This window comes from Hibiscus syriacus, unplaced genomic scaffold, assembly GCF_006381635.1.
Source record: "Hibiscus syriacus cultivar Baekdansim isolate YM2019G1 unplaced genomic scaffold, ASM638163v2 tig00110156_pilon, whole genome shotgun sequence".
Classification (NCBI taxonomy): Eukaryota; Viridiplantae; Streptophyta; class Magnoliopsida; order Malvales; family Malvaceae; genus Hibiscus; species Hibiscus syriacus.
The window spans coordinates 1,898,954-1,971,042 of NW_024062606.1; the positions used below are offsets into that span (position 1 = coordinate 1,898,954).

General features: G+C 35.1%; 4 protein-coding genes and 3 pseudogenes across 4 annotated transcripts in view; 3 read left to right on the top strand and 4 right to left on the bottom strand.

The window, feature by feature from the left end:
• Positions 1-1,988: 1,988 nt before the first annotated feature.
• LOC120216139 lies at positions 1,989-5,891 on the bottom strand (annotated as a pseudogene).
• A 21,234-nt stretch (positions 5,892-27,125) lies between these two features.
• On the top strand, positions 27,126-28,121 carry LOC120215980 (protein MIZU-KUSSEI 1-like). Its single transcript, XM_039213508.1, has one exon. The coding sequence runs from the start codon at positions 27,177-27,179 to the stop codon at positions 27,948-27,950; it is 774 nt and encodes a 257-aa protein (XP_039069439.1). The 5' UTR covers positions 27,126-27,176; the 3' UTR covers positions 27,951-28,121.
• Positions 28,122-33,111: 4,990 nt separating this feature from the next.
• On the bottom strand, positions 33,112-35,361 carry LOC120215979 (annotated as a pseudogene).
• Positions 35,362-36,560: 1,199 nt separating this feature from the next.
• LOC120215981 (protein CROWDED NUCLEI 3-like) lies at positions 36,561-46,429 on the bottom strand. The gene is made up of 4 exons (XM_039213510.1): positions 46,191-46,429; positions 38,676-39,499; positions 37,123-37,351; positions 36,561-37,038 (listed from the first exon to the last, which is right to left on the bottom strand). Exons 2-3 carry the CDS (start codon positions 39,281-39,283, stop codon positions 37,234-37,236), a joined length of 726 nt encoding a protein of 241 aa, XP_039069441.1. The 5' UTR covers positions 39,284-39,499; positions 46,191-46,429; the 3' UTR covers positions 36,561-37,038; positions 37,123-37,233.
• Positions 45,130-50,757, bottom strand: LOC120215780 (annotated as a pseudogene).
• Positions 50,758-63,349: 12,592 nt separating this feature from the next.
• On the top strand, positions 63,350-67,290 carry LOC120215982 (protein decapping 5-like). The gene is made up of 8 exons (XM_039213511.1): positions 63,350-63,593; positions 63,869-63,969; positions 64,087-64,158; positions 64,232-65,182; positions 66,194-66,271; positions 66,568-66,762; positions 66,852-66,962; positions 67,046-67,290. The coding sequence occupies exons 1-8, from the start codon at positions 63,443-63,445 to the stop codon at positions 67,163-67,165; spliced, it is 1,779 nt and encodes a 592-aa protein (XP_039069442.1). The 5' UTR covers positions 63,350-63,442; the 3' UTR covers positions 67,166-67,290.
• Positions 67,291-68,696: 1,406 nt separating this feature from the next.
• The window catches only part of LOC120215983, a 3,617-nt gene continuing 224 nt past the window's right edge, over positions 68,697-72,089 (top strand). The window contains exons 1-11 of the mRNA XM_039213512.1: positions 68,697-69,130; positions 69,213-69,299; positions 69,408-69,578; positions 69,819-69,907; positions 70,001-70,089; positions 70,203-70,306; positions 70,395-70,485; positions 70,568-70,643; positions 70,761-70,875; positions 71,219-71,750; positions 71,965-72,089. The exon at positions 71,965-72,089 is cut by the window's right edge and continues 224 nt beyond it. Coding sequence (XP_039069443.1) covers positions 68,773-69,130; positions 69,213-69,299; positions 69,408-69,578; positions 69,819-69,907; positions 70,001-70,089; positions 70,203-70,306; positions 70,395-70,485; positions 70,568-70,643; positions 70,761-70,875; positions 71,219-71,750; positions 71,965-72,058 — 1,806 coding nt within the window. The 5' untranslated portion in view covers positions 68,697-68,772 and the 3' untranslated portion in view covers positions 72,059-72,089. The remainder of the gene's footprint in view (positions 69,131-69,212; positions 69,300-69,407; positions 69,579-69,818; positions 69,908-70,000; positions 70,090-70,202; positions 70,307-70,394; positions 70,486-70,567; positions 70,644-70,760; positions 70,876-71,218; positions 71,751-71,964) is intronic.

The window sequence follows — 72,089 nt, forward strand, 5'->3', positions numbered from 1 at the left end:
ATTTCTACCCCTCTTCCTATTAACTTCAAATTATCCTCCAGTATGAGTCCTAGCTGTAAAGAAGAGAGGATGAAGATGTCTCGAGTACCGTATGCATCAGCAGTGGGAAGTTTAATGTTCGCTATGATATGCACAAGACCAGACATTGCACAAGCAGTGGGAGTGGTTAGTCGGTACATGGCGAATCCAGGAAAAGAGCATTGGAATACAGTAAAGAGGATCCTGAGATACATCAAAGGGACCTCAAATGTTACATTATGTTACGGAGAATCAAACTTACTAATGAATGGGTATGTAGTTCTGAATATGCAGGGGATTTGGATAAAAGTAAATCTACTACAATATATGTGTTCAAAGTTGCTGGTGGAGTTGTAAGCTGGGTTTCAAAATTGCAGTCAGTTGTGGCTACATCCACAACAGAGGCAGAATATGTATCAGCTACACAAGCCAGTAAAGAAGCAATTTGGTTGAAGATGCTATTGGAGGAGCTTGGGCACAATCAAGAGTATGTCTCTCTATTTTGTGACGGTCAAAGTGCCTTGCATCTAGCAAGGAATCCAATATTTCATTCAAGGACAAAGCACATACGGGTTCAATACCATTTTATTCGTGAAAAGGTGGAAGAAGGAACGATAGATATGCAGAAGATCCATACCAAAGACAACATAGCAGATTTCATGACAAAGGCGATCAATGTTAATAAATTTACCCTGGTGTCGATCCTCCTGTGGTCTGTCAGAGACGTAAGCAACATGATGGTACAAGGTAGAAAGAATAGTGTGAAGATATGATTGTTCCAATTAAATCTTCAAGTGGGAGATTGTTGAAAGTAAACAAAAACGGCTGAATTATTTGGTTCAACAAGTGGGGCGGCTAGTGGTCAAATTTGGCCACCAAATTGATAAAAAAAAATAGATGGTAAAACTACACATTTAGTCATTGTACTTTAGGGTATTTACAAGATTAAGTCCTTAAGATTTAGCTATAAATATATTAGCCCATTTAGCTTTAAAACCATCCCAAAGCATTCTAGCTTTCTTCCAAATACTAGAGAATTTAGAGAGTTTCTTGAGAGTTGTTTTCTCCTTTTTATCAAGAGAGAATTATCATTATTTTCTCCTTGGTAGATCGAGAGAGGTTGTAATTCCTATTTTCTCATAGTGAAATTCTTCTACCGTTGCCCGTGGTTTTTACCCTAAATTTTTAGGGGTTTTCCATGTAAATTTTGTGTCTCTTTTATCTTTATTTTTATTTTCTCAAATAATCAGTTGCGATTTTGCTCTATCCGATAGCCGTCTTCCGCAACATTTTTCTACAAAGTATAAACTGTTCTCAGATTTCTTTGGAACAATAACGAGCATCTTTATGCCTTGGTAATGAATAACAAGACGATAACGATGATGACGGCAACAATGACATGGTTCCATCTCGTAAATTCTGTTGATAAAAGAATTATGTGAGTTGACCCGAATCGAATTCCAAGACCAACCTTTTTCCAATGGACATCACTCTTCCTCGTCTACTTCATGAAAGGGAAGTGGCACGGTCTTGATTGCCCTGAACTTGCCTGCATTATTTAGATGCTCATTCTCCAACCTGGACCATTAGAAGGTTTTGTTCATTGTTGCTTCTCAATCAAGCAACAAGTGTGCATGTTGATGGGAACAAATGCCTAGCCCCAGGCTGCACTTGTAAAGATTCAGAAAATATTACACAAACAACCTTTTTTTTTTACCTGTAGAAATTCCACAGTCCTCTTCTGATCACCTCGAGTGCTGCCAAAAACAGTCCGGTTACCCTGTAGTCGACGTTTTGAAAACTAGAATGGACAACTGTTTGCAGCCATGCCAGCCTGAGGATAAGGTTCAATCCCTGCAGGTCATGAAAAAATTTGTTCAGAACAGGCTCCAGTTTTCTTGTGCACCTATTCGTATGTTAAGACACTATATGGTACATCGATCGAACAACTGCAGTACTTATTGCTTTATTTTTGTGTTTCTACCGAATAAGACCAAGAATCTTACGTTTGTTCGTGGAATGGCATTAACAGTATTTGTTTTAAGAGTATGTTTATTCTCCTGTTATTGACTCATCTTGATTTCTATCTATACCAAGATGGACAAGCTGGTTGTTAACTTGTATTAGCTCGTATGCGTTGCCAATGGCCGATATATTCTAAGGGCTATTACATTTTTTTCCTAGCAGGCAGGGGAAGTGATTTGAGGGTGTAACATATACCAAATGAACTTTCGACGAAGCATTAGTTCGTTTTGTAGCCAAGGATTCTTTGAATTCAACTGAAGTAAACCCCAGTCCTTTACAAAGTCCCAATACAATTGGTAAACTGTTGCAGCACTCAACATGACGACTACAAGACATAGCCATCCGATAGTCCTTTCTTTCTCGTAGGCCACTTTGGCCCCTGCTGCTAACATTGCTGATACATATTTACCTAGATTGACAAGGTGATTTGTCTGTCCTTCGTCAAACCACCGCCGAGCACACTGCAAGCCAATCAAAATACAATTTCTTTCAGATGAGAGTAATTAATCTCAACCAACTAAGTTCTCTGGAACAAAATATACCTGCAATAGCTCTCCAGTAATAGGGTAGAAAGGACACTGCATAAGCAAGATCTCTGTAATGTTTGGCTCTCATGCAATATCCGTAGTCTTGCGTTTTGTAGCTTACAGTTATGTAATAACAAGCCACATACTTGAGGAGCTGTGATTCTCCACCCTTTCAAGTACTTAATTAGCAGTTAAACCAATCTGACTACAAAGTTGATCAGCCATGAAAAAATCCAACATGACAACCTGCATACGAATAGTCGTAATTAATTAGGAAACTGATTGTCCATACAATAAGTGTTGGATTTTCATCTTTTTCCAACTTGTAAGGAGTTAAGTACATTATAGAGAGGTGATAAAATTATATTCCGTATCATGCCTAGGAAACGATAACGACTTCACGATTCCAACAACAGCAGTCATTGAAGTAGTACAGGTTAAGAACACATCTCTGTACTTAAGCTCCTTGGTGGGAGCTAACTCGAAGATGAAGCTGTAATTGATACGAGCTTTTCTCCACATGAAAATGTTGCAACCATACAAAAAGTAGTGTAGGAACAATAGACTGAATATGCTGCAGAAAGAGAGTGTTGATAAGATGAGATGACACCGAGGATGTTATTAGAGCTTAAGAACTCTATAATCTTAAAACATGCTGAAGCTCACTACTTGCCTAAGTACAGGGTAGGCTGTTTCCATATAGATCGAATCCGGTTGTCTTCTGTACATCCCGGTGAGATGAGCCATAATGATGTATCCCACGAGAAGGGCCACGAAACACCCAGTAAAGATTCCTGAGCATGTTTAAAACTTTAAACCAATTAGTTAAATTCATATTCTATCTAGGTAATCTAGGAAAACAAGTTGCAGAATACTGGATAACATATTATGTTCAGTTGGGATGTCTGATATGATATGGTGGACATAAGACACTTGTTAATGTTGGACGTTCAGGGACTTGCCATCGCGAATAACACGATGATAGAAATGAGTCCCAGAACAAGATGTGATATACAGCAATTCGGAAAACCGAACGGTGGTAGCTGCTGTGTTAATGGGCTGCTCTTTTTAAAGGTCGAATCTATGTACGTTCAAATTTGTCTGAGGCATAAACTATGCTTTTTTGGTCCACCCAAAAAGTGAAACCTCACACTGCCCTTCATTTTAAGTCTAGTGCCCTAATGGGTTCATGCTTTGACACCTTTTAAAAACCTATTATTTAGCAAAGTGATCATGCTAGAAAGCTTTCCACCAAAGAGCAAATATATCATTCTTAAAGTTTTACTTTCCTTTAGAAAGACTTTATTGGATGATGCTAAATGCTTAAGGAACTAACCAATGAAAAAGGTTACGGAATGTGATTCTTTACGCTGTTGCGGCCTGAGATATTTCATACTCTTCCTGCGATCTTCGTCAGCAAAATGCATGATAAATAGATCTTCAACTTCATCTGATAAGTTCATTACCTGTCATTTATAAGACTAATGAGCAGGTGTACAAAGTTGTACTGATACATAATCAGACAAGCATATCTATGTTCGATTTTTACATAGATCTTAAGATATGATTTTGCTGATCAATAACCACTTAATATTGTCGGCAACTAATCAGATGAATAAATTAATTACTGGCAAACATGGAACAAACTCAAGGAATTTTTTATCTTCTCTTGCCTTATCCGAGCTGTTGAAGTAGGATCTCTCAACAACTTTAAGATAAATGGGAAGAACTTGTTTTCCAGTAACCTGAGCAAGTTCATTCAAGAGAAAATCATGTTTAGTTATTTGTGTAAATGGAAATGGAATGATCACTTTAAAGACACCAAACAAATTTACGTACTTTTTCAAACTTCTTAAGAATTTTTATAAAAGCAAGCATGTTCAAGTGCCTGTAAGTTTTGAGATAACCCAATCCTTTATATAGCTCTACAAAAGCTCCTTTGATCATCTTCTCCGCATGGTGCAGCTTGGACTTGTTGATGTGCAGCTTACCCCCTTGGGGTCCATATTTCTTCGAGGACTGGTTAACTAAATCGTCCCAAACTAGGTAACTGATAGCCGAGAAGGTCCGAGAAGGCGTCGTGAGAGGGATGTTTATTCTCAAGTTCTTTCCCTGGAAGATGAAAACACAACCGGAGAGTGATCTTAATCTCCCTTTCTCTCTTTTCACATTAATACTTGTCGATTTTAACGTCTCGTCTGATCTCGGAGAGTCTGAAAAGGACACTTCATTTTTATCCAATTCGTCGGTGCAACTGTCTTGCTGCAGCTGTTCTTGTTCCATTCTGTCCTTGACAGAGTCCTCCTCTGCATGAAGACAGAGTCGGTATATATATGTTAGGTGTATAAATATAATGCATGATTGTGATAGCGAAACCAATAAAGACGCATGAATTAGTATCACCAGACATGGATGGAAAATAAATAAGTACCACATGAGATGGTGCAGGAAATGGAAGCGTCCTCTTCCTCCTCCGGGGTGGAACCGCCTCAGCAGCGTTGCTTGATAATAGATTTGAGCTCAGTTAGAATCTGCATTGTTTCTTCAAACGCTCCCTCTTTCCAAAAACTCTTTCTCCTTGGTTTGATAAAATTGGTTCACTTTGTTAAGTTGCATGTCCAAGCATGCAAAAAACTCTTTGGCAACATCAGTATCAGCAAACTGCTCTAGCAATTCTGTTTCATATAGTAAATCTCCTCTGCTAGCCGGAGCAGCCAGTCCCTTGTGAACCTATTAGCACTAAATTAAATTAAAACAAGAAGATGAAGTTCGAGAATCGAGATAGGGAGCTAAAGAGTACTTGAATGAGACCGCGGTTTTGAGGTCGATGGGGACCGAACAAAGAGAAATTTCAAATCGACGACCAGACCTTATCGACGAAAGAAGTGGTGGTATGTTGAGCACTTGTAGCAGGGTGTATTTTCTTGAGGTCCTTTTTGAGTTGGCGGTAATCGACGAAGGCGTCTTTCCACTCGGGAACGAGCTGGCCTTCGAACTGCTTCGAGAACTTAATCATGGCTGTATGTTCAGAGAGGAGAGAATGACGATGGCGGAGTGAGTGTTCGGTTGAAGACATCATTGTTGTATATATGGAGGAGGAAGTTAGGAGGGAGCAAATATGGTTGATGTGGCCGTACGAAAGAGAACACAGCACATTCCAAAATATCCGTTGCACTTATTGTTATCCTACATATGTTCCCTCCACTTGAGAGTTGAAAGGGGCCGGGGTGGCAACTCGCCAAGGTTCGCCGGAAAATGGCCCAACCGCTGCCGGATGTTTGTTTTTACTTGATGAAATGGACTACAAGTTCTCATGAAGATTTTGACATATGGGAGATGGAATTTAAAGTGGATGGCGGTGGGACCATGCACAATTCAAAAGTATTCGATTAACAGTGTTAGTGTATTAATAACAATATAATAATAAAACACAAATCAAGGTATATATTGTCTAAAGGATAACTATTATTTTTATATATCTCGGATTCAAACACTAACAACTAGAGTATATTCGAGCCTTCATGCGTAACTAATAAATTATAAACGATTATAGAATGAAATGTTAGACACGTGCTTAACAAAAAAAAATGTTAAACATTTAAAATAGAAAATAATATAATTTAAATAAATAATTTTCAACTAAGCTAATATTAATAACATGGTTTTGATTTAGATGTAGGAGACACAAGCACTCATATATGCTTAATGGCTCTCTGGCAAGTCAAGGGCTGCTGGGTTGTGTGAGATATATTTGAAGCTTAATTGGCTAATTGAGTTACAATAACACAAAGGAGACTTCTCATTAGACCACCCTGATTTCCACTAGTCCAGGATAACTAAAAGTCTCAGTTATTTGCATTCATATGAGACTGACTTAATATGCTTTCAGCTTGTGAGTTACTGATCAAATTTCAGTCGATTTGTTGGTATATCGCATTCTACACACAGGGAATAAAGTGTTTAGGTAGAAGATTATATATAAATAACATTCCTTCTAGCAGACACGAGTTTGCGAAATCAACACGACAGTTGTGGAAAATTGACAGCCTGCTGGCTGACTCAAATAGACGCTCCTCTCTTTCCACAAACATCTGTCTTTTCAACACTTTTTCTCTCTCTACAATTTAGCGGTCGTATACGTTAAATTGAGGTGCATTTTCCTTTCCTAAACTTTTTACCATATGGTTAATAAGATGTGAAGGGTTTTGTCAAGAGGTTTGGGTGGAGAGACAAAAATAGTGAGGAAATCTAAGGGTTGGAAAGGTTAAGTGAGCCAATGACAAGACATGAAAATGATGGTCTGAGTCGGATTAGCATAAATGGGTGCGCCCAACTCACCCTCCCTATCTTTCCTCTACCTATTAATTACATTATCATCTCAGATATACTCTCTGTTGCAAACAAAATCCCTTTTGACCCCACAATCTATGCTATGACCCATCATACATGCGCCCCCCAATTTCTTTCCCTCTCCCTTTTATAAACCATATGTTAACCAAGTGATAGCAATTGTTGAATTTAGGTTTATATATAAAATAAGGGTCCAAATTATAAAATTTTTCACGAATAAGTTTTTAAATTGTTTTTTGAATGATTCTAGTATTTAACATTACAAACATAATCACTTTAGGTGTTCGGTCTGTAAATGACATTAATTTCATCCATTAAGTGACACGTTTCACAATATGGTAATTTTGAAATTTATTTTTAAAGAAAATATTAAAAATATTATTATATTTATAAAAAAACCCTAATTTCTCTTAAATTATAAATGACATTAATTTCATCCATTAAGTGACACGTTTCACAATATGGTAATTTTGAAATTTATTTTAAAGAAAATATTAAAAATATTATTATATTTATAAAAAAACCCTAATTTCTCTTAAATTATAAATAAACTCAAAATCCCTAAATCTTCAAATATTAACCCTAACCCTAACTTGCCACCACCCTTTTCAGACAAGACCACGCCGTCGACGTAGTCCATTACATCCTCCTAGTCATACACCGTTGTAATTGTCATTGATTGGTCATCGAAATTGCGTGGGATCACGACATCCTAAGGTTCGTGAGGTATAAAACATTGATTTGTCGTTGATCGATCACGATTTCATAAGAGTTTTAGTCACTAGAGGAGGTGAGATCGGGTGAAACGTCGTCGATTGTAAATGACGACGGTCGGTGTGAAATTAGGGGTTGAACGAAGGTTTTCAAAGTTTTAAGTTATTTCAAAATTTATGTGTCTTTTTAAAATATATTTTATTTTATATAAATTTTTTAAAATTACTAGATTAGAACATGTGTCATTTAACGGATGAAATTAACGCTATTGATGGTTTGTACGTCTAAAATGATAACACTTATAATATTAAAACCGAAATAATTTAAAAAATAATTTAGATACTCATTTATGAAAAACACTATAATTTAAGCATTTATTTTATAATCAAACCTTGAATTTATTGTATGGTTGAACTCAAATGGCTTAGTTACTAAGGTGGAATTTAATCCGTTACAGTAATTATAACTCTCTTCCCCTATCAACTAGGTACTGTCGTGTAATCTTTAAATTATCTATTTTGATACAAAAGAACTCCTTTAACCAATCAGCTTACAAACCATCATTCGGTAAGAGAACACACACCTACTAGGCATGCAGGGCAATCTCATGCGCATGTCTATTTATCCACTAGTTTTTCGTTTTTTAATATTTATATTAATAGAGAATTAGAAGTAATCATTTAAACGACCCGAGTTAAATAAATCGAGTTAATTAAACTATGAGTATTATTTTATAATTTAAATTTTATTTAGAAAATATTATCAAATTCATAATATGAGACAGTACATTAGTCTTTTTGGCATATTAAAGAGGAAATTGAGAGTGACATGTATGGTTGATCATCATTTATTTGGATTAATGATTTATACATTAAATATACATATTTTGAAGGAATCTCTATCGCCCCCACAAACTATGAATGCTCGAGCATTTTTAATGGAGAATTTATTCTTGCACAAAACTAAGAACGTATCTTAAGGACTTCACTTAGTCATAGATTAGTGTTGAATGGGAGATTATGTCAAACTAATACGACACTAATTTATAATTAACTTAAAACTTTATTAAATACTTTTGATCGAGTGAGTGAGGGTATTTGCTCAATATATGTGTATGCACCCATGCATATGATTTATTTACATTTGGGAATGAGATGCTTGAGTTATACACTGGGTACCGTATAAAAAATGTGACCTAATATGCCCCATAATCATATGGGTACCGTACTTGAGCAATGCCGGAGGAACTCTCATGATTGATGTCAATGACTGAACAAGATTGATTCTTTTTAACCTGAAATGGTAAGTAACAGAGTAAACTTTGGGAAAACTACCATATGATGTTAAAGGATAAACATATATATAGTGAAACATGAATTTTTCCTTAATTGCCCATGCATATTTAGTGTCCTAGTGATGAGTTGAGGTTCCATAATTAATTCTTCAGGCAATCTTCCAGAAACATACAATTCAAAAGAACATTTAGAGTGACAGATTCAAGATATTGAGTTGGAGATTTTAGTGTGTTCCAACAAATCTAGAAATAAGTGTACATATAGCTTAAAAAAATAGTAGTCTATTTCAGTAGATCATATTTTGAAAATCACAATAATACCCTCCACGCGAACATCAATATGCAATTCCCCAAAACTACACCTATAATGTCTTACCCTATGCCTATTAGGCTTAGGAGCCAACCTAAGGGAATACCTTAGGCCCTAGAGCCTACCCAAAAGAGTACCTTGGACCTCAAAGCCTATCCAATGGAGCATCTCGAGGCCTAAGAGCTTATCCATGAGTCGTCTTAGGTCCGTAAGGAATTACTAGCTTGATTAGAGTTGAATCACATAACTCCATAATACATCCCAATATAAATAAGATTAACAGTAAACACTAATATCAAAAACCAGGAGTCGGATATATTTGTATCAGAAAACAAAACTTAGAGATCGAGGTTTAATTTTAGATATCCAAGTCATACATTTAAAATCAAAGAAAATATTAATGTGCATAAGAAACACACTAAATGATTCAAATATTTTTCAAATGCACTTGGTAGCTATTAGGAATTGAGAGCATGAAACATATGTAGATCGATCGGATTTCAAGAACGAGGTCCCTATTAAAGGGTTCGATTACTATCGGTTCTAATCAAACTTTTAGAACTTGATGCTTTATGACTATTTAGGATTCGGGGAAATCAGAAAGGTATTTTGGAACCTTACATCAGAATTACTGAAAATTCAAATATAATTAGGAGCAATTCCATTATAAGAGCCATCAGGGCCATCATAGACCTTTTAATTCTAGAAAAATTCTTAGTAATTTACCCCAATAAGATAAGATGATAATTTACCCATACCCGAGGATATTGGTATCCCAGAGGAGGTGGGGATAGACGAGGCGACGTTTTTTTAGACCTAACACACGCGCTGAGGCACATTGTTAGAGCTGTCGCTAGGGCACTCGCTCCACATGTTCCATCCTCAGTAGCCCCTCATAAGTCCCTCGTCGAGAGGCTCTGTCATTATTAAACCACTGATTTTTTGGGTTCAGGAGATGACAACCCTGTAGCCGCTGACCACTGGCTTCGAGAGACCCTTCGCACCTTGAGACAACTTCATTTTACCCCCGAGGGTAACCTAGAGTGCATCACCACCCTGTTGAAATATGATGTGTGTCGTAACCGTTTTTTTTAAAAGGAAATTTGGAATTTGAAAACCACGTCATTTTTAATTTATTTCTTTTGATTGATTTTTAATTAAAAAATAACATGAAACAAACCTCTCATTTCGAAAATTTAGAAATTATTTTACAAATAAAAAAACATGTTCGAAGAGTCGCCACCAATCCTTGATTAGGGTGTAATTGGGCACCAAAAAAACATTGTCATTTTAAATAAAAATTAATTTTAATTAAAACAACAAATTGAAGTCCGCGTTACCAGAAAATGAGTTCGGGAGTCGATTACGCGTAGGGAATGATTAGCACCCCATAACGCCCTAAATTGGTACCTAATCGATTACTTAATGTCTTTGCAATGAAATTTATAAATTCAACTTTTAATTTGATTTAAAATCCCATAAAACATCAGAGGTATTATTTTATACCAATAATAATTTAAAATATCTTCCTAGTTAGTTAAAGAGATATTTAATGTTTCATTGTATAAAATAATTTAACCTTAACACATATAATAAATTTAATGATTAAAAAAAATTATAAAGGAAACATTTATTTGGGTCAAATAAATAAAAATGAAACAAATAAAATTATCGAATATAAATATTTATGCGAAAAATCCTCGAAGATATTTCCTAATTATTTAAGGCGTAATTTCGTAAATTATTAGCACAAAATAATATTTTATAATTGAAAAGTATACGTTAAACATAATATATATATATATATTAAGTAAAGAAACATGCAAAATTTATGACGTATAAACATTGCACCAACTTTTTAAGGATTATATATGCACGTAAATTATAAGTAAATAAATATTGAAACATGATGAAGTAATCTTACATATAAATTACATTAGATACTAAGTAGTAATCATTACAAAACAATAAAATGAAACGACCATGATATCAAATAATTTATATATATATATATATATATATATAAAAGAACTTGAATAATCACACAATCAATATTATACCAAATATAAGATATAAAATCTAATATTAAATATAATATACAAACATATAACACAACACACTAAATCCATATTTTAATGTAATTAAAACCTATGCGCATTAACAAGAATATGCTAAAAAATATAATGGACTAGAACATAATAATAAAAAATAAAAGAACTACCAACTACTATAAAGTCTAAAATCAAAGACCAAATTTGTATTGAAAGTAAAAACCAGCGGGCCCTTATTGAATAAGCCAAGTAATTAAAACCCTTGTCTTATATTAGCATAAAAATGGCAGTATCATTCAAAAGATGGAACTAGCATGGAAATTATACTTCTAGCCCTTATCACTAAGCCCACAACATCCAGCAATCACAAAGAACAATCTCCGCCTATCCCGCAACTACAACACCCTTAAATTAAGAATTAGACAGCTCACAGCCCCACCACATAACAGAGTTTTCAACATACAAATACCAGTATACAATAATAGAACGTATCACCTTCCTCCACATTCTAAAAATCTTAAAGCAAAAACTAAACCCAGATTTTTACACACCTAGGACTTGTTAAACTCTCGACATAGCCGACACTCCAAAAAGCCTAAAGTCTTCACAGGTCACCGTACGTCGGTGACCAAATCCACCTCTGATCGTCCTTTCAACCGACTGATGATGCCAAGCGTTTTTTTTTTTTAAATTCCAACGACAGGTATTCACTACTCCCTCATGTTCCTAATGACAAATTCTCTAATGGTGTGTGATGAAACCGACGAGGCTTCAATTAATGAATCTCCACCCTCAGGTAAATTGAACTTAAACTTTTTTTATTATTTGTATTCTTTACAGAATAAAAATTTTGAAAATAAAAATTTCTTTAAAAATAATATCACTGTTAATACTTATTTATTTGCTTCGAATGGTTTATGGTTGAAATTTAGCCTCTAAAATCGTGATCATCGAATGTTGATATGGTTGATATTCTGATTCGATGTTGGCTCTATGGTTCACTGTTACTGCTTTTGACCAGTGCTTATGCTTACTGCTGTCTTTTAAAGATATAAAAATGGAATGAAGCAATATCATATTCATCTTGGAATCATTTCAAATTAATAAAAACAGAAAATAAAATAAAGTAGAAAAATAAATTGAAAACCTTAAGATGTATCTTGCTTGGTATTGATTCTGTCGAAGAGAATGAATTTTTTTACAAATTTCTCTTATCTAGAAAATTCCCCTCATCAGTGTTCTTTTTTTCTGTTCTTGATTGCTTCCCCTTTTCCCCGTTGAAAGTTCCCCTATTTATAATTGTTTCGAATCCACCTTTTCCTTTGATTAGTGCTGAAGCAGGTATCCCTAATCCCGTAATTTTCGGGATTTTTTCTTTATTTCAAAGGTTTAGGTAAACTTTTAATCTTTTGTTGACCTTGATTTTGATCCACTCACATTTGTTGAGATGGCCAGATGATGACAGCTTCTAGAGATATTTGGTGGTAGCTCTATGTTGGCTTGGCAGTTCGGCGAAAATGATTCTGAATGGTTATGTAATTGGACTGGCCTACAAAATATGTAAATTATTAAATTATTAGCTTTAATAATAATAATATAATAAATATATATATATTTTTAATCCCGATCAAAAACGGGTGTCTACAATGTGATAGACTGGTGGGAGATTGTGGAGTTAGCGCTAGAGCCTGAGCGATTGACTTGGGAGTTTTTTATTCAGAGTTCAGACAGAAGTAAAGCGACGATACCCCTACCGGCGACTTGAGAGATTGATTTATACATTTGAATCAGGGTGATTGCTCTGTTTACGAGCATGAGAGCGAGTTCTTACGCTTGAGCTGATATGTGCAGAGTTAGTGGCCACTGAGGAGCACCGCTGCATGAGGTTCAAAAAGGGCCTTCATATAGACATTCTTACTCACCTGACTGTCGATCCACCCAAAATCTTTTAGGAGCTAACCCGCCAAACAAAAGCAATCGAGCGAGTTCTGAGCATGAGAATTGGCATGTATAGTGACGTTTTGGGGTAGAGCGTAGAGCCCCTGACTCTACTGGATAATCTTAAACCTCGACCAAGAGGGCTGGAGACTCTCGAGGGTCGTGGAAACCTTCATCTTCTTAGTCCTGGAGGTCAAGACAGGGTTCGAGCTGCAAACGAGGATCAGAGGGCCGTCGGAGGCCACTAGCTTCAATATTTGTGGCGAGCACCAACAGTTCAGTTAGGACCATACAACCTTTGACTTGCAGAAATTATGGTAGGAGAAACTCGAGTGAGTTCCATAGAGCTTCCAGAGCGTGCTATGGATATGGGTCATTCAAGCACCTTATCAGAGACTGTCCTGAGATAGGGAGTGTAGCACCACCAGTTGTGCAAACATCGACTTAGACTATTTAGATGGGTCGAGAATCCTTTCAGAGAAGGGGTAGTACAGTTTTCAGACATCATAGCAGAGGTACCGCCAGATCCGTAGCCAGTCCTAAGGCTAAGGTTGCTTCCCGCCAGTACGCAGTCAGAGCTCAAGAGGACTGTGAGGCTATTGACGTCATATCATGTATCTTTATAGTTTTTAGTATGCCTGTTACTGCTTTGGTAAATCCAAGGTCAACCCATTCCTATATTTGTTGTGACCTTATCCGAGAGAGTGACATTCCAAATGAGGACTTAGAAGTCAAGGTTCGAGTTTCGAGACTTCTAGGACTAGATGTGTTAGTGGACAAGGTCCACCATAGGTGCCCGGTAGAGATTCAAGGACAAAGACTTGATGGAACTACCCTTTCAAGAGTTCAATGTAATCCTTGGATGGATTGGTTATTAAAGAAATAAATGAATATTGAAAATAAAGGAAAGAAAAGACTTTAATTATTGCACGGTAGAAGGAACCGTTTTCTAAACTTCAATAATGCATAACTACATGGGCAAATGAAGGGCCAAAGCACCTGGCTATACACTTCATGCAATAAGTTAAAAATACCTCCAATCCAAGACCTTGTTTAGCATTACTTTTCAAACGGGTTTTTAAAGCTAAACTAGTTTTTTTTCCACGGGCAATGCTAAACAACTAACTTCTGGGTTCAAACCGACTTTTCAAGTCAATGATAGGAAATCTAGCTTTTACTTGCTAAACAACTTGTGACATTTATAGGATCAATTTATAGAATATTGCCAAGGAAAATGTCACAACAATTACACGTGACATTTAAACATATTATTTAGTTATATAAATAAGGCCAACTTGCAAAGATTTATATCTGGATGAACGTCCCAATGCTAACGTTTCAGCTTCCTAGGAAAACTACATAGCCATGAATAGTAGCAACTTGGATTTCCTTGACATAGTGTTACCAAGAAAAATGAGAATAAAAAACCATGGCTTTCCATGACTCACTTCATAGGGAACGTCAAAGTTGTTTAATTTCCTTGTGTCATTGATCGAATGTTACCTCGAGAATATGACTTTTCTAACAAATAAGAATCGAATATTATTTCGAGGCATTATTGTAATATAATCTGATTTCAACGCTCAAGGACTTCTGATTTTAGGCATATAAAGGAACTAAGGAAGTAACACTGGGTTAAGGTGCTATGGTGTTTCAAGTTGAGTACTTTTTTGTTTTGACTGTTTCAACAATCAGGTTGCTCAATTTTAGGCCACCTCAAGTTCAAATAAATCTACGTATCCAATCATTTTTATCAGGCAGGTTTCGGGTTGCCTCAACTATTGAGTAACACAGCGAGGTGTGGGTCATGTGACTTTCGTCCAATTTAGAATCTTTCAACCAAAGACCAACTTATATGAAACATAGTTCATTCTATAAGATTTGTCATGAAATGTGAGTCATGAGTGCAATTCATGCACAAATCAACCCCATTTTGAGAATTCCCAGCAACCCTCCGTTCACAGCAGTATTCTTTTGGAACATCTTTACCTCTATAGTAGGAGGAACAAGTGCTCGCTTCCCATTTACCTCTATAGTAGGAGGAACAAAATTTCACAAGTTTTACATGCAAAATTAGCACTGTAGAATAAGCATGACACTTGATGATAATATATTCCTTACTCAAAATAATCTTGAAATATCAGATAAGTTTTCCCTTAATTGTGTCACTCGGGGCAGTTGTCCCAACATCTACGAATGAACTAGATTTAAAGTAAATTTTTTAAAATAACTTTCCTTTTTGGTCAATATCTTTCTCAAATGAAGCCTAGGACGCTTGAATTCTTTTATGATCTTAAGCTATTAAGAAACAGATCTAGCATATAAGGTTTTCATATATCAATTCCACAAATGGAAAAAAAATTGCTGCCTGTCACATACCAGGCAAAAGGAATGTCTACATGCTTATTGCTTGCAATTATTATAAAAAGCGAGACCATGAGCTGGATAAAAATAAAATTCTAAATATCCCTTATACGAACTAAATTGACATTTCTAAACCAGAAAAAGTACATATTCTCTTCCAGCAAGCCATAAATAAACCTGGTCTATGATCTCCAAGAACAAGCATTTTACACAAGCTATTACATAATTTAACTAAAGAGAAAAAATACCTTTTCCTTCACATCTCCAAGAATAATTAGATAAGGAGCAATTCCAGGACGTAGAGTTGAGCTTGGCTCATGAAGCTTAGGAAGCTGGACCTTCCTATCGTAGATTCTGCAAATAGTTTCCTCTGACCTAGAAGCTGACTAGAGGATGAAGAACCCCGTGGCGGGACAACTGTTGTCGATCCATTGGAGTCAGTAGAACTCCCACCTGAGCTATATTTGCCCCGACCATCCTAAAGTAGACATGGACTACATGTTAGCTGTGATGTTGACAGTAAAAAGGAAGAACCCAAGTCAAAACTACAAGAGACAGAACAAATCTCACGAGCCAACGGCATGTTATCACTCCCTGCGAGTTCTAGTTTTGGATAGTGAGATTCACCACCATCATTGTACACTACATGAATACACAAATCAAACGAAATTATCTAATGGAACAGTATCAGTTAGAAATTAAAGACAAGATTGATTCTATCACCAAAGAAAAGTAACAATATATAAATGGCAGCTGTGATGGATTTGTCCGGGATAGATGTAGCAGAAATGTTACAGACAAAATCAAAGTTACTATTCTGCTTATTATCATTTCAATCATCTACTAGCTCTTCAAAAGTATATACACAGATAAGAAAACATGCAAAACCTTTTTGTTATGAGTGTGAGTGTCTGCGCGCATATACCAGTGCAGACAGGTAAATCTGCCCTATCGGGGAGTTGGGTAGGAAGGGATGGAGCTTGTTGGCCATGATGCTTTAATAGACTTTGGCTTAAAGGTTGGTTTCGACTATCATGCAGGTTATCCGATAAGGTTTCTGAAGATAAATTAAACCTACTACTAAGATTTCAGAGCAGTGAAATAGTTGAGAATTGAGATGAAAGAATTAAAACAGATTATAACACAAAATTTAATATAGCGGACTTGGCTGAAAATCGTCAGATATAACTCTCTGATCCATCTTGAGCAAGCTTTTATGTAACGTAAAGCACACAATCATAAAACCTAAGATCACTTGTTTCTTCAAGTTCTGGTTTCTTTGAACGAATTGGAAAAATATTCTTCAAAATAATATGCTCAATTACATTTTTGGCTATCAAGGTCACCCAAATTTATGCTCTTCACTCTGTACCTAACTTTTGTATAAGAACAGATATACTAACCAAAAGGTTCCAGGATAGGTGTTTTAAGGCTCCAGAGAGCATAAAAATGTCAAACAGCCCCAACCTTTTTCTAGAATTTCCTGAGCCAACCTGGATAACCTGTCATTGCAACGGTTCATGGATAGTTCAAATAGTAACTGAAACCAGGGTTTTAAAAAACGGTCCGCGACCGTGATTTCGGCCGTAATATAGCGGTTTCGCCGCCGTCCGAGTTACCGGGACGGCCGCAATAACGTCCGCGACGGCCGCAATAGCGTCCGCGACGGCCGCAATAGCGTCCGTGATGGCCGCAATCACGGTAAATCCGAAATAACCGAAAACGCGACCGCGATCGTGATTTGAAACCCTGACTGAAACAACATATTCTGTTAAACAAATGCATTTACGTGGCGATCTCTACGGTGATGCCGGCTCTCAGGTCTTCCTCTTGTTGCCCGCAAACTGACTGCAGTGCATGTCCCCCATGGCCTGTACCACAACCAGGTCAGTGACTCACTCACACGCTGATGTGGGTCCCGTAACCTTTTCCGTTTAACAAGCAAGGTTAATCTTTTGTTCTTAATAGAAAAGCTTGGAGTGATCTTGGTGGGAAGGATTTAATAAATCTATAGACGGGAAAGGATGAACTGTAAAGATTGAATTGTGCATAGCTTGGGGATTAATGAGATATACTGTATGCATAAGCTAAAATGAAATTTTAAAAAATTATGAGTCAGGTCTCTCCCAGCCCTTGTAACTTGGCCCTAAATTATTTGATTTGGTTAATATTAAATTTGTATTTTATTTTATAATCTTTAAGTATTATTTGATATTTTTTTTATTTTTATGTGTTTAAAATAATATATGTTATTTTTTAATTGATTTAATGTTCTATTTGATTTATCAAATATTAATCGACTATACTGAAATAATCAAGAGAGTAATCGAAAAAAGAATTAAAGAATGGTTTCAATAATAATAAAAAATTATTCTCTTTAGGTGATCAAGTTCAATTAGTTTTAGTTAGACAAGTTTGTCGGATCAAACAAGTGATTGAATAAATTTAATTATTTATATTTAAAAATTATATAATTTAGTTTTTTATGATATTGTCAAAACAAACGAGTTTATCATATCAAAGTAGTAATTAAATAACAATATTTTGCCACAAAACAATAAGAAGTTATTATTAAATTGTTATTATATATAAAAAGTAAAACATTTATGAGAAAACAATAAAGATAAAGTTATAAAAATTTTAAATATGAAAAATTAAATTATTAAATTGATTTAAATTGGAATCAAATTAATAAAATATATAAATTTAAAGAATAAAATTATTTTATATCATGTTTTATTATCATTTTATGTTATATTTAATAGGCAATAATTTACTTATAATTCGTAGAGAGAGAAAAGTATTTATTACATAGGGTAAACTATAATATTCGTCACTTTCGTCTTAATTTTGTACATTTTTTCTCATTGAATTTTAAAAGATATATAGTACTTGATCACTTTCATTTTTATTTTATTAAGATTTGTTCATGTTCGTTTTTCATTTAATTAAGTTATGATCACTTATCTTATCAACTTTTAAATATTTAGTCACTAAAATTTTTACTACAGCTAGTGATAAAAAAGTGAAGATATCAAATAAAAGTGATCAAATATTATAAATTTTTAAATTTAACGAGGAAAAACGTACAAGACTAAGATAAAAGTGATCAATTCTATAGTTTACCATAATATTAAGGCTTAAAGTAAAAATAAATACTTAAACTATGTTCCTTTTTGTTTTAGGTACTTATTTTAAGTCTTAATATTTTTCAATTAGAAAATTATTTTTCGGTCAACAAGATATTGACACATCATACAAAATTAGATATTTGTTTTGATAAAAAATATTTTAAAGGCTTAAAAAATATAATTTAAGAACTTATTTTGACCAAAATATAATTGAGATATTTAAAGTGATTATATATAATAGATTAAGTACTTAATTCGAATAAAATCGCCTATATTATACGCGGTCTGCAGGTTTTTCGGATCTTTTTGGTCAGTGAAAGATACTTAATATAAGTTGTTGGAATGGCACAGGAAAAGAAAACATATATACTTTGTTGTAGATTTAGGTCAACTTCAACTGAACATATCGCCCTGGGATCCTGGTTAGTTGAACCGTGAATTTGGTCGGTCCCATGAATTTGAAGAAAAAATGGGTTAAACAAACCATTTCTCTAACAATTTATCATGCGGATGTGACTTGATCATAGTGAACCAAAATTCAACCGTGTTTTATTAGGATAGAAACAAGATTTTATGTCAGAAAATAAATTTTAAAAAATAAATTATCAATAAAAAATATAAAAATATCTAAAACATATAATAATTTGAGGTTCACGGTTGTATTAATCATCCTTTGATGTTTTCTTGACTGTACCCTAATCTAAAACTGTATGCGGTAATCATGGTGCGTGAGAGAGACAAAAGCTTCGACCAGTCTTTCTTTTAAGCTCAAATTTTCAACAAAAGATGGTTGCATTTGTCGTAGCCTGTCTTATTCTTAGCTCACTTCATTTTGCATGAAATTTATTGGCTCAATGGTTACGATAGTCAGTCTGAGTAGGTATTAACTTTCTGACATTGATACTCCAATATATACACACCACAACTCATAACAGAGTATAGGAGGTCCCTTTGTTTTGCTTTCACGAGACTTGGTGTACTAAATTTTAGTTTTTATTCGATATTTAAACTGTTGAGATGTTTAAACTCTTACATCAAAGGATATTACACACTTAAAAACATATTTTTTTATATTGTAATGATAACCATATCAATTGAACTGAGACTTAATAATTCAATTTGAAATTTTAACCTAGACATTAACCTTGGCGTTATTAGTTAAATAACCCCAAAAAGTTCATATGTTGGAACAATACTCCTAAAAAGAGATTTTTTTTTGGAAAAAAATATCTCTAAACTTCACACGTAAGACTAACTCACGTCTTACGCAACGCGTTTAAAAGCCTTGCGTTTTATGAGACGCGAGTCTCCCTCCTCCAACGTGGATTCATTTTCCAGGAAATGCAATTTAATATTTCAATTAAGGTTCCCGAGATATTGAAACGTTTTGGCAAATTATCGCATGTGGTATTTAACATACCTCGCATTATACAAAACGCGAGGTATGTAAGTTTCTAGCCCAAATCGTAAGGGTTTATAGGCATGTTCGAGAGGTATTTTCGAGTAGTTCTTATAAAAAAATTCGTAATTTATAACATTAGAGACGTAGTATTGAAATTTATCTTTCAATTGAGGTCAATATCGACACATATGAGATATTGTAAGCGGGTTAACAATTATCTTGAAAATGATTCTAAAGCTTGTTTTGTAATATTCAAAAATATTAAAATGGTTTGATAGGCATATTCGAAAAAATTTCATAATTTATAAGATTAGAGACGCAGTATTATAACTTATCTTTCAATTCATGATAATATCGGCACATACGAGATACTGTAAGCGAGAAAAGAAATCGCGTTCAAAATATTTCAAAGCTTGATTTTCTACATGAAGAAGAAGCTAACATAGCTTGATAGGCAAGTTTGGTGAGTATTTTCTGGAAGTTAGTATAAAACTTTTCGTCATTTATAAGATTAGAGGTGTAGTTTTGGTACTTATGTTTCAGTTGAGGTTAGTATCCGCACATATGAGATATTCTAAGCAGTGTAAAACACGCGTTCAAAATGGTTCGAAACCCAAAAAATTTAAAAACTAATGAATATATTTTGTTAAATAAAAAAGTAGTACATAATTTCGGTTTTCCAGTTATTTCTCTATGTTTGACTAAATCATCATCACAGTAAATCTTAGTCACATGATTAAAATAACATAAAATAGCATAACAATAAATATAATATAAAAAATATTAGAAAATAAATTTACATGATTATGTAATACAATTACATAAATTTAGGCAATCCTCACCTAGCAGTGACTTTGTGTTTTTTGAAAGTGAGGTATGCAGATATTCCTGATATGACAACACCCCTTAGTAGGCAAGTTTGGTGAGTATTTTCTGGAAGTTAGTATGAAACTTTTCGTCATTTATAAGAATAGAGGTGTAGTTTTGGTACTTATGTTTCAGTTGAGGCTAGTATCCGCACATATGAGATATTCTAAGCGGTGTAAAACACGCGTTCAAAATGGTTCGAAACCCAAAAAATTTAAAAACTAATGAATATATTTTGTTAAATAAAAAAGTAGTACATAATTTCGGTTTTCCAGTTATTTCTCTATGTTTGACTAAATCATCATCACAGTAAATCTTAGTCACATGATTAAAATAACATAAAATAACATAACAATAAATATAATATAAAAATATTAGAAAATAAATTTACATGATTATGTAATACAATTACATAAATTTAGGCAATCCTGACCTAGCAGTGACTTTGTGTTTTTTGAAATAGAGGTCCGCAGATATTCCTGATATGGCAACACCCCTTAGTAAATGGCCTCGCATTCTGTATGGTGCGAGATTTGGAAAAAGAATTCTATAAAATTAACGATAACCATGTTGAATGGAAAGCTTTGTAAAATAATAATCAATGGCAAGATTTTCTTCAGCCGTGTTTCATTTTGGAACTTATTTCTACACTTCCTTCAATCTCAAGATCAAGAAAGATGAGTTATATGATTTGATTTCAACGGAGCTTAAAAATCTACAGCACGACAAATGGCTTTTTGCAAGCGAAAGTTCTCGTTCATGAGCCTGACCCTGAAGCATATTACATGCTAACCTTATCAAATGCAAGTGACATTCAGAAAATGTCTAGGGCTTACACACGTGTCGGTGGTATGAACATCGAGTTGTATGTAACATTTGAGGAAGAAACATATTTATCAACTAATGCAAAAGCAACTCGGTTGTCACAAAATGAAGAGGATGAAGAGGCAATTCTACTATGTTATGCTCATAAACTTCGAGAGAAAGAACAAATAGTTGAGGAACTTAACTTAATATTAGCCATTTCTACAGACTATGAAGAAACAAAATCAGACTCCTCTCCTATTCAGTTCAACTAACTGGAACATCGTGTAGTTCTTTTTTTTTTTATGTTTATAAATTAGTATTTAAATGAATTTCATAAAAATATGATGATTTTCAAAGTATTTATGCATTGAACCAAATAACTATCATATTATTGAAGGATAACTTAAACATCGAGTATTAATAATTTAAACTTAATTAATATAATACCAAAAATTAAAATAACATAAATTTCAATATTAGAAAATACAATTCCATAATTATCATGTTTATAAATCAATATTTAAATAAATTATCATGTTGTTGAATGATAATTTGATTGATATTTTGAATATTTGATCTATCAAAACTTAATTAATAATTATAAAAAATTTGAACATTATATTTGATTCGACTCGATCATATATTTAAAACATAAATATCTATATTTTTCATATATTATTTTACTTTTTTACTACAACCTTAAACTAAACAGTTGTTTTTATTCCTCTCACGATTTCATTAGCTATGTCGAATTGGTAAGTCTTTATACTTCTTTTTCTAATTATTCTTCTTCTCCATTTTCAGCTTATTATTCTTTTTTTCAAGTTTATTTTTATGATCATCAACTATAGACTTTATTACCTCCTTTACCCACTCCTCACTTGAAGACAAGCTTGAATTTCAATCGTCAGAGTCAGAGTCGAAATACCTAAAAATAAAGTTTAAAACCACAAAATTTTTCCCACAAATACATTATTTTTAATAATTGAAAGACAATGTGAGGAGAAAGGCTTGGGGGCTTAGGGGCCCTATTTATAGAAGTCTCTACACCCCAACAGGCGTAATATTTGATATATCTCATGTTATACGAAACCCGAGGTCCACGGAGATTCCTAACGTGGTAAAATCTTATTTTATACCAAACGTGAGGTCCTTTATTTTGTATAAAAAACAATTTCAAAACCATAAGTTAGGTGTAGCACTGCATCTGTTGTATTTTATTTGTCCAATTAACTAAATATATTTTTGCAAGTTCGATTAACTAAAATTGATACTATAGTTCGATTAACTAAAAATACTACAATAAATTTTTTTATACATATTTGAGGATCAAGAAAAAAACAACTTATGATGCTTATGTCAACCCGTATCGCACCGTGGTGGACGAAAAACTCGACGATGATTCCTACGAATCAATCTATCTTCATCAGTATCAGTATCAGCATCAACATCATATCATCAATATCATCACCATCACCACTACCATCACTATCATCTTTATCATCGTCATCACGATCTACACTGACACTAGGACCAAGGCCGATGTGGAACATGTTCTGGGACGGCATCTGCTCAATACTATTGGATCTGAAGTTCGTTTCCAATGGTGGAACAGATACAAACAAAAGTGACAGATAATATGGTTGAACTGGTATATGAAGGGAATAGGAAGTGACAACCACCTTCGGATAGGAACACCACGTGTCGATGAAAAAACCTTCCATCAGAGTCTGCATATGCTGAAATATTGACTAAGTCGAGTGGGTGAATGCAAGTCGTGGCACATGTATCTGATGTTCTGTTACTGACTGTGCAAGTTCATGTGTCATTTTCGACGACGAGGCTGGAGTGTGTTTTCTTTTTCTCTGGTTTGATTCCCCTCCACCTCTAGCATCACGTTGCATTGGTGGGCTATTTAGGGGAGACACATAAATTTCTCATGCTCGTTCCTCTTCAGTCAGTATATGTGACTTCCTATATTGTTCGTATCATAGCATGTAATCATTTGAAACACTATATATGAAGAGATGGGTTAACAAATGGGTCGCCTAATTAATCTCGTCATATAGAGCATCACTCATTTCGCATGATGCATCTCCCAATTAATATTCGTCTTCCCCTATTGCATTATGTGATGCAAGGCGTCCAAGTCTGGTAGCGGAACCGTTTGGACACAGTTAAATTATCGCAACACGAGATCGGTAGGATGTCACTCGATTATCTTATAGACTATCAACGGGACCATCGACATCCAAACGCTCGAACTGAGACCTTTTTTTTAGCTGGAATACATTATCTAATAACATCATCATTGTACGATGTCCAGATGAACAACATAAATTTTTTTAAAAATAAGTTAGATATACTCGAATTAGATAATGATTTTTGAATTACAAAAAATGATATCGATTACAATTATTAACTCGTCAATCATCTAATCGATCAATAATCTAAAATCACGTAGAGTTCTTGGTAGGTGGGCGTGAGTTAGTGTATCAGTCCACCTATCATTCATATAACAAAATATAATTATTTGTAAAACCCTAAAAACATATAATATTATAAATATATAAACGTGGTTTATTTTTAATTACCTCTAAAGTAATGGAAATTCAAATGGGGTCGGATGTGTAGGAATCAGCTGTAAAAATGAAAATCACAACCAAGCAAACGATTGTAACAACACCAAACACCCTCCAATAACTTGTTTATTCAGATCAACAACTTTACATAGCTCCCGAAACAAAATGACCAACACTGTTGATCCCCAACTCTTATATTTAGAGTCCCGCAAAACGCTTAGATAATGCAACCACATCAGATGCACTTTGTTAAGGGATTTATTTGGCATCAAGATCTCCTTAATAACTCGTAAAATATGTGCACGAGCAAATCAAAAATAAAAATTGGGGGAATAAATTAAAAAAGTGTCATAAAAATTTACAATAACATAAAATAAAATAAATTTTCAATATTATGAATAAAAAAATCAAAATAAATAAAATTATATTTAAAAAATTACCTCTTTAATTATGAAGCAACATTGGCGGGTAACTGCCTAAAATTGTCGTCAAAAAAATTTAATTTTGATTTTCCCTCCATCCATATTGTTATTGTTCGGACGAAGTTCGAGAAATTCCTCTCACAAGTTGACCCAGTACCCATAGGCAATACCAGTCATAGTCGTTCCCTCAACAACTATCTCAACATGGAATGTAATATCTTTAAGGGTAATAGTCATCTCCCCATAAGGAAAATGAAATGTGTGCATCTTCTGTCTCCACCGCTCTAGCAATGCGTTTATCAATGGAGGATGCAACTTCTTATCACCAATTATAAAACTAACGTAACCAAAATCGGCTTCGTGTAAATACAAAAGAATATCGTTATTAGGCTTCGTGAAACGATTGATATAGCACGTCAACGAACGTTCATACTCATTCAAATAAATAAATAAAGTATTCAAAATAAATAAATAAGTTATTCAAAATCAATCAATCAATCAAATAATTAAACAAACAAATAAATAAAAATTACCTCCATATTTGTCCACCAATAATCGAATACATGCTTTCGATCAAGCATCAGTAATCCCATCATAATAATCGAATAATGAAATAGATAAGAGAAAAATAAGAGAGAGATATTTTGGGAGAAAGGTGTGATGAATTTGGTTTGGGGCACTATTTATAGGAGTCATCGCATCCTATCTTAAGCGAGGTAAAAGCAAACTCGAATTATATAAGATGCGAGGATTGTTGAAAAGATGTATTCAGACGTACCTTGCGCTTTTTAGGGCGTGAGGTCATAGAATCTTTTTCAAATTTTAAAACTTTTAAGAACACAATAAATTGTCAATATCTTAGGAACTTTGCGTTACGCAGAACGCGAGATCATTAATTAAAATATTAAATTGTCTTCTCTAAAAAATATATTCATGTTGGAGGAGACTCACATCCTATACAAAGTGAGGTGTTTACACGCTTTTCATAGGACGCGAGGTTGTCATGTGTTTGCAGCTTATGGGTATTTTTCCATAAAATCTTATATGTTGATATTATTCTAAAAAAATGAATTTTTGGGTTATTAAACTAATAACGCCGTTAACCTTGCTAATAATTCAGACTAAATAATAATATTATTAAAGCAAAGGATCAATTGTGCGAAATTAAAACTAAAATATGAAGATTGGATAGTAAAGTGATCAAAACACATCACTTAAGATTTTATTTTAAACGATATTAAATAAGTTTAAATATATATTTGGTATTTAAATAAGATACTTTCTTGAAATTAATACTTGAACAGATTTTACTCTCAAATTTGTATTTTTTCTTTAATTCCATCGACTGTTTCAGTACTTTTAATACTTTTTAAAAATTCTTTTTTAAGTTAAAGCGCATACAATGGTATCATCATTCTTTTAATTTGTCACATCATTAAAAATTAATATTATGAATAAAAAGTATTAAAACAATTGATGAAATTAAAGTTTGAATAAAAATTTTGGAATAAAATTTTTTTAAGCACTAACTTAAAAGAGGATGTTTATTCTAAATATCAACTTAAAAACAATTTATTTAGATAGCAACTTAAAAAAGGATTTACTTTAATTATCAAATGCATATTTAATCATATAATTATGGAACAAAGGAAAAGGAGGAAGATGATGTAGAGTAAGCTTTAATCCAGACAGGCTGCTGAATCCATAAAGCCAGCTGCTTTATTTGCAACAGTCTAGATTAATTAATAATCTTTATCTCAAATTCAGAAAAAAAAAAAGACATTAAGGATGCAAAACACAACGGAGGCGGCTCTAATGTGTTGCTGTCTCGGATAAACTCACAGGCAGTAAGTAGATGGAGCTTGGGGCTACGGTGTGTAGGCTACTATTGTATTGCAAAGCACAGAACTTGAAAGAACACAAGGGCATGGCATGGGTGCTTATGGTGGGTAAAGTTGGTGTAGTTTTAGCTGTCCTTGACAGTTTCCAATGCGCGCAGTTTCGACAGTCGACAGTCGACAGTCAATTCTCCCTTTCACTCTCTGGTTTTTACCCCACAACTCCCCTTATTTTCAGCGTACTCTGCCCCACATGACAAAGAAATTACACACAGCTATTGTCTCCTCTGATTCCCACTATTCTCCTATACTTCCCTTCTAGTCCCTTTCTCTCTCAGTTATCTTGTCCATTTGTTTACTCCTGTTATCTGTTAGGTGGGGCTGCTCAACTTTCCTTTTGTCAGGAGATAAGTTAAATAGATTGGCGCTCTCTGTCTATTTATATACACTACACTACGTTCTCTCTTCACTCATCCGAACTTATTACTTGTTCTCTAGTTTTTTAATTTTTTCTTCTCGGTTCTTGCCTTTCCCATATGAAGATAATAGCTAAGAGCTCCCACGATTCTTCTTTCTCCTTCTCCAGGAGATATTTCAACTGGAAAAAGAAGGTTGAAGATGATGATGACGATAACGAGGAAGAAATCTTAACCTTTAGCTCCTCGTCTCATTTTTGTGATGAAGTCAAGGAAGCAGAGGAAGTTCGGATAATTCCACCACCGAGAAAGAAGCTGCCTGTTGTGTCGGTTTCCAAGCTTCGGTCAGCTCTAAGTGTGTTCTGTAAGAACCGGTCTGTGTATCGATCGGGTTTAGACACCAAAGTGGTGGGAACCCTGTTCGGATACCGGCGTGGTCACGTCCATTTCGCGTTTCAAGAAGAAGCGAAACTGAGGCCGGCGTTTCTAATCCAACTCGCGACGCCGACGAGTGTTTTGGTCAAGGAAATGGCGTCCGGGTTGGTTAGAATCGTGCTGGAGTGTGAGAAGAAGACGGGGAAGAAAGAGGTGAAGTTGCTGGAGGAGCCTGTATGGAGGACATACTGCAATGGAAAGAAATGTGGGTTCGCGATGACGCGTGAGTGCGGACCCGAGGAATGGAAAGTGTTGAAATCGGTGGAGCCTATTTCGATGGGCGCAGGTGTGCTGCCGGGTAACTTCGATGGGAATGGAGATGGGTCCGAAGGTGAGCTGATGTGCATGAGAGCCAGGTTCGAGAGGGTCGTAGGATCTAAAGATTCGGAAGCCTTTTACATGATGAATCCGGATGGTGCTGGTGGCCCTGAGCTCAGTGTTTATCTGATTAGAGTTTAGGATCTTTCGTTTTTGGTCAGCTAAGCTTTAGGTTTTTGTTGTTAAGCACAATGAAAGATGTACTTTCAAACTAGGTACTTTAAGCAATATCATGGATCCGATCATGAGATTTACAAATAAAGTAATCTGGGTTGAGAGATCGTCGATTAATTCAAAAGAAAAGTTCGTACAGTGGAGGTTTGGCTTTTAATTTCCATGTAGTTTGCCTTAATTCCTCGTAATAATGTAAATGACGAACATGGGCCATCTTGTTTTTTAATCATGAGAGGATCGTGTTTTTCGCCATGTTCTTCAATATATGCATATATTTTTATGGAACCTGGAGATTAATTTGTTTTATTTTCCATTTCATAAGGCAACTCAAGACAAACATCCAAAAACAATTGTTTGCTTTAGAAACATTTTCATGGAGTGTGGCTTTGAGTTGAGAGAAGAGCACTATCACCTGAGCCTATTTCATCATTCAGATGTATAAATTTGGAGAATCATCCTAACCTCATAAAATTATTCGTTCAAATTATTCGTCCATTATAACGATTACACACATGTAGGGATGGGCATGGATCGGGTTTTTGGTCTTCTCTACCTGACCCGAGAATAATGAATCCTGCACCAAAGATTAGATCCGACCCGACCGAAACAAGATTTCACCCGACCCGACCTCGACTCGATATATAACTCAAAAATCCAACCCGACCCGACCCGAAATAATAAAAAAAATATTATTTTTATTTAATAAAAATAGTGACTTAATTGAAAAAAAATAATATATAGAGAGATATTATTATAATTATTCATAAATATATATAAGATAACATTATTATTTTTTTGTGTCGGGTCGGGTTTGATATTTTTCACCCTAAATACGACCCGAACCCAAATTAAAAAATCCCGACCCAAACCGATCGGGTCGGATTCGGGTCTCATGCCCTTACCTACACACATGAGACGAATTCGCTTATAAGACAGCGGTTAATACTAAGACAAGGTTAACAAGTTTTTTGTTTAAATATTTTATTTAATATTTTTCAGTCAGTATCACCGGTTAAATTTTTTCAGCAATTTAGAAGTGAATCCGAAATTGCTGCTCAATTATGGTTTAAATCGTCGGTGAAATCAAGTTAAATTTCATGATTTGCATAAATTGAACAAGTTTTCTTTGGATTACTCTTACGGTGATTTTTATTTTGAATATCGTAAGTTTTGAATAGAGAAAAACTTTATGGGGTTCACAACAAAGGTGAAATATCTCAAATAATTCTTAAATAAAGGAAATTGAATACTACATGAATTAGATATGAGTTAAATATCTTAAAAATTATAAACTATTCATGTTTTTTTTAAACGTTTTTAAGACGTTAGAAAGATTACATAATAGTTTATCCCAGGGTTGTTTATTGAACGAGTCAATTGCGAGTTGAACAGTGCTCGACTCGTGCTTGTTAAAAAATTTTGTTGTTCAACTCGACTCTTTGCTCGTTAAAATTATGCTCGACTCGTGTTCGTTAAAAAAAATTTACTGCTCAATTCGACTCGTTGCTCATTAAGCTCACTAACAAAATTACCTTATTTTTTTAACTAAAAATAAAATTTTCTAATACTATATGAGTAGGGCTGTAAATGAGATGAGACAGACCGCTAGCTACTCGAGATCGACTCGATCAAGACTCGATAAATACTTGGACGAATGGACTCGACTCGAGCTCAAGATCGACTCGAGTTCTTAACGAGCCGAAACTATATACTTAATATTCGACTCGAAAAACTTTTGAACAGCTCGAAAATATAATATATTAAGATTTTTTTAAAAAAATTATTAATAATATTAACATTTATGTATTGATTTTTTTAAATACAGTAAAATTTTCATATATTTAAGGTTCATGTTTGAGTTTAATAATATTAATATTTATGTATTGATTTTTTTTTTAAAAATAGTAAGATTTTTATGTATTTAAGGTTTAGATTTGAGTTTGAGGCTTCAATCGAGTTAAGTTTAAGAATTTTTTTTCATTTTGGCTACTCACGAGCTTCAGTTCATGATTTCGAGTTTGAGTCGGGCTTAAAAGTTTTAAGCTCGTAAGTTTTCGAGTCGAACTCAGCAATACTCGAGCTCGACTCTACTCGGTTACACCCTTAGTACAGACGCTTTGATGCATTATTGGGCTTCAGTCTTATCCATACAAGTTGAAGATCCATCACCTCTTGTGAATCCATCAACACAGATTTAATTTATCAAATTTCGTAGCTATACTTATTATAAATTCTTTTAATTTGAACGGATGTTATAAATTAGTCAGATATAAATTAAAATCTCAAAAATGTTGATATGATAATTCGTATAATTTAAATTTTAAATTTCTTTATAGTTTTAAAATTATTCGTTAATATAACATAAACTAAAAAATAAAATAAAGAATAAATATTAAATTAGTCAGATATCAATTAAAATCTTAAAAATGTTGATGTTAAAATCTGTTATCTGATATGTTGGTCTGTTTATAGCAATTCAACTGATTCCTTTTGGATAATACAAGCATAACCTACTTATCTAAAAAATAAAATAAAGAATAAATATTAAATTAATAAAAAAACAAAACTTTTATTATTATTATATTTGTATACAAATTATTTTTCTTAACTTACATCACGAGTATGACAATATATTATAAAAATAATCACATAAATTTAATCAAGAATTTTGTATTAATGCATACTTCGAATATATATATATTATCAGGAAAATTTAAAGAACGACAATCTAATTGAAGGTTAAAACAGTAATTGTAGGGTATAATTGAAAATGAGATAAAAATTATAATATTTTAAGTTAGTCGCAACTTAAAATGTTATAACTTTTCTAATATTTTTTGTTGAACAAAAAATATTTCATTTTCATAACATTTTAGATTGATGATAAAAAAAATATTACATTTTTTTCTTAATATTTTAAATTTAACAAAAAAATATTAAAAAAATTATAATCTTTTAAGTTAAATTTATCTTAAAATACTATAAATATTTTATTATATTTTCAGTTACGTTTCAAAATTATCGCTCTTTAACGTTATATTAAGATACCACGTAACAGAAGGACTGTTTATATATCACTAACTCGTGGAGACAAGACAAATATTCCTACATGCGATGAATAGGGAAAAAATAATCCATTTTTTTAGATATACAAATGGAAATGATTTGTAACAAAAGAAAGTTAAAAGTGTGATGAAAATAGGATATTTATGCAGTACGGTAATTTTAATGTATGGATAAGAAAATGTCTTATCTAAAATGTTAATATTTTTTAAATATTTTTAGTAAAATATCATCTAAAATATTATTTTTATCGAAAATATTATTTTTATCGAAAATATTAATTTCACTATTTAATTTTTAGTAAAAAAATAGTATTTTAGGTATCGTCCAATATTAACATTTATGATAGAAAAAATAATGTTTTAGGTAATGTTTTACTGAAAATGTTAAATATTTTAATTAGCATCTAATATTAATATTTTTTGTAGAAAAAAATAATGTTTTAGATAACACTTTATAAAAATATTAATAATTTTTATAATAAATTTTTTTAATCGTATATTAATACTGTTGTATCTTACATCCCGATAAAAATGTGTCCGAGGAACTATTGAAGTGAAGGCACAATCAATTGGGGTCAGATCTCCATCAATTGTAGAACAAACCAAACCAGAACAACTAATGGTCTCAGCTGCTACTATGTCTAATCCTTGTTAGGGTACTAAAAAAAGTCTCGTTTTAATTCTAGTCTGGTCCCAACTCTCATTTCCATCATCGTTATCTTCTTTAAACACACTACACATCCTACAACACTAGCCTTGCAGGCCACACTACGTGCAACCACTTTCAATGGAATAAAAACTCCTTAACTGCCATCTTCTGGGTAGTTTTAGGGAAATTCTTTCGTACATGGACTTGATGTATAGTTAAGAAAATGTATTATCGAAAATTTAATTATTTTTTTAATATTTTTCATAAAAAATTATTTAAAAATTATTTTTTTACTTAAAACGTTAATTTTTTTAATATTTTTAGTAAAGTGTCTAATATTAATATTTTTGGTATAAAAAAATAATGTTTTAGGTAGAGTTTTATCGGATATGTTAATAAACTCAGTAAAGCACCCAATAATAACTTTTCCGATAAAAAATAATGTTTTATGTAATTTTTTTACCATAAATGTTAAAAAAAAATAATATTTCTGATAGCGTTTTTTTTCTTATCTGTATATTAGGCTGTCGCACGTAAGACTTTCCCGTAATTTTATAGTGGTGCGGACTAATCTAAAATTAATTAGCCACATATTTCAATTTAAAATATTATCAAATTTAATCTGAAAATTAATTATAATTAAGAATATTATGTTATGACGGATTTTAACTTAAAATATTATTTATTTATTCTATAAAATTATTTAAGTAATAATAGGATAAATTGCACATTTAGTATTTAAATTATTAATTTTAGTTAGTTTTAATGCTTAAACTTTTATTTTTTTCAAAATCATATTTAATATTTAATTTTATTTTAGTTTCTGTCGTTAAAAACTTAAAGGAGATACTAATGATGTTTAGTTTTAGCCCCCAGTTGACATACGTATAATCCGAAAGATGATCCACGAGAGAGTGATAAAGTCAACCAACATAGTTCAATTTCAAGCTCATCGGACGACGAAAATAGGAGGATGAAGAAGTCGAAGAGTTGATAATCAATTTGAAGAGATTGAGACATTTTTCAACTAAACAAAAGTCGAAATCATGTTCATAGAATCAAAAAGATGCGAATTAAAAAGTTTTTAATAATGAATAATAAAATAAAATAATAAAATGAAACAAATTAAATATTTAAGTATGATTTAAAAAAAATTAAGTTCAAATATTAAAATGGATCAAAATTAATAATTTAGACATTAAATGTATAATTTACCTTAATAATAATTGCAATTATAACTAAATATTTTGACGATAGTTTTTAAGTTATAACTGATTTCTGTTTCTTTAACTTTATATTAGTTGATTGTGTTTTAGACTGATTCCATCGTCTACCTTGAAAGTCCAATTAAAAATATCCCAAAGTCCCATAATGAAAGATTTTGTATTTCAGAATCGATATCAGCTTGATTTTTTTAGATTACAAAGATCCCAAGAAGAAACGAAAGCAATATAACACATTTGCATGTGAAAAAGTCGGGTATCAGGCCTAGGATCTATACGAAAAGATGCAAAATAGTAGTACTGTTATCAATGCATCTACCAAGACTAACCGCCTAGCCCCATGGCCATGAATGCCATAGCTTGGGAATCCCGATGAAGCTATGAAATGGGAATTGCTGCTGTTCAAGTTCCCATCATCCCCCAACTTGGCCGTGGAATTTGGCCCGATCAAAGTGACCTTTTTGGCATGGTTTTACTCCATAAGGACCATTGGTTGTTGTTGTTGTCATTGACTCAACCGGATAGCAGAGATTCGGGTTGTTCCAAGCCCCGAAACGTTTTCCCATTTTCCCATAAAAGACATGGGAGAATTGGAGCACACCTGTCAGATTGTTGCCGTTTAGATAAAGTGCATTAAGATCAGGCAAAGATGCAAGCTTTGGTGGGAGATTGCCTGTGAGGTTGTTGTTACCAAGACCAAGATACCTCAGTCTCTTCAAACCAGATAATGATTCAGGGATTTCACCAATCAAGCCTGTGTTGGTGAGGTCCAAAACGACAAGATTTTGCATCTTTTGCCAATCCAGGCTCATAATGGCACCACCTAGTGGGTTGCAAGACAACATCAACTCTTCCAAAGAGACCATATCAAGAACATGGTGGCTTAGACCACCTGAAAACTTGTTGTGTCTGAAGTCCAAAAGGGTCAGATTCTTCAGACCTGCAATATGTGCAAACAGCCTCCCTTTTAATCTGTTGTTACTCAAATCAAGCTTCAACAGAGATGTTAAACCACCAAGAGCTAGAGGTAAATGACCATAGAGTGAATTTCTACTTAAATCCAAGATCAACAGTTCATTCAACATTCCAAAACTATCCGGGATTTCACCAGTAAACCTGTTTCCAGCCAGGACTAATCGATTCAAGTTAGTTAAGTTGCCAATACTGGCTGGTATTTCTCCTGTTAAACCATTCTCTAGTAAGACCAAAGATTGGAGCCTTTTGAGGTAACCAAAGGCAGGTGGAATTTGGCCTACGAGACCTGGATTGGACCTAAACTCTAATGACACCAAATTCCCAGCAAGTTTTTCCCAGTCATCGCCGGGGATGGTAATCGGATGTCTGGTAGGAGATATGAAACAACTGAAAAGGCTGAGAGATTTCAAGTGCTTGAGCTGGAAGAGTTGCGGCCTAAATTCCACATTAGTGGCACAAACAAGAGAGTTGTCATGAACAGGACCAATGCTTAAAGTAGTAATATACCATAGGCCACCATTGATATCACAGGAGACACCCTGGAGAAAAAAAAATAATGAACGAGATTGCCACTTAATCAAATAATTAATATGAATCAAAGAAGATTGGTACTTAGTATTATGAATTCAACTCATGCCTCATGGTCAAATATTATTAAACACAAGCCAACATCAAGCATACTACTTTTTTCTCTGAAATATCCAACTGGGAGATGGTAAATGCAATTCCACCAAGGTTACAACTTAAAACCGGAAGGTAAAATCATACCTGTATAGGAGTCCAACCACAAGGATCCGGATAGAGATCCGAGCCATTCCACCAATCACCTACAAACCCTTGTATGGCAGAGTACAAAGCAGCTTGCTCAGCCTTCTCCATGGGAGCTGTTGCTGCTGATTCTTCAGTGTTGTCTGCTTGGCCACAGCACCAAACAACCAAGCATAAAATGCAAACAGCCAAAACGAAATGATTGCCACTGATCAGCATCCTCGTTGTTAGATAATCCAAGGCTCAGAAAGAGAAAAAAAAGTTCAGCTTGGCTTAAACAACCCCAGCGTGGTCTTTGAAAAACAACCGAGAAAAAGGAATGGAAATATATAATAAAGAGATTGTCAAGATAAGGTTAAGAAGAGAGACAGGAGAAGAAGAGGAAGAGAAAAAAAAGGGAGTTGAAAACCAGAAAAAGTTAGGGAATGCAAGTAAGGGACAGCTTCGAAAGCCAGAAAGTGTTTTTGAGAAAGCTTAGAATGGTATGATAGAGTTTGAGAGTGAAAGAAGCAAAAAGATGGTTAAGTGAGAAAGAAAAGGGAAATGGAGAGAGCTGAGTACAGTAGGGGAGTAGGAAGAATTTGCTTCTATGAGGGTAAATAGGAAAGCTAAGATAAGTAATATAAGCAGAAACAACACAAAGTTCTATATAAAGCACGGTTGTCCGAGCCAAGAAAGTAAGGGCAATAATAACAAGATTAAAGGCAGTAGAAAAAAATAGAAACTTGAAGGAGGCTTTGGCATTGAATACTGAAAATCTGAAGCTGAAAGCGATAGGAACAGAGACCCTTTGTGTGTTATTATTAATTATCATACACTTTGCAGCTCCTTGTGAATCTTCCCACAGACTACTTTGGGTTAAGTGCATTGTATGTACATACATACACAATTACAAGTAATAATTACTGGTTATTGTTATTACATTTTTTCCATTCAATTAATGTAGCGCCGGAGATGGGATGTTTAACGTTAAAGAGGGTAGTAGTTGAGGGATTTATAGGTGGAGATGACTGAGACCTATAGGTGTTAAGCTCGTAGGATCAGGTAGGGAGATGGATTTGGTTTTTTGCTTTATGTTTGTTAGGGTTTTGGGAAGGAGGGGGACCATTTTCCATCTTCCATATGTCCCTCTCAAGGGGAAAGGAAAAGGATCTGTAATGGTAAATGCGATGCAACAAGACAAAGATGAGTTTTTATATCTGCTTTGATTTTTTCTGTTTTTCTTTTGCTTTTGGGTGGGTCTTTTTTAAACAGTACTTTTGCCGTTGCTGCTGAGACTCAGACGTTCAGAATGAGAGAGAGATGTGATGAAATTGCAAGGACAAAACAGCCTTTGACTCGGTGGTTAAATTTGGGACTCATGCCGAATATAAACCAAATATGTGCTATAGTTACATCTTAGTCTTATTATTATACCTACTTTCTTGATCAAAAAGAAATTTTAGGATACTAAACCAAGCTGGAAATGAAATCGACCCTACTTCCAAATTCATTATAGAATATGTAAATCCTCAAACTGGTTCATTGAATTTCTTTGCATGAAAACGACTCAACTGGAGAGCAAGAGAGACATGTTCGTATATTAAAATATTGAATGGCATGTCATAATCAAACTTTGACTTGTCCTGCACTCCATGCTAACTGTACTTGGGCAATTACAATCTATCTGACTCCATGAAATTAATCTTTTTTTAGACCAATAATAGAATAGGCAACCCACTAATCCACGAGAACAAATAACAAGCACAAATCTCATTCCCTTGGAATCCAACTAAACCTAGCCAATCAAACAAACATGCATTCCATAGTCCTGCATTGCAATCCAATATAATTTCCAGCAACAGGGAAGAAGGCAAAGTTCGGCTCTGCAGTAATTTTGCACATGGGATAATGATAAATGAGGTTTAACTTACTTTCAATTAAAGAATCTAGCGTACAAAATGAACTAGAAATTAATTGTTGTTACCACTTGCACATTGCTTTCCTTCGGGGAATACAGACAGGAAACATTACTACATAAGTCACACACAAAGATACAATGCAAAGCTCAGAAGCTGAAGCACATTCTGGTTACCTTATTGTGTCAAAGGCTAGCATACAATTGAGTAATCCATCTCCAGTCTCGAAAGAAGAAAACAAAGACAAAATACTAGCCCTCATGAAGTGAAAAATGTCCAGATTTTCTTTCCAATTGAGACGTCACCTGGATGTTCTATCTCATAATCATCCTCATACTCTTCATCATCCTTGTTGATTTTGCCCCCACTCTCATCTTCATCGCCATTTTCAGCTGTAACATTTACTTCCTCAATCAAATCCACATTCTCAACTGACTTTGCTGCTGTGTTGTTATCGACATCCACACTTGTTTTGATCTGCATAATAAGGTTTGTGGTAGAGTAAAAACAAGACCGATGATGGAAATCATATCATCCCAACACAAATGGTTCAGGATTTACCTTAACTGCCTTGCTTTCCAAAATCTCCACATGTTTCAATGCCGTGACCTGTGCTAAATTAGATCTTCTGTTCCCAGTATCCACTTCTCCCTCCAATGCACCATCATCAGGCTACTTCCTATTTCTTCTGTTCCCAGTATCCCCTTCTCCATCCAACCCACCATCATCAGGCTCCTTCCTAGTCTTCGAGACATCAGATGAGGCTTGCGCTGCTGTGGCTGTGGCTGTACTGTAAAAATATTTATAGAAGGTTTGTTAGAAGAATCAATAGTTTTCACCACTTGTGAAGCTTTAATCATATCCAATTGACCAATACAATCAATGTAAGAACACAAAAATATGATCCAAATATAGAAAAAAACCCCATTAAATAGAAAAATGGTTTCCTCCACAAAAGAAACTTTCTATTTTACACAATTAAATAGAATAATGGACAACGATATCCTCCATAAAAGATCCTTTCTACGGAACATAATTAAATATGCATAAAAGATTCCCTTCTATGCAATTAGGCATTCCAATACTGTAAACATTCACCAACACCTGAAAACACAGATCATAACATTCAATGTAATGAAACAAAAATCAGACTTCAAAATTTCAGTATGCATCTATGTTGTAGAGGACTTTTGTTTTTTGTTTCATATTTATCTTGGCACGTACCATTGTATTCAAATCTTAACAATATAATCGTGCTTGCACCATAATTCAACACAAACAAGTATGAAATGAGTAAATGACCTCCAAACTTCAGCATAAATTGTCATTTAAACAGTAATTGTCAAGTTCAGAAACATCCCTTTTGAAAACTTTTAAGCAATAATAATGTTTAAAAATGGGACCAAAAAGTTTTTTTTTTCTTTTTTACTACTTCTAATCCGTTAATTCCACGTCTAACACATCATATGCAGCTAAATAGTACGACTGAATCCCGAAACTTCAATTGTTCTATTTGAATCCTAAACAATGTACTGATATATAGTTCTTTAGAGAGGATCGAGGAGTGCTGATGTGAGAATCAACTCAATTTATTCGTATATATATATTTATAACATGTAATAAATTATAATATGCTATTATATAATATCATATACTATATTTAAATTTCACTGTTTTCTCCTCAAAAACAAAAGAAATAAGCTCAGCAAATCAATTTAACATCTAATGCTCGTCTCGAGACACTTTTCATTCCAAACAGATATTTTCCAGTCCAAGAGAAGAGAGTGGTAGCCGAACGATCTGATCTGCAGAAGAGCCTCAAAAGGGCTGATAAACCCATTTTTATTTCAATATTAACAGCCAACCCAATTAAAGGATCGACAGAAGCAAGTTTAGCACGCAAAGGCAGACTTGGCACTTTAAAAAACTCAGAATAAAATTCTTTTAAAAGAGAATCCTATAAAACAACAAATCAGTATTTCTTCCTTTCAATTAATTAAAAGGGAAATTTATCAGAATCTAGTCAAAGCATCTCACAACATTAAAAGCAACATTGTATGGCATATTCCTAGAAGTCATTGAGAATATTACATATACAATAAAATGGAACTTACCCCCTGGATCGCCTGAGATTGTATCGGATTTCTCCTGGGGTTGGGAGGCCCGGAGCAACTGGTTGTTGCCTCTTCCTTCTCCCACCAGTTGTGACACTCCCAGAGTGTCCTTCACTGTCTGCAGCATCCAACTCACTAACTTTCGAATTTTGTGGGAGTTGCTGCTTTCTTGCATTACTGCATGCTCTTACCCCCTTGGCAGTATGACTAGAAACACCAGCACTTTCTTCACTGACATGGCTGGTTTCGTGTGGCTGCACCCTCTTACTAGGCTCAGGTCCTTCAGGGTTTTTGCCAAGGAATAGTTTTGCTTCTTCAACTACAGCCTTCACAGAGTGTGTTCGACCCAGTCCAGATTTAGGTTTCCTTCTAGGTTTGTGGTGATTGCGGTGATCACTCTTCTGCTCTGACTGCAGAGAATCTTCAGAAATTTCTTGCACCTTACTCTCACTAAAGCTCTGATCAGCAGATGGGATAGATTCATCACCCACCTCTCTCACCGCATTAGATTGTGGCAATTGGTTATGGATGGAGTCACCTGGAATCCCTATATACGGCTCTCTTGCCTCTTCTTGAATAGCAGCTCCTGCTTCTGTAGCAGTAAGCATACTAGGCCCATCATCTTTACTTCCATTTCCCTTGGTCGGTTAAATGCTAAAAATCTTAGTGCATTTGCGGAGCCAGGATATGCGCCTGGCAGATTCTGGATATGCGGCATCAGCTTCAGGAGATCTCCTGATATTTGTAACACCAGAAACACCTATATAACCTTGATGACAGCTTAAGGTTTCATCAGCTAATCGAGGAAGAGGAGGGATTTCATGCTGTCGCGACTGTCTTTCAGTTGGGTCTCGAATTGGACTTCGACTTAGATTAAATGAATTTGAGTCGTCACCGATCATTTAAAATGAATTTAGATAGGTCGTACACCATCTTACCTGATCTGCGTTGTACCAAAAACGTATCAAGTTCGGGAGTCGGTTACGATCAAAGAATGATTAGCACCCTTGAACCGCCCTTTCGATACCAATTAATTCATAGGTTGTCTTAATCGCGAAAATCAAAATTTAAATTGAAATTTAAAAATTCAATTCGAATTAATTATCTTTGATCGATTAAAAATATCCCTAAAAAGTTAAAAGTGTTGGATTGTAAAAATAAAAACAAAACATGAGAAAAGAATAATAAAAAATATTAATATAATAATATTAATAAAAAATAAATATATATATATATAAAACAATGTAAAAAGAAATAAAAAATATTAAAATTATGAGAAAATGAAAAATATATATAAAGTAAATAAATAAAAAAAATAAAATAAAAAGAATAAGTCAAAAGTTATTACATCTCCCATGTTTGCGTGTAGAGAAACTAGATTTACAATGAAAATGTTCTGTCACTCCTCGTGCTTTTAGATACTGGCGTTGAATCCTCCAAGCTTATTTTTTGTCATTTTCTTCCCTCAGTTTTTTCCAAATTGTTGCATGTTCTTCTGATTTTGGTTCCACGTTTTTCTCTGTGTAATTTCCTCTTGATGCATGAGTCTATTTATAGTCTAAAGAAAACTATTTTTAGCTCAGATTTAGAGTCATACTTGGACTCAAAATGCTTCGGTTTTAGTGTTTTAATAAGACTCAAATATGTTAGTTTGTTTTATAAATCTCATTAAATCGAGGTCGTTGAGTGCGGGGCCTGCAAAAATAATAAAATAAAAATATAATAATAAATAAATAAATATATAATAAAATAAAATATTTTTGTAGATCCGGACAAAAACGGGTGTCTACAGCTACCCCTCTTTGCACATTTTTGTGTTAACAAGAATATGACAAAGATGAAAAAGATAACCAGTTTTTGTTCGGTTCTCTTTGATTTGAAACTTGATAGTGTTTGTTGTGACAATAAGTCTATCCATTGGGCACAATATCATTCTTCTTGAAGTTGAAATCGTAGGGAATCGGAAAGTGACTCTTTGTTGCCAATTTTGGTCGACCTTGATCTTCTTCTCGATTTAGAGATCTGGGTGTAAAAATTTGACCAGAAAGTAGTTCCTTGCTGATGCAACGCGATTGATATGCCCTCGAGCTGAATGAAATCGAACTCGAAGGTCTTTGGCAGATATCCCTTCTTGTCCTGAGCTATGCTGCAAATGATGGCGCCTTTGAGCTGAGTGGAGTCGAACTCGAAGGTCTTTGTTGACAGATAACCTTTCTAGCCTTAAGTTATGCCGTAAATGATGTGCCCTCGAAGCTGAGTGTAATCAAACTCGAGGGTCTTTGGCAGATAGCCCTTCTCGACTTAAGCTATGCTGCAAATGATATGCCTTGGAGCTGAGCGTAGTCGAACTCAAAGGTCTTTTGGTCACAGATAACCCTTCTATCCTTGAGTTATGCTATAAATGATATGCCCTCGAAGCTGAGTGTAATTGAACTCGAGGGTTTTTGGCAGATAACCCTTCTCAACTTAAGCTATGCTACAAATGATGTGCCTTGGAGCTGAGCGTAATCGAACTCGAAGGTCTTTGGTTGGAAGATAAACCTTCTCGACTTAAGTTATACTGCAAATGATATGCCTTGGAGCTGAGCGTAGTCGAACTCGAATGTCTTTTGGTCACAGATAACCCTTCTAGCCTTGAGTTATGCTGTAAATGATGTGCCATCGAAGATGAGTGTAATCGAACTCGAGGATCTTTGGTTGGCAGATAACCTTTATTGATTTAAGTTATGCTGCAAATGACGTGCCTTGGAGCTGAGCGTAGTCGAACTCGAAGGCCTTTGGTGGGCACGATTCCCTTCGCCGTGAAGTTGAAACCGTGGATGACCCTTCGTTGTGAAGTTGAGCATCGAATTGGATATCCTTTGTCGTGAAGTTGAAATCCAAATATTTGTGCTGTTTCGAGGCCAATATCCTTCGCCGTGAAGTTGAAATTGACTCTGAAACTGGAAAGTTGTTTGTTGACAGTCAGCCGCCCCTTCGCTGTGAAGTTGAGCTTGTGTTGTCTCAAGTCCAATATCCTTCGCTATGAAGTTGAAATTGACTCTGAATGAAACTATAAAGTTGTTTGTTAACAGTCAGCCGCCCCTTCGCTGTGAAGTTGAGCTTGTGTTGTCTCGAGTCCAATATCATTCGTTGTGAAGTTAAAATTGACTCTGAATGAAACTAAAAAGTTGTTTGTTGACTGTCAGTCGCCCCTTCGCTGTGAAGTTGAGCAACCACCATCAATTTCCGAATGCACTTTTTGAATCGATTATCTTTCATCTTGAAGTTGAAATTTGACTCTAAAAGCTGTAAAAAAATATGTGTGCTAAAAATGATAAATGTGATGCTCTTAAGTGTGTCTAAGATGAATGCAACATGAATTAATTCTGTTTTATCTCTTGGATGAAGCCTCATTTTTTGTCTGTTGGTCTTGTCGTTGGAAACGACCATGCCCCATTTCAAGCGTTGGCTTTACAAACCTTTCATATTTGAGATTGTCCTGTTTGAAAATGTTTTTCTCATTTTTCTTGTTTTAGGAGGGAAAAGGATAAAAATTCTATAAAATATTGTTTGCAATTGAATCAAATTATAAACATGAGTTCAAAGTATATCAAAGGAATCAATAGCTCTTTTAATGCTTTCAGAGTTACAGCTTTTTGACAAATGTTCAAATGGATGAGTTGGCTTTAGGTTGACCTAAGGTTTCAGCTATAAAAAGGTCATTTTTTTTTGTTATTGCAACGTGTTTTTTTTTGTTTGGCATTTTAATTGGGTGTGGACAAAATGACGTAACTAGCATGATCAATTACTAGACCTTTTATTTTGGTCCTCTGAAATCTTCCATTTGTTCAAGCCTCGTAAGCTCCTCTAACAAAGGTAGTGCAGAAATATCAATGTAAAAATGAAATTCCTGAGTGCTCGTGTGCAGTTGACTATAACAGGTGTTTCTTAACTCCCTTAGTCCATCATTACCGAAAATTTCTTGCTTAGATAAAATTGATTTAATTTGCCGTTATCTGGCTAGCTGAATCCATAAAGTCGGGGTGTTTAACCAATTTCTTTAGAGGGACAACTTAACATTATAATTAAGTTAACTGAAGGGTTCATCTCATCACAAAGTCTTCGGTCGGACAATAGCAGTGGAGCAAACACCGAATTGCCAAGTGTTCGAGCAATGTCATGTTTTAAACGTAATCTACTCATAAGGCCATGACTTTCAAGTTTCCTCTATAACCAATTTCCTTAGTGGAATAGCTCAGCTTTACGGATTTAATTTCTTAAGTTTGTCAAGAAGAACCTACTATAGTCTAAGTGTTGTTGAAAGTCAAGGAATCTCATTTTTAGAGTTCAATTTCCAAACAACTGACCTAAACTAGATTTACCTACTCGACTATTCCCATCTGTAAAGATAATGATCATTATTGAACGTCTTAAATAAAAGGTATACTAATGTCATATGCAAAAGGATGCCCCATGTTGTCCGCACCTTATGAAAGGAAAAGGTTATATTGGTTTATTGCAAGAGCAAGGTACGGTGTTTGAGTGTATATTTTGGGTAAAGTCAAATTCCTTGTTTTAAATCATGTTACTTCGTCAAAGATATGTAACTTTGAACCATTTACAGAGTTTCTTAATTCAGATAATATTCAAAGAATTGCAAGTTTGCAAATGTGATTCAATGCTTAACATCTTTAAAGTAACATAAATTTATTTAAAAGTCCTTACAAAAACTTGAGAAAAAAATAAAAAAAAATTCAAACAGAATGCCTCAAATGATGAAATGATCTTCCTCACTTGGATGCCCCCAAGTTATTGAAGTTGATCCAGTTTTGGTTACGCATCTTCTGCACGACTCTCTTAAATGCGTAGCAATTCTCAATTGTGTGCCCTGGGATACCTCTGTGAAATTCACAATGAGCATTCTCGTCATACCGCTTGGGGTATGGGGACTTTATAGTTTCCACCAGGTATGGTGACACTACATGGGTGTCAAGAAGTTGCTGCTAAAGCTCTTTGTAGGTCCTGGGAATAGAATCAAAATGTTCTCATTTTTATGAGACATGTGAGTGTAATAAAAGAGAAAAATAATTCGAAATATGCAGGAATGCATGATGCATGCAATGTTCGAGGCATTGATCAAAAAATGTGTCTGTTATTAGAAATAATTCTTATTGGAGGAAAAAATGTTTTATCTTTTAAAAGACAAAAATATCCTGACAACTTCTGACATGTTGACTAGTCTTCTGCCTTTGTCTGTCACCGGTTGAATAACCTGTCGAACAGCTCTGGCTTCTCTGGATGAACCGTACAAATGTTGAGTTGCTTTTTGTACTGGCCCAAGAAGTCTCGAATGACTGCATCTCTGGCATTTATCTTTCAATTGATAGGAACTATGTAAAGTTCATTTGTCTGTTTCTTGAATTCGTCAGTAAGGGTCTCCAATTTCAGCTATCGTTTTGCAATTATTGTCTTTGAAGGGACTCCCTTCATCTTGCCCCTGCAACCTCTGCCAGTCAGTTCTTCAAAGATAGACTTTCATTGTGCTTGATGTAGACCCAGTTCATTCTGAGTCCTTTATAATGCAGCAGTGTGATAAACTCTTCAATTATGGACACAATGTCTTTTGGATTGAATGTGACACATAGTCGCCTTATAGATTCTCCTCTGTATTTTCATCTCTTGCATTACAACCCCTTTGTCCATTAATGCAGATTATTCATGTTTAACAAACACATTTTTTGTGGATCAACACCTCTTTTAAATGATGCAAGTGATGAAAATAAAATAAAATAAAAATGAAAAGAGTTAGTGAGGTGAAAATAATAAAAAATAATCATGAAAAATAAAAGTCCTACCCCACATGATGTTTACCCCACATGCTTTAATTACTACCCAGACATGATCTCTATCCCGCATGCTAATTTCAAACAAATCCTAACCGCATATTTGTCTAGTTCGTATGTTTTGAACAGAAAGTAAAGCATGAAACAAAGTAGCCTAGGGTTTAGAATGAGGTTTTGGGGTGGGCTCTAATTCCCTGTACTCTCCCGGTTTAGGTTCTAAAAAATGTACTCGAGTTCTCCTTGTTGGTTCCCCTTTGGGCTTGCCAGACCCTTAGTCCTAAGCCCATTACAAGCTTATGTGGACTAAGTTAAACTCGAGAGGACACATTCCCTTATGCCCATATGGAGAATAAATTCACTCGAAGGCATAAGGTATATGAATCCCGAAGGTTACTTGCTAAGCCCATACGGAGAATAAATTCCCACGAAGGCGTCGCTTTCACCCCCACTTAAAAGGTTCGGAGCTCGGGTATAGAGCCAAATATGAATTTTTTTTCAAATATTTGAAATCATTGAAAGAAAACATCAGTACAACTATTTATTTGAAAAATAATCAAATGTAAATAATTGGAATCGAATAAATAAATTAAAATTAAAATTTACCATTTTCACATAAAAAGGCATCGAAAATTAATTTCGGCCTAACTCACTTACTTGTCCCCAGCAGAGTCGCCAAGCTGTCGCGACCGTCTTTCGGTTGGGCCCCGAATTGGGCTTCGACTTATATTAAATGAATTGGAGTCGCCACCGACCATTTAAAACGAATTTAGGTAGATCGGACACCATCTTACCTGATCTACGTTGTACCAGAAATGTGTCGGGTTCGGGAGTCGGTTACGGTCAAGGAAGGATTAACTCCCTTGAACCGCCCTTTCGGTACCAATTAATTCATCGGTTGTCTTAATTACGAAAATCAAAATTGAAATTGAAATTTAAAAATTCAATTCGAATTAATTATCTTTGATCGATTGAAAGTATCCCCAAAAAGTTAAAAGTGTTGGATTGTAAAAATGAAAATAAACATGAGAAAAGAATAATAAAAATATTAATATAATAATATTAATAAAAAATAAAAAATAAATATATATATATATATATATAACAATGTAAAATGAAATTAAAAATTTTAAAATTAGGAGAAAATGAAAAATATATATAAAGTAAATAAATAAAAAATGAAATAAAAATAATAAGTCAAAAGTTATTACATCTCCTATGTTTTGCGTGTAGAGAAACTGGATTTGCAATGAAAATGTTCTGTCACTCCTCGTGCTTTTAGATACTGGCTTTGGATCCTCCACGCTTATTTTTTGTTCTTTTCTTCCCTCAGTTTTTCCAAATCGTTGCCCCTTCTTCTGATTTTGGTTCCACGTTTTTCTCTGTCATTTCCTCTTGATGCATAAGTCTATCTATAGTCTAAATAAAACTATTTTTAGCTCAGATTTAGAGTCCTACTTGGACTCAAAATGCTTCGGTTTTAGTGTTTCAATAGTACTCAAATACGTTGGTTTTAGTGTTTCAATAGAACTCAAATACGTTGGTTTATTTTCTGAATCTCACTAAATCAAGGTTGTTAAGTACGAGCCTGCAAAAATAATAAAATAAAATAAAAATATAATAATAATAATAATAAATAAATATATAATATAATAAAATGTTTTTGTAAACCCGTACAAAAACAGGTGTCTACACCTGCAAATCAGGAATTTGGAAGTTAGAGAGTACGAAGTCCCTTGTTACTTCTCGGCAGTTCTTGCATGACTTGTACTTCTCAACAAATTCAAGGAAGCTATGTCTTTCACAGATAAACTGTTTCCACTGGTCTTTGAGTCTGCTGCTAAGGATACCAAGTTCATCAATATCCTTCTGCATTTCTAGTTGCTGCTCTTTCAGATTATCCCTGTTAACTGCAACTTCATTTTTTCTTCGTTCTACAGCACACTTCGCAGACTTAAGTACTTCCACTTCACTCTCAACATCTTCTTTAGAGCATGGTTTCAAATCGCGGTCGCGGTCACATTTTAGGTCATTCCGTGTTTACCGTGATTGTGGCCATTGCAGGTGTAGCGGGTAATTTAGACGGTGGCGCTACCGCTATTTTGTGGGCGCTATCACATTTTCAGACCGCATTTGAAACCCTAGTTTAGAGCATCTCAAACTAGCAAGTTCTCTCTCCTTCACCTCCTCAAATGTGTCAATCCTTTCTTGTAGATCTTTATGCATTTGATCAAATCTATTATGCATATCAGTTTCAAGATTCATTTTCTACAACTCAAAATCTTGAAGCATTTTAATTCGCTCATTCTAAGCTTCTTCAAGTAAAATTGATTTTTCATGCTTCATTGTGGCTTCAAAGGATTCTTTCTGCAGCCTGACTGATTCTATCTCCCTAGAAATATAGTGGATTCTTCTTTCTTCAATCTTTCTTCCTCTGAATGTTGCAACTTTTCAAACTTTTCCTTTTTTTTTTTGTTAATTTTCTTTTGCAGCATAAGGATTTCAGCTCTTTTTTCATCCAAAACATCCCACTCTTTCTTAAAATTTTCCATTTTCTATTTGAGGTCCTCGTTTTCCTTCAAAAGTAACTCCTCTTGACATCTGCAGTTGACTATCTGCAGCTTCAATTCAGACTGCAATCGGATATGTTCAACTCTCTCATGTTCAGTAATTTTAAGCTTTTCAGACTCTTCTCAAATTTGTAACTTTTGTTGACTAGTTTCAGAACCTATATTATCAATCTCATCTTTGAGAGCCTGTAAGTTCTCTCTAGCAGTATACAACTGCTGCTTTTCCAACTCTAACCTTTTGTCCTCAGTTTTCAAAAATTTCTCTTTGTCTTTGACCGTTTCCAACCTCACCTCAAGGTCATTTTCTTTCTCCTTCATTCTCTCAAACTTCTTATCCAGTGCCTGTTCTTCCTTCCTCAACTTTCTTCCTTGTGATTAACTTCAGCTTCCTGCTGCTTTACTTCATGTATCTTGCTTTCTAGTTCCTCATCAACAGACTTCCTCTTTTCTCCCAGTTCCAATTCAAATTCCTGCATTTTAGCATGTAGAATAACCCTTTGCTCATCGATAAGTTTCTGAATCTCCACCTATAAGGACCCAAGGAGAAAAAGAACTTGAGGCATAATATCATGGACATACATACAATAAAAAACTAATACGTTCAATAATGTAGCCGTATACAAGAAAAAGAAAGATGTAAGCATCTGTGTTTAGAGAATACTTAGCAATTTTTCAGACATCGTTGTTTGCCTAAAAAATATGATCATTGTTACATGCAACTGTAATAAAGCACATGTGATGTGAATAATATATACAATCATTTATCAAATTTATAGCACCTAATTGTAGTTCTTTGTATTTATAAAGGAAAAAAAGTTACCCACAATCACTATGGAAACTTTTAAACGTTTAATAAAGAAATTTTAGCATCATTACTTTCATATCTTAAGGTCTCATGAATGCAAATAGGACACCACAATGAAGTTAATGTGCCACCAAATTCCTCATGATCCAATTAATAGCATGTTGATCCTCTAAAAGGATGCTTACCTTAAAAAAAATAGTCTCACGACCAGCAAAGACTTATACATGCTTGGTGTGTTTCTTATGCATGGAAAGTGCAAAACACAATGCAAGGTGCCAAAAGAAATGGCTAAATACCAACACTATTGAAGCAAAAAAAAAAAAGAGTAACAAGGAAATATGGCATTTTTTTACATTATTTACAAGCCAAGATAAAATGACAAATATTTTATCTCACCCTTTCTCTAGCAGTAAGCATTTCTTCCAATGCAACTAGATCCTTCTCTTTTGCCTCTAAGGTACTTCTCACGGACTAAGCTTCCTACAATATTTAACAAAAAGCAATAATCAGAATTCAGGAACAAACTCATAATAAAATAATTACTAAATTAGGCACAAAAACCACTTTTTCTTTTGAAACCAAGTCTGTGAAACGTTATCCTATATCATCTTCCATCTCCTTTAACTTCAATGTGGATAAATCAATATTATTTTACAGCTCTTCAAGGCTTTTCTCTTTCTGCTTGAAAAGGCTTTCACTCTTATTTGCCTTTTTCTCCCTCTGGTTAAGCATTCTTCGAAGTTCAGTCAACCTCTCTTCTCCCACTCATTCAAGTCTTCCCTCTGTTTGTAAAAAGTTGTATGATGTGCTTCTCATCTAGAAGCAGTTCCAAATGCATCATGAAAGAAATTTATCATGAGAAGTGAGCATAAAACAACCATCTGAACACATGATTAAAAGTAGATTAAGAGAAATACTCTGCAACTAAGGAGAGATGCTCTCTTTGAAGAACACTTTCGCGAGCTTCTATCTCTTGCAATTTTATTTCCAATTCTGAACTTTTTCTATTGGCCTCTGCAAGCCCACTATCAACATCACGCAACTTTTTCTATTGGCCTCTGCAACTATAAACAACATTAATTAAGATGACACAATATTAGCCATGTTTGAAGCTCAAGAAAATGACAAGGATAGCCGCAAGTATATATTGTCTGGATAGACGAAGTATAGATTGTCTGGATATACGTAGATAGTGCACAAGGCACTTATGACTGACCATGGCACTTATGGCTGACCATGGCACAAGGCCTTAACACTCGCAAGGGGTGGGTTAGTTGGCTGTCAAATCCGATGCAATAATTCCAGATTCACATCCACGTAGACTAAAGGGGTATGAGAGCTCCGAGATGCAGTAATCCCTTGGTCGTACTATGACTTTTACCCTAGAATAGCATGAGTATGTGTGCATACTCACTTGTGTTATTGATATACAAGGATGAGCATTTATGAACACTTTTAGTATGACATTGTTGTTAGTGTGGAACTGGGCTAGTGAGCTCAACGTTCGGAATCGTGTTTTCGTTCACAGGTCTATAGGTGGAGCATTCAAGGAGCCAGTCGCTTTACAGATATTCCACACAACCAAGCAGTTACACTACATCTTGAGTCTATCTTATTTAAAGGGCATGTATAATTTATAGACCTTCTTGTACTTAAGTCATAATTGATTTTAAATACTCGATTATACTTTTGATTTATTTATTTTGGGAGCTCCCTTGTATTGTAAACTTATATTATTTTGTATGATTTCATGGTTTCTAAATGGTTGTTTTTAAAAGAAAATTTTTGGGTTGTTGATCTGATGGGCCCATGTGATGCTCTAATCGGTCGACTATATGTCGTATCAGATTTAGGTGTTACACCCCAAATCTCTTGTTAATGGATTTCTTAATTTAGAACCGTCGAAGTCCAAGAAATATGATCTTTATTTGTAATGATTGTGACATGATTCTTAATAATAAGCCTAGTATTCTTGTTATCGTTGAACCCCATATTTCTGGTCATTTGGCTAGTCATATTACTAAAAAGCTATAGTTTCTTAAAGTTCACATTGTTGACCTTTTGGGTTTTGCTGGTGGTATTTGGGTGGTTTGGGATGATCAAGTTATTGTCGTTGACATTATTCACTCATCTCACCAAGTTGTCCACTACATTGTGACGCATCATGATTTTGATACGTTCTTATTCTCTATGGTTTATACGAGTTCGACTCTTGAAACACATTGAAGACTTTGGTCCCAATTAAAAGATTTTATTGGTTCCTTCTCGCTCATTTAGATGGTATCCATGAATTTCAATGATATTCTTTTTTCGAATGAGAAATTTAGAGGAAGAAGGCCCTCATCTCTTAGATTCTGGTTATTTCATGAGATGATTTCTAATTGTAGCCTTTTAGATCTGGGTTATCAAGGTACTCCATTTACCTGGTGGAACATGCATCATGAGACTACCAAATCTCAAGCACGTCTTGACATAATTTTGGCAAACGAAAACTAGAGGTCCTGCTTTCTAGAAGCACTTGTCACCCATCTTCCCCGACTTTATTTTGATCATTGACTGCTCCTTATTCAGTTTAATCAGGCTCAACTGATAGCTAAAGACAAGCGCCCATTCTGGTTCCAAGCAATGTGGTTCTCGAATGATGGTTTTCATGATATTGTCACGGACTAAACTTTTGGGTCCATGGACATTAGCACAAATGTTCACAGGAGGGGTTCTATTGCGCAAACTTTGGGCTTGTTGGCCATGATGAGTTGGCCCGATTCTTGGATAATGCTTACGAGTCCGTGAAGGATCAATTCCGAGGCGTTATAGAGAAGCGACGATGGTGTTACATATTTGATGGGGGAAATTTTGTCAAGGCTCATGGATTCGGACCGAGACATGTGTGCGCAGATTTCTGTAGAAGAGTAATACAGAATGTTGGGCTTGCCTATAACCATAAGATATGGCCCGTTCATTCGAAGATTCCAGAAAGGATAATATTATCCAATAATTAAGGAGATAAATAATTAATTATGGATAATGTTGTGTTTGAATTCAAATGCCTCAGAGATAGAGTTCTTGTTAAGGTAGGATTCATTCTAAGCCGTCATTGTACTTTGATCTAGACCGTTGGATATTGAGGGCCTCAATTATAAATAGAGAGCTTCTCCCCTCATTTGTAATCATTTCACCATTTGTTAATCTTTCAGAGTAATAAAACTCAGGCATTTACTCTTACTCTCTCTGAGTTCCTTTTTCTAGCCTTATAGCTTTTTAGCTTTTTAGTCTTGTTGGCTTGTCTCTTTTTGTTGAAGTCTTCATGGCTTGTGTTGCCGAACGTGAGGGCAAGATAGCCTCGATAGTGTTCCTTTCTGAGTTTTTTCAAAGTTCCAAAGTGATTCAAGTCGTGGTGACTTAGAAAGTTCCCACAATGCTCATGCTTTAGAGATCCGCTTCAACTCAGGTGGCTTGGATTAACCCCAATTGAGTTTAGTTTCCGCATTGTTATTTAACCCTTGAGGGTTTGTTCATCGCTTAGTGAGCCATAGACTCACAAGGACGTGGTTAAGGCTGACTCAGGCGCTATTTCGACTTGGAAATCATTTAAGTACCTGACGAATCGACTAGTAGAAGTCTAACCTCGTGACAGATGGTATCATAGCGTAGTTGTAGCCCCACCACAAGTGGTGCCAGAATGATTTGTTAGTGTAACAACGAATATAACAGTTGGATTTTTTGGCAAGTTGTGACAGAGCGAGTCGTTGCAGGCAGACAATGATCGCTTTGTACGTGGTTTGGTGGAAGTGAGTCAGACCAAGTCGGAGTGTAGGTGTTGTGGATTCAATAGTGATCTGAGCTTGTCTTGTGACAAGAAACATCTTAGCAAGTTGAAACAAACTGTTGTGGATCTAACGAGTATTCCAGACAAGTTTGTGGGAAGGAAGCGTGATGGCACAACAAAGAAAAGTTGTTCCCAAAGAGAACTATGTGAAGAGCCATGGTGGTGGGATTAAGCTAGTGAAACAGAGCATGAGAGTTATCCCAGGATCGTTGGATATGAGGATCAAGAACCTTGATAGCTTCGCGGAAGAAGCCAAGGAGGTCCAAGGAGTTGTGGAGTCCCATCTTGAACAGCTAGAGTCCATGAGGGATGGGTTCAAGGACGTGGCACAACAGAGTCTCTACGATTGGACGCTAATAGAGATGAGTAACACACTAAGGGTCGAGGTGACAGCCTTGAGAGAAGAGATGGATGGGCTCAAGAGTGAGTTACTCTTATACAAGGGAGAAGTGAGTGATGGTGGTGTGCTCAAGACCTTCGTCGAAGGACTTAGACCAGGGGTGATGCTTGCCAGTGAGCAAGGTGATGCCCATAGTTGTTCGGAAGTCGGAGCTATAGCCGAGTTAATGTGTGACCTTGTAGGTGTCAAGCCAATCAAATATGAGTCGTCCAGACCCATGCCCGAAGATAATGGTGGAAATGGGGGAGACTATGACAATTGACAATGGATAGATGGTGGAGAAATCTCTCCGAGTAGCCAATAAGTGGCATCGACTGATCGTGGTCGGATAAAGCTATCGGGAAATCATGGCAAGACCAAGTTCGTGTCAAAGAAGAATGTGAGTAGCAAGCCTCTTAAATGCTACTTCTGTGATGGTCCTCACATGATAAGAGGATGTCCTGAGAAGAATTGCATTGCTACTATTGTCAGAGGAGAAGACAAATCAGAAGGGCAAGTAGCCAAAGATGGTGTGACTACGGGAGTCAAAGTAATCAAGCCAGGAGTGAGGCTCGGCGTGAATGCGAGTGGGGTAAAAAAGTCGAGGGTAAACAAGCGAGATACATTGAGGTGTTTCCGATGTCAAGGAGTACATAGGGCCAAGAGTTACCCAAATACAGAAAAGCTCAGTTCCAATACAAGTAGTGAAGCAGTGAAGCTGAGGGTAAAGAAGCGAGGGCCATTGAAGCGTTTCTAGTACGGAGGAAAACATAAGGTGCAAGATTGCACCAACGAAGTAAAGCTCGGTGCGAAAGCCAAGGGCCAAGCAAGAAAATGAGGGTAAAGAAACCTGAGCAACTGGAGTGTTTCCGATGCAAAGGTCCACACATGGTGCGGTAATACCCAAATCGAACCAAGCAGTCCAAGTGAAAGGACAAGGTCTAGAGTAGTGAGCCTGCCAGGCTTGGTTCAATGGTGCTTACTTCTACCAAGGTTAGTCAGAACCAGAAGCATGATGGGTTGTCCAAACCCAATATTGCCAAGGAGCTTGCCAAGGATACCGAGGAGGTAGCTGCTGCTGTGGAAGCTGAAGTTGGCAAAGGGCTAAAAAAGCCCGATATGTGTCAAGAACAACTGAGCTCAATGCATGCCAAAAGTGAGGCATGGTCTAAGTTGATGACTCTTAGACATGATGGGACGTTGAAGGAGTATGCAAGTCAGTTCAAGGAACTCATACTCAAAGTCCCAGAGTTGACTGAAGAAGATGCATTCTTCACCTTCATATATGGATTGAAGCCGTGAGCAAAGAGTTACCTAAAGCCTTGATATCCGTCGAATCCATCATAGAACTTGGAGTCAAGAAGACGTCCAAGCCGAAGTTGAAAGTCGTGGGTAGTGGCAAAAGAATCCGAGATGAGGGTCAGTCAAACACTGAGGAGCAAGGCTCTTCAAGTGATACTTATTCGAGTGGAGTTTATTCGAATGATGAGAATTTGAGCACTGATCGTTAAAGTGGTGAAAACAAGTATGGGGAAGACATGTGTGATGGTGGCACAAGTAAAACTAAAAGGTGCCTTAAGCCGAGGGCAAGAAACGAACAAACGGAGGGTCACCTAAGTAAGGGGCCACAAGAGTTGCAAGCTTGCCTAGATAAAGTCGAGTGGTCCAAGAAGATGGACAAGCCCAGGATCGATGTACCCAATGACATGGATGAAGACAGGGTTAATGAGGCTGTGAGATTTGGCTCAATGATTTTGAGTTCTACCAAGGCAAGTGGAGGCCGAAAGTAGAATGAGTTGATGTATGTGAACATCAATGTTACGGATAATCAAGAGTTGCCTTAGTAGACTCAGGGGCAGCCAATTTATTTATATCAAAGAAGGTTGCCAATAATCTTAGTTTAAAAGTCGATCCATCGAAGGGGGCGATCAAGACTGTCAAGTCCAAAGAGATTCTAATTATTGGAGTGGCCAGGAAGATAGAGCTACAAATTGGTGACTGGAGCGGCAAGGAGGACTTTAGGGTGATCCCATTAGATGACTTCGACTTTGTCATCGGGTTGGGTTTCCTTGACCGTGTGAAGGCTTTTGTCTTTCCTTTTGTTGATGTCATGTGCATCTTACACTCCTAACGGTAATGTATTGTGCCCTTGTTTCGAGAGAGTAAGGGAGAGACTAAGACTGTGATGGCCATTCAGTTTGTTGATGATGTTCCAAGGGAGCGGAATATTGTTTTGGGGACTATCATCGAAGAGACAACCAAGAAGTGGTTGATGGAGTCCAAGTCTTCCAGAGACATGATGGGCGAGAACTTGCAACTCATGTAAAAGGGTGAAAGTTGCACCAGACTTCAAGGGAGGAAGTGTCGATACGAGTAGAAGCACCAGCTTCAGGATATAAGTATTGATGTGTGGAGTGCTAGACTTCGTGGAGTATAAAGGGCTGACACATAAAGAAAATGTGTTGAGGGAAATCGAGGGACATCTCAAACATGTTCCAAGTGTTGAGTTTGATTTTCCATTGCTGATGAGCATAGGTCGAGGACCTAACCATCTTTTTGCGGAGTTATCAAAGGTTGGAAGTGACATCTGAGACTTTTAGAGTTCTTAGGGACAGGCGAGTGTTACCGACGAATCTGAGTTATCATGTTGTATGTTGTCGGAGTATCCAAGTCTTTGCCGTTAGATCAAATGTATCCTTGTTTGGGTGAATGAAAACGAGTATGATAGATTTCGTACATTTGAGATGAATGCCACGATGCGTAAGATTGTGATAAGACATGACGGTGTTAACCAAGGCGAGAAAGCCAAGGTGTTTTGTTAAAGCGTCCAAGGTCATCAAGACCGTCTTATCACCAAGCGACGAGGGCGTCGCTAGATCAAGTGCGAGAGAATGTCATGGACTAAACTTTTGGGTATATGGACATTAGCGCAAATGTTCACAAGAGGGGTTCTATTGCATAAAATTTGGGCTTGTTGGGCATGATGAGTTGGCCTGGTTCTTGGAGAATGCTTACGAGTCCGTGAAGAATCAATTTCAAGGCATCCGAGAGAAGCAATGAGGGTGTTACATGTTTGATGGGGGTAATTTTTCAAGGCTTGTGGTTTCGGATCAAAACTTGTGTGCGCAGATCTCTGTAGAAGAGTAATACAGAGTGTTCTTTTTCCAATAACCATCAGATCTAGCTTCTTCCTTCAAGATTCCAGAAAGGATAATATTATCCAATAATTAGGGAGATAAATAATTAATTATGGATAATGTTGTGTTTGAATTCAAATGCCTTATAGATAAAGTTCTTGTTAAGGTAGGATTCATTCTAAGTCATCGATGTACTTTGATCTAGACCGTTGGATCTTAAGGGCCACAACTATAAATAGAGAGCTCCTCCTCTCATTTTTAATCATTCCATCATTTTTCAATCTTTCAGAGTAATAAAACTCATGCATTTACTCTTACTCTCTCTGAGTTCCTTACTCTAGCCATCATTTACTCCTTTGTGTTGAAGCCTTTCTGGCTTGTGTTGCCGATTGTGAGGGAGAGATAGCCTCGAGAGTGTTCATTTTCGAGTTCTTTCAAAGTGCCAAAGTGATTCAAGTCGTGGTGACTTAGAAAGTTCCTACAGTTCTCATGCTTCGGAGATCCGCTTCAACCCAGATGGCTTGGATTAACCCCAATTGGGTTTTTGCTTCTATATTGTTATTTAACTCTTGAGGGTTTATTCATCACTCTGTGAGCCAGAGACTCATAAGGATGTGGTTAAGGCTGACTTAGGCGTCATTTCGATCTGGAAATCGTCTAATTGCCGCACGAATCGAGTAGTAGAAGTTTAGCCCCGTGACAGGTTGATAATATTTGGCACTCCCTTAGTTCTGACTTTGTGGATGCGTCTAAAAAACTTACTTAACAACTCTCAGAATGGAATCACGAGCACTTTGGGAATATCCGTGGTCGTAAAAAGTAACTTTGAGCTCATATTAATGGTTTACAACGTATTCCTTCATACCGTTACTCCCACCAGCTGGATTTACTCGAAGATTCTTTGGTTGTTGAGTAAAACCGTCTATTGGAGCAAGAAGAATTATTCTAGTTACAAAATCCCGAGTCCAATGGCTTCAATAAGGTGACAAAAAAACTTGGTTTTTTTTATGTTTTCACCATTACCCGTCATAAGAGGAATAAGATTTCCATGTTGAAGAATATGGATGGTGATTGGGTGAGGGACCCTCAAGCCCTTCTCTCGATGGCTTTACGTCATTTTATGGATCTTTATACCGGGGATAATGGAACTTGCACACCCCTGTCGAATACGAAGACGAAGACGACAGTTGTCTTTGAAGGATATTAACATGCTTACTAGGGGAGTGACCGAAGATGATGTCCAGTGTACTCTATTCAGGATGAAACCCTATAAGACACCTAGTGGTGATGGCTTTCATACGGGTGTCTATGAAAAATTGTGGCCTACTTTTCGTTCATCTCTTACGTCAATTGTTACTTCAGCTTTTGAAACAACTTTTTCGGATGATGTAAATAACATTTTAGTTGCTTTGATCCCAAAAATCTCTCATATGGTTTCTCTCAAACAGTTTCGTCTTATAAGTTTGTGTATAGTGACCTACAAACTTATCACAAAGTTGTCAACAGACTTCGGCCTTTGTTGGAGAAGCTAGTTAATCCTCTTCAAGCAAGTTTTATTTATGGAATACATGTTTCTAACAACATTCTCCTAGCTCAGGAGGTTATTCATAAAATTAAACATTTCAAAGGGAAGAACATACTTGTTGTGATAAAAATTGATCTTGAGAAAGAATATGACAGGGTTCGTTGGGTTTTCTTGAAGACACACATGTCCAATTTCGATTTCCTAGAATTTGGATTAACTTGATACTACATTTATTTATGGAATACATGTTTCTAACAACATTCTCCTAGCTCAGGAGGTTATTCATAAAATTAAACATTTCAAAGGGAAGAACATACTTGTTGTGATAAAAATTGATCTTGAGAAAGAATATGACAGGGTTCGTTGGGTTTTCTTGAAGACACACATGTCCAATTTCGATTTCCTAGAATTTGGATTAACTTGATACTACATAGTGTTTGAAGTTTAAAATTTTATATTCTTTGGAATGGGGAGAAGACCGAGTATTTAAGCCCTTCAAGAGGCTTACGTCAATGAGATCTGATCTCACCCTATCTCTTCATTTTATGCATGGAGAGACTCAAAATTTCTCATCTTTTCTTTATCGACGACCTCTTAATTTTTGGGAGAGCTAATGATACTCAAGGTGTAATACCCCAGAATTTTATTAAGGACTAAATTGGTAAATAAAAAAATATTCTGAGGACAAGTTAGACAATTTCTATGTAATATGGGGATTAAATTTGAAATATGAGATGAAGAACTTATTTGTTAAAGTTTATTTTGGAGGAAATTAATGACTAAATTGAAATAAAGGAATTATGCATCTCTAAGGTGAAAACAAAGGAAAAGTTGGGCTCTTTAATGAATTATTATCCCTAAAAGTTATAAGATATTTTTCTTGTATGGATATGTACTATTTGGTTAAATGAGGTTTTCCATATTCAATTTAGACCCTTGGATCTAAATTAAATGTGTCGTCGTTGTTTATTAAGAAATAAGTTGTGTAAATAATGATTTGGAAAAAGGATGAAAAAGCATTATTCATATTCTTCTCATTCAAAGCCAACGAGTGATAGAAAGACAAGGTAATGTTTCATTCTTTTCTCCATTTCCTTTTTTTCTAGTTAGATTTGAGGATAGTTTGTGAGAGACTACAAAGTTTATCGCTTCATTTCCTCTAAGATAAGTATAAGAAGGAAGGTGAATGTGAGTGTTAGAGGCATGAAGGAGCTCCATCTCGAGATTTTAGCAACAAGGTAGGGTGTCATACTCCTTAGTGGTGTTATGACCTTATTAAGCATGATGTTTTGTTGGGGTTTGAGTAATTAAGCATGTTGGGGGTTCTTTCTTGATTCATGGCTTAGAATGTGTTCTTGGTTGTTAAGATAGTGTTTTTATGGTGTTGTGTGACCCTAAGAGACATTGAATACGAATTGATCACTGATAGTTTTTATGAGCGGTTCAGTCCTAATAAGTTATTAGTAACCATTTCATGATTTGTGTAATTTCGATGCCTTGCTTGTCGTGTTGAACACTCGATTCAAAGTTTGGGTAGTAATTCTTAAGAGCCTCATTTCTACAATAAATTTATTTGGTATAACTAATATGAGCATGCTTAGTTTACCAGTTATATGATAAATTCAAATTTTGATTTACGTGTTGGAAACCTAAATTTTGAAGTTACAAATCTATTTTTAGGTTGTAACTTATTTTTAGGTTATAATGAGATTTTAGGTTGTAACCTATTTTTAGGTTTTAATAGGATTTTAGGTTGTAACCTATTTTTTAAGTTATAATGAGATTTTAGGTTGTAACCTATTTTTAGGTTATAATGAGATTTTAGGTTGTAACCATATTTTAGGTAGTAACATATTTGTTTTAAGTTATAATGGGATTTAAGGTTATAACCTATTTTTTAGGTTATAATGGGATTTTAGGTTGTAACCATATTTTAGGTTGAAACCTATTTCTTAAGTTATAATGGAAATTTAGGTTGTAACCTATTTTTAGGTTATATTGGGAATTTATGTTGTAACATATTTCTTAAATTATAATAGAATTTTAAGTTATAATGGGATTTTATGTTGTAACCTATTTTTAGGTTATAACTGGATTTTGGGGTTATAACATGTTTTTAGGTTATAATTGAACATTTAGGTTTTAAACCTGATTGTAGGTTAGAAACCTGTTTTTAAGTTGGAAATATTTGTTATGACTTTTGCCATGTAAATTTGGGGCATCTATTAATTAGTTACATGTCTAGAATAACATGAGATAAATGAGTAAGAATACTCGTTTAAGAATAAAAGTGATTGGGGAACCTTTCGTGTTAAAAGATTAAAATACACTTAGGTGTTAAAGAGATTATTAATTGGCGAAAGTCCTGAGATACCTTAAAGGCGAGATAATTAAAGTGTTAATGATACGATCCAAGAACAATAGGCTTTAAGTCGTAAATTACATGGAATAGTCTTATAAATGGTTAAAGTACTCGTCGGAGATGAAAATGACCAAAATGCCCTTATGTACTTAAATGATTTGAACATAGTGGTTTAATGAGCTGTTAAATGTTTGATAAACTTTATAATGGATTAAAGGTGTATTTCTTTTATGCATAAATGATTGTCAGGTTGCATGACTTAATGGGTTCATCTACCATAAGGGAGTGATTCTATGTCGGTATGGAACTTTGGCCCCGTGTTACCTAAATAGACCCTTATTAGAGTTTACTTCAACCGCCCTTATAACATTTCATGACGATACATAAATATTGATGTTTATAAGCATGATATACATGTGTTGGTTACTGATGTTTATAAGCATGATATACATATACACTCTTTAGATTCCGATTTAGATAAGTCGAAATTACATTCCCTAACTCAAGATTATATGCATGTTGTATGCATTGCTATAACAATATTTGAGGGAAAAAGAATGAAGTTAAATTCTGAGTTGGTTTTATGATATTAATCTATGGCATTATTGTTAGTCATAGTTGCATGCATATTGTTGCTTGAGGACAAGCAAACACTTAGGTTTGGGGGTGTGATAACTCTCTAAAAGAGTTATCATTTTAGTTTTTATGTTTAGGTCTAGCTTGCACTTTATTGCTCTTATAGGCATTTTAGGATCATATTTAGTATATTTTTACATATTTTGCATCATGAGAACCAAGGGGTAACTTAGGGATCATTTATATTTTATTGCTGAAAATTGTTACACTGATGTTGTAGCATTGATTGAAGTCGCAGGGAACACTGAGATGATGTTGCAGCATTGGGTGAGTCATCAGGTGGTTGCAAGAACCTTCTGGATGGGATAATTGGCAAGGACAGTTGTCAAAAGGTTGGATTTACAAGCAGCGTGGCATAATCTAATTTGATTAAGGTCACCTCCTCTAGCCTATAAATTGGAGAGCTAGTTGAGCCAAGAAATGATCCATATTCCACCACTTACGAAGAGATCTTCTCCATGTTATATTTTCTAAAGCCATGGTAGCCTAAGTCCCCTACTAGGGAAGTGCTATAGCATTTAGGAAGCTTCGTCGAGTAGCACCGACAGTCACCAATATCATTATTCTAAGAATGATGTATACTCGAGATAGGAGAATAACAAGGTAGTTTGGAATGTTAAAAACTTCATGGATGATATTGGTTTAAGCTGTTTATTTTTTATTTATGCTTTGCTATTGTGATCATGTGATATTGCCCTTTAAGATTACTATTATAAATATTAGTACTTTCAATACATGAATTATGAATGATATCTTAGAAATAAGTATTGTTGATAATTCTTGTTTTTACGTCAATATTGGTTTGCTTAATAGCATTTAGGTATGTTGAAAAGCATGTTGCTTTTGATTAGTTGTTTTAATAGTTTGATTACTTTAATTAGTGAAGATTGATTAATGATAATCAAATGTTTTTAATCATTGCTAAACACATGAAAGTAGAAATCATTGCATGATCATATAAATATTTGTCCTTTATCATTTTAAATCATTCAATAAGTGACTTGGTGCTTCACATAATGCTACATCATTATATGTCTTTTATATTTTATCTTCTTCAAATTGTTATTTGTTTGTTTAAAATCATCAACAAAACCTTTTTCACACTTAAACTCTATTGTAACTAGTTTGTTCCATGTGAGATTCGAAAATTGAAACTTACAATTTTTTTACTTTATTATTTGGTTTACAACATGTATACTTGCGTTGAATGTTGTATCTATTTCATAGCATCACTTAGCCACACACACCCTTCCTCTAAGATTTGGTTGATTTCCCACAACTTTTCTCTATCCAACAAAGATGCAGGGTTTTCCTTAACAAAAGAATGTTATAGGAAGTAATAAGGACGGATTTGAAACTTATTGAAGTTGATAAAGGAGTTCTTACCACCCACTTGAAGCTATGGAGACTAAAAGAAGAAGATAAAGGATGAAAATAAAGATAATGAGAAGATGAAAAAAGATAAAAGGGTTTTCATCTTTCAAAATAGAATAATCAAACTTTTGGTCTATCTTTATCCTTCAACTATTAAAAAAACCCCTTCTTATGCTAATCGGGCCCAATGTCAATCCAATTAAGCCCGACGACTTTAATTAAGAATTTTGAGGTCTACATACCTCTTGGAAAAACACGAAATTACTAGCCCGAGATTTTAGCTATTACATAATTGGGATGATCAAAAGTAAACGAGACAACTAAATTAGCAGTAGAAGCAAATTGGGTAAGATAATGAACTACAAATTAGGGATGACATGAGTCGAGTTGGGTCAGATTTTTGGTCCACCCGACCTAACCTGAGAACAATGACTCCTTCACCCGAAATCCAACTTGACCCACATAATATATACCCAAACTTGACCTAAAATAATAATAAAATATTATTTTTATTCAATAAAAATAATGATTTAATTGAAAAAATAATATATAGAGGGGTATTATTGTAATTATTTCTAAATATATAAGGTAAAATTTTTTTGGGTCGGATATTTTTCACCCAACCCCGACCCAAACATCACCTTTAAAAAACCAACCCAACCCTAAATCAAAATAAAAAAATATGACCCGATCAAGTTGAGTTTGATCGGAAATCGTCGGGTTCAGGTCCCATGCCCATCCCTACTACAAATATCACTGGACAGTCTCTCAAAGCATGTAATATTGTCTCTTCCATTGATATCCCAATGAGAAAGAGGCGACGCTCTACAAGGAGAGCTTCACGAGCAACCTTTTATCCTAATAAACACACTCGAGATAAGGTAGAGAAACGCGAGAGTGACAGTCAAAATCCAAAAAGGGCAATTCAACCGATGAAGGCGTGATAAATAAGAATATTCAGAGCAAACAGAGTAAGTACAAGATGCAAGTCCGACCCAATACATATGCTAGATGGGCCTTAGCCCAGTGCATCATGTTTGAGGGGGCATCAGTGTTCTAGTGCTTATAGTGTGTGTATATATATATATATATATATATATATATATTTGTAGCCTTGTAGGTTTTAGTTTGTATTAATATTGATATTGTTTGACTATAATTTCTATTACAATTTTGTTTTAAAAAATTTATTTACGTTTTGTCTATTATACGGTACAAGTATAGGGACATAAAATTATTATCTCACCCAGGATATTAAAACTCATTGGATCGGTCCTGACAATATGAATGCTTGCTCCATATAAATAAATTTGAATGAGTCGAAGAATTCAACACGTTCATTTTTGTCATTAACAATAATTTTCTAAAATAAGAAGAAGATAGCAATGTAAAATAAAATTTTACAGCTTAAATTGATATAATCATAAAATATTAATAGATAATTTTTAAAAGGGTAAAGTATGTAAATGGTCCATTGACTATAGAATATTATTTTATTAAGACTCTCGACTATTAAAAGTTATAAAATAGTCCTCCTACTATAGAATGTTGCTTTGTTAAGCCCATCGACTATTAAAAGTTATAAAATGATCACTTGACTATTTATTATTTTCCATCGTGTCCTTTTCTGTTAAAAAATTAGGTGTTGTCTAAGTTGGACGTTAACACGACGATTGAGATATGATAGTCATTTGAGATTCTAGGCTCAAATTTTATGATATCACATTCAACAGGTTAACGTTTAGTTCAAAATACCGTCATTTTTAACGGAAAATGACGAGTTTGGAACATAATGAATAGTCGAGTGATAATTTTGTAACTTTTAATAGTCGAGTGACTCAACAAAGCAACAATCTATAATTAGATGACCTTTTTGTAACTTTTAATAGTCAATGAATTTAATAAAGCAATATCCTATAGCCGGAGGAACATTTGTGTAATTTACCCTTTTTAAAATTAAGAATAAATTAAAATAAAAAGAAAGAGTTGAAGTCTAAATCTATTATATTAATTTTATTAATAATCATATTATTAATTTTTTAATAATCATTAAGTTTTAAATTATTTTAATTATATAATATGTTATAACTTTTAATATTCCGATAATTAATTACTTATTTTATCCCAAAATTTAATAACAATAATGAATGCAAAAAGCATATCCTGGCATATAAAAAATCATAGAGATATTCTTATTATAAAATACGAAGTAAAGATGAGATTATTATCACAAACTGTCGAGCAGAGAGAAGGGGGTCGTCAATTTCACAATATTGAAAACCTAAGAAATCTCTGATCCCTTTCTTTCCGAAGAAGAGAAGAGATCGGGTAATGGCGGCGGACAATTCAAGTTCGAAATCGTCTTCAACGGCCGATTCTTACGTAGGGAGCTTAATAAGCTTGACTTCAAAGAGTGAGATCAGATACGAGGGCGTTCTCTACAACATCAACCCCGATGAGTCCAGTATCGGACTAAGAAACGGTACTTTCCTCTTCTCTTCTTATAACCATCGGTTACTCTATTATTTATGATTTTGTGCTTTGATTGTATGTAAAAGATGACTTCGGCTCAAGCACTTGGCTTTCCGTGGGATGGGATTTGTATGTTTTACCGTTGAATTCAATTTAGTGATTGGGCATAACTTATATTTACTAGATTAGACTACTTATTGGTCTAATTTGTTTATTATGCGCTTTTCTGGATTGTTACTTTGAATTCATAGTATGTGCTTATGCTTTTTATGTTTGCACGGGCAGTGCGATCGTTTGGAACTGAAGGAAGGAAAAAGGATGGCCCCCAAGTACCCCCAAGTGATAAAGTTTATGAGTACATATTGTTCCGTGGAAGTGACATTAAGGTATTACGTTTTTTATGCTTAAAGATTTTATTCTTCACTTACACGGTAATTAAATTCATCTAGATGTTTATATATTTACTGTAACTAATGAAATGTCATTTCTGCTTGCTTATGTAGGATTTACAGGTTAAATCTTCACCACCTGCACAACCTGCGCCTCCCATAAACAATGATCCCGCAATTATCCAGGTTAAGAACTAAAAGATGAAATATTAATTCGAAGTTTGACATATCAAATCCTGAAGCTTTTCATACCCTGCAGTCTCACTTTCCACCCCCAGTTTCCACAATTGCAAGCATGCCATCTGCTGCTACTGGACCATTGACCGATCTTACTCCACACACTACTCAAATAGGATTAGCGGGGTCAAATTTTCAAGCGGCACTACCCCTATATCAACCTGGAGGAAACATGGGGTCATGGGGGGCATCACCTCCACCTCCCGCCGTTAATGGTGGTGGGCTTGCTATGCCAATGTATTGGCAAGGATACTATGCCCCCCCAAATGGGCTTCCACATTTGCATCAGCAATCTTTGCTTCGGCCGTCTCCAGGACTGTTAATGCCTCCTTCCATGCAGCAACCATTGCAATATCCTAATTTTAATGCTCCTTTGCCTGCTGGCCCTGCTAACTTGCATAGTTCAAGCTTGCCTGAAATTCCTTCTCCTTTACTTCCTTCTAGTACAAGTGCCCTTCCTTTAGTTTCTTCTTTATCATCCTCTACTTTGCCATCTGCTCTGCATCTTGCACCTTCTGCTCCACTTGCATCAGAACCCTTGCCTGCTTCATTGCCAAACAAAGCTTTAAGTCCTGCACTTCCTCCAGCTACACTTGGTGCTAGCTTGCCAGCACTTTCTCCTTTGACGAGTTCTGGTCCAGAATTATATTCTATCGTACCATTAATTGCCAACAAACAAAGTGAAACCCTTACTTTGCCGTTTCAAAGTACCTCTCAAGCTGCATCCTCTGTTATTGGGGTTTCAAATTCTATTCGTGTAGAAACATCTGTACCTTCATTGGTAACCCCTGGTCAGTTCTTGCAGTCAGGATCTACTGTTGGTCCTTCATCTCAGCCTGCAGCAACTACACATAAAGATGTGGAAGTGGTCCAAATGTCCTCATCATTATCTCCTAAACCATTAGCACCTGTTGTCTCAGAAGCTCAGCCTCCAATATTGCCATTACCTGTTTCTTCCCATATTGCCCAAAAGGTACTTCAAAGTTTCTATTTTTACAAAGCTTGATTCTGCATATACATTGATTTTTAGGACACATTAGCTTATGTTATGTAACAAATCTTAAGTTATATTTTAGAAGTTAGCATGTTTGCTTCGACCAGCATTTTTTTTTACCCTTTGTGCCTTTTGTGACGCAAGGTTTTAGTGCCCAAAATGCATGGAACACTGGATGCCAAGGATGTCTAATAAGTTTAATGGACATTAACATTTTGCATCTGCCTTTGGCAACATTAGTTGCAGTGAAATGATAAGAATAGTGCGGGTGCTACATTCACCATTATTTCCCCCTTTTTTAATATCATAGTAAGAAATTTGCTTGTCAAGCTACATGTTTATGATGCTGCCCTTACAGTACAAACAACGGTTCTGGTACCTTGACTTATGTTTTGCTGAATTTTGAGTTTTATTTGAAATTTCAAAATTCTTTTTCATGTATTAGTGGTACACGTTTTCATTAGTTCTCTTCTCGGTTGTTGACCATAGGCTATTGGAGAAGGTTGTTACATGATTATGATTTATGAATTGCAAAAATAGGAATTAGAACTGATATGGAAAGTTAAACCAAGCAGGGATTCTTGGAGGTATGTGTTACCCTTGTGGTTTCTCTTGTGGAAGTATGTGTCCCCTTTGTAAGGATTTTTTTCTGTAGATTATGCCTTGTTAGTTAGTACATAGATGGTGGGCATTTTTATTGCGCAAGGGAAATATTTTGCAGGTTTCTTCTCTTCTTTTTCCTCTAAGTAGTGCCAGCCCCTCAAAAGTGAAAACAACATGACAGGCATGAGCTGTACTTCCGTTTTTGTGTTTGCTGTGTTGTTTTGTTTAACATGTTGATTTGCTACAACCGCATATTGAAATGAAGAATATTGTAGTATAGAATTTGCTTTGCATTAAGTTCATAGATGACTTTCATTCATGATAATTTTCTTAACTGAATGTTGGTTGTAAAGGGTCTGACAAGTGTCTTTCAATATTTTTCCCTAGCCAAATGGAGCTTCCTTTCAATCTCGCCATGGTTATAGAGGACATGAAAGAGGCAGAGGAAGGGGAAGAGGAGCTGGGGTAAACTTTATTTACATTTTGTAGTCTAAATTTGAATTTTTATAAATTTGAAAAGGTGATGCAAGCCGAATATTATTGTTGCATTGTTGAAGTTATGTGATTAAATACTAAACCTTTTTATTTGAGTAGGTAATTTATTGTGTAGAACTCACTAGATGGGTTAATTTGTAGGTGTTTTAAGGATGAATTTTTTGGTGTATTAAGTTTCTTTAAGAAAAATTTGAATGAATTTATTGGTGGTTATAATCATTCATCAAGACTGACTATATTATTGATGGTTATGATCTTTTTGGTAGAGTTCACGCCCAGTGACAAAATTTACTGAAGACTTTGATTTTGAAGCAATGAATGAGAAATTTAAGAAAGATGAAGTCTGGGGTCATCTTGGTAACAGTAGCAAATCTCATTCTAAGGATAAAGATGGGGATGCTAGTGACGAAGATGGCTATCTAAATGAAGATGACACTGAGATATCTAAGATTCAAGTGAAGGTTGTACTGCTATCTTGTATCTAACTCATGTATTAATTTGATTAGCATAAAGGGTCCCTACTCACTATCAGTTTGGTGTAACTGTACAGCCTGTCTACAATAAGGATGACTTTTTTGATACTCTCTCTAGTACACGTGCAAATGACTTACAAAACGGAAGGCTGCCGAGATTCTCCGAGCAAATGAAATTAGACACAGAGGTACTGATGCATTTCTTGTTTATTCTTCCCATTAGCTCTCTGTAATGTGGACCTTTTTTTATGTTGTGGTTTTGGTGGTGTAGACTTTTGGTGAATTTTCAAGATACCGAGGTGGACGACGCGGACGTGGACGTGGCGGTCGTTTTCGTGGCGGTTCTTATGGAAGAGGGTATGGTGGATATACGGGGAGGGGCCGTGGATGAGCCATGCCTGTCCTCCATAGTTGTGCTTGATGTTCCAAAATCTTTAAGGCTGTTTGGGAGGAGGTCATGTTTTCTTTTATTTGGAATGTTACAGTGCACAGTAGAACCCATCTCGCCTGGCAAACATCAGACTCATCTAGGGCTATGCTCAGGGTATTCACGCCTTTGGCATTTCCTAGACAAGGTTCAAAGGAATGAGGCAGATTATGCCTTGTTCTAGCGATCATCGACCTTTTTGGGTATGAATCAGTGTGCTCCATGTGTAAACCCCATTTAGATAAACAACAAAAATGCAAACGAATATGTGATTTGTTTCTTAGTTAATATTTTAGAGGATAGCACAATATTATATATATATATATATATATATATATATATATATATATATATCTTTTCGACAAAATATTTCGCACATTATATGAGTTAATATTGTTGGTATATATTAAATCAATCAACGAAAATTCAAAGGTACGTAAAGTTTAAATATCACATTAAATATTTTTATAAAGTAAATATGTCAAATTTGAAATTTTATCAAAGTAGAGGTTTCAAAAAATGACATATCAGTTTTGAATTATAAATTTATTTTTTTCGCCTAAAATTAAATATTATTATAGTTAGATTATTTGATAAATTTAAAATTTAAAAAATTATATAATCAAAATAAATAAAAATATTGAAAATATTTTCCATGGACAACAAGGCATTCTGGCTAATTTCTTTACCCTGCATTTTTGGAAGGGTTTGATATGCATTCTGGATTTGGCGAGGAACTCGTTTTTGAATTGATGTCTGGAATCCAATTTATCGAGTATTATAAATCCGAGGACGAATTTTTCATTTTAATTTTCTTCATTCGTAAACGTCAAAATTCGAACACTTAATCTTATTTAAGAGATCTAGTACCTCATCCGACTAAACTAATTACTCGTTAACTAATTATTTGTTGGTAACTCATTGTGTTTTATGAAATGAACAAAAAGCCTCTTTCTTTTAAGCGTTTTGAGCCATTCAACTTTAACATAATAATTTTGAGCCGACAATGTGTTCAACGCATAAATATTAGAGGTTTAAACGATTCGAGTTCAAATATTATAGAACTTGATTTCCGAAAGTTTGTAAATTTAAAATTATTAAGTTCGGTTTGAACTTATATTCAAAAATTAAAATCATACGTTCGAAAAAATTTAAACTTAAAACATTCTCATTTAACTCGATTGGAGTTTGAACTCAAGATCAATTTAAACTCAAATTTAAACTCGAACTTAAATTTTAAGTACACGAAAATTTTATATTATAATTTAAAAAATTAATATTGTTAATAATTAAATTTTAAATTTTTTAAAAAATAATATATTATTTTTTTCAAATTGCTCTCGCAAGTTCTTCAAATTAATATCAAATAGTTTACTTCAATTATTATGAACTCGAATCAAAATTATTTATTTAAAAAATTGATCAAATTTTAAATCATTTAAATTTAAATAACTCGAACCTGGTGGTTCCAAAAGAGAAACAGTTGAGACGAGTGGTTCAGGGCTGCGGCTGAGCCTGGGAGCAAAGCGTAGACTCCAAAGCTCACATCGTATATATTCCAATTCAATCCAATGCTCTCTGTTGTTATTGATGCTACTTGCTTCATCGTCCCTTTATCCATTTCAGTCCCCAATTTTGTTAATCAAAGGAGGATGGGCTCAACCACCGCATTTCCATCATCTCTCTTCGTCGCACCCCAAACCCCATCCTTTCTTCCTCGCCGTGGCGGCAGCCTCTCCTTCACATCTCCAGCTTCATTTGTCTGTTATCAAAGATCTCCCAACTCTCGAATACTGCGTATCTCCGCTTCTCTGTTGCACCCAGACGCTAGCATTGCTTGGTCCCCTCCCGACCCTAATTTTATACCCAACGACTATGGGGGTTGGGCCGTTGTTCAAGCTCCTCCAACTCCCAGAACAAGGAAAAAAGGTTTCTTTCTTGAAGAATTCTTCTTTGAATAAGAGTTGGGTCGAATTAGAAATGCTTTTTTGTTGTTGTTGCTGTTCTGCAGGATTTTCTTCTATTTTAGTTGGGTGTGCTATTGGGTCTTCACTTGCTATTGCAATTTCCATTGCATACTTTTTATTCTACAGAAAAGGTGGGTTCTTTCTTTAATCAAGATTTCCTTTACTTGCAAGAATGAACACAAATTACACAATGGGTTTTTATGAACTCATGTTTAGTGCATTTCAATTGAGATTTGCAGGGTTTGAAATTGAGCTTAGGAGTCCATTGAATACTTTTCACGGGGTCTTTGGCTGTAGGGAGGCGAAAAGTGACCATACCGAAGCTAGGGACTATCTTGAATCTGATGAACAGGCTGCTGAGGCAGTACCCGACTATGTACGTCTTGCTGTTACCGAAATTGTTCCTTCAGGTGCGGCAGTCAATTAGTCAATTATATAGATCCCTTCAGTTCTCTGTTTTTCTTTATGTTTCAACATTTTAGATTGCCTTTTGGTGGACGGACAGAACAAGGTAAACTATTACAACCAGAACTTCTAACTTTAGTGTGTTCTTGAGGCCATAATTTCGAACAATAGTATAATGTGTAATCTATTTGATTTGTGCACCGAATTCTTTAGAAAGTTTGATTGTTCTTCCTTGACACTTTCAGCACCTAGTCATAAGTATGAGCGCATTGTGGTATCTGTTGCTGTTGATTCCACTCAGCAGGAAGCTTTGTTGGTTTTAAAGAAGCTGAAGGTTTGTTTCTTGAAGCTTCTTTTTATGTAAAATCATCTCTGGTCTTTTTCAAATGAACTGCATATGATTGTATCGTGTAATTAAGGCTTGCAGATAATTGAAGTTGATGTAAGACCTGATGAATTATGCACAAGAAGGGAGTATGCTAGATGGCTTGTTCGAACGAGTTTGTTTTTGGAAAGGTAGTAGTTGTCCTGTACTTATCTTTGGGAAATGGTTTGAAATTGAAAATAGGAAGCTCTGAGAATATTCTTTTGCATGATCTGATCTGATTTGGGAACCTATTATCTTGTAGGAATCCTAGGCATAGGATTGTTCCATCCATTGCACTCTCTGGTTCAGAAACTGCAGCCTTTGATGATGTTGGTGCCGATGACCCAGATTTTGAGTCCATTCAAGGTAAAGCTCAATTTGACGTTTCCACGTAAAAAACAAAGAAAAAAGGGATGAAAAATAAGAGTTGTTCTCCTTGGAACTTTGGATTTAGCTTTGGCAGAGGCAGGCATCATCCCCAGCAAGCTTTCAGGCGGGAACACTGCTTCTGATGGTTCACAAGGAGGAGTCTTCTTTCCTGACCGGTAAAGCTGCACAGTCATTCACAAATTTCATCAATTATTGAAAAGTACTTCTTGACTCAGCGAAGTATGCCTGTTCTTCTAGATTTATTTCTCGAGAGGATCTTATAAACTGGAAAGCCTCAGTAGAGTATGACTTTGAGCCAGGAGTAATGGAGCAGGTACAATTAATCTCCCTGACCATCTCCTAAAATTTCTTTTATGTGCTTCGGAACTGTTAGACTGATGCTTCACCAATCTTTTCATAGCTCTTAAAACCTAACTTGTGTACAGTCCAGATATCAAGGACAAAGGTAGATTTTATGGATTTGAAGGAGATCAGTCCAGATTTGTCACCTGGACTTTTTATAGACATGTTGGATGGAGAAAATAGCATACTCAGAAAAGTTTTTGGTACAATTCTTATCTTGGTTTGTTACTTACATTCATTCGCAATACCTTTGACTTTTCTTCTTCCTTTCAAGTAAGTATTTAATATGTAAATGGTAGGAATTCTCTTGAGTAATATCACTTTTCTAGATAGCACTGAAAACTGACTACCATGTCATATACAAGAGGATACCATTAGGAATCATGAGTGGTTTTTGCCAAGAAAGTGCGAAGAGCTGATGCTAAACTAAGGCAAAGATATGAATGGGCAGAGTTATTCTTTGTGCTATTTTTCGGTCTAAGATGACAAATCAAGCACTGCATTCACTTACTGTGCTTCATACAAATCTATATCTAAATTTTGTAGGACAAAGCAAGCGTTTTCAACCAATTAAACCTTCATCAAAAGCACAAGCAGCAGTGGCTTTGACAAGTGGCAGGATGACAGAAGCAATTTCCAATGAGTTGGTGAAGCTGGAAATGGAGAGTTCTTCAAAAGGAGCTGAAATGAAAGAAATCAAGTCCGAGTTGCTTGAAAAGGGAGAAATACAGAGTTTTTGGAATGAAAAGCTGGATGAAGAAAGAGCCAGAGGTTCTGAAGTGGAGAAGCTTTACCTTTTGGCAGTTCAGGACCTGGGACAGGAGAAGATTGTTCAGGAGAAATATGCTGTTGAGTCTTTGAAGGAAAAGGCAGCAATGGACTGCCAGAGGCAACTGGTTTCTAGTCTCAAAGAAGAGGTTGCGGTGATGTCAAGAAGGCTTGCATCTAAGAGGACTATGTATGTTACTGAGCGGAGTAAGTTGCAAGATATGCACAATGGTTTACAATCCAAATTAGAAGGAATACTTGATGCAAAATACATTTTGGAAGCTGAGATAGAAGCTATCAAGATTCTCAAGTGAGTGCTGAATTTGCTTACCCCCTCCACTCTTTTCCATACGTTAATGCTAGTGTCACAAAAGCTGGTTTACTCGACTCAGTAGGCTTATCCTATAGTAATGCAAAATAAATACTTGGAAGGACTCCTTGGTTCCTGACCTATCTCACTAATTGTATTTTAGAATGTACTGATACATAGTTGTAATTAAGAAAAACAATGAATTCAATTGCAGATCCTGGGTAGAGGATGAAGCAAGAAAAAGCCAAGGCCGAGCTAAGGTCCTTGAGGAGGTGGGACGAAGATGGAAATGGTTAGACCAAGCTTGATTGTAAAAAAAAAGTACATTCAGCACTGACA

What these genes read in the sequence shown, in the direction of transcription:
- LOC120215980 (XM_039213508.1), top strand. Translation starts at nt 27,177, where the DNA reads ATGAAGATAATAGCTAAGAGCTCCCACGATTCTTCTTTCTCCTTCTCC.
- LOC120215982 (XM_039213511.1), top strand. Translation starts at nt 63,443, where the DNA reads ATGGCGGCGGACAATTCAAGTTCGAAATCGTCTTCAACGGCCGATTCT. An exon ending in GAAGGGGAAGAGGAGCTGGG is followed by an intron (nt 66,272 to 66,567) that starts GTAAACTTTATT and finishes TCTTTTTGGTAG; the next exon opens with AGTTCACGCCCAGTGACAAA. An exon ending in TATCTAAGATTCAAGTGAAG is followed by an intron (nt 66,763 to 66,851) that starts GTTGTACTGCTA and finishes GTAACTGTACAG; the next exon opens with CCTGTCTACAATAAGGATGA.
- LOC120215981 (XM_039213510.1), bottom strand. Translation starts at nt 39,283, where the DNA reads ATGCTTACTGCTACAGAAGCAGGAGCTGCTATTCAAGAAGAGGCAAGA. An exon ending in AATCTCAGGCGATCCAGGGG is followed by an intron (nt 37,352 to 38,675) that starts GTAAGTTCCATT and finishes ATATTTTTACAG; the next exon opens with TACAGCCACAGCCACAGCAG.